The sequence below is a fragment of the Muscardinus avellanarius genome, assembly GCF_963383645.1.
Source record: "Muscardinus avellanarius genome assembly, chromosome: 3".
In the NCBI taxonomy this organism is placed as follows: domain Eukaryota; kingdom Metazoa; phylum Chordata; class Mammalia; order Rodentia; family Gliridae; genus Muscardinus; species Muscardinus avellanarius.
In genome coordinates this window covers 127,079,933-127,152,021 of record NC_137788.1, presented here as the reverse complement: position 1 = coordinate 127,152,021, position 72,089 = coordinate 127,079,933, and positions in this window count along the sequence as shown.

Genomic DNA, 72,089 nt, shown 5'->3' with positions numbered 1-72,089 from the left:
TCCTCAGGCATGAGGCCGGCGTACCTCCTCTATGGCTCTGAGCTTTGTTCTGAGTCCCCTTCTCTCTGGAGCCTGGTGATTTTTTTGTTTCTCTGGTGATGGTGTTTTCTGGCTATGAAAGGCACTAATTTTGTGGTAATGGAGATTGGTTGTTAGCGGGGCTCTTAAGCCCCACTTTTCTCAGTCGCCATCTTCCCAGAAGTCCTAATGATATCTTGTTTCAAAAACAAATAATAAAAAATAGGGCTGGAGGTATAGCTAAGAAGTAGAATGCCCCTGGATTCCATCCCCAGTACCACAAAAAAGTAATATTGTATATGGATTCAAGAGCTCACCATTGACAACAGTCTCTCAATTTCCCCTGTTTCCTTTTGAAGTTGGACTTTCAGTTAAGATTTTTTTTGACAAAACAATAATCTTTCTTCTGTTTATTATTCTATTTCCAACATGTACCATAAAACAGACATTGAGGAGATGGAGTCAACAAAATCTAATTATCAACTATATATGGGAATGATTAACAAAAAAAGGTCAAAGATGCTTTCAAGGACTCTAGATTGGGAATCTATATGAAGTTTCTATTTACTAATAATCATGGATCTGGGTGTGATGGTGTACACCTGTAATCCCAGTACTTGGGAAGCTGAGACAAGAGGATGGCAGATTAGCATCCTAATTTAACTAATTTAGCAAGGTGCAGTAATTTAGCAAGGCTCTATGCAACTTAGTGAAGTACTGTTTCAAAATAAAAAATAACATACAGCTGGGAGTGTAGCTCAAAGGCAGAATGCTGGGTTCAATCCCCAACACCACCAAAAGAGAAAAAGAATTACAGGAGGTGAAGTAGTTAGAGGGTGGAATAAGGTGACAGAATCAATTTGGACAGAATTTAGTTTTGGTGCCCACAGGAACATCAGATAGAGATATTTATCAGGCAAACATGGAGGGTCAAAAGAGGGTAGAGACCTAAGTTTGTAGCCCAGATGTTTTTAGGTGGTACTGAAAAGCTATAGAACTATTCCTCCTATCTTAGTCTATAATTTTCAAATTTTATCAATCTATTTTAGTTACAAGAGTCATTAAAAATTTCATACACACACATTTATACATACATACATATAGGACTGAAACTTGTCCCTAAAGATATGCCTCTCGGTCATCATTGATTATCTGACGTTGGTTCCCAAAGTGGGTGGGTAAGGGGCTGGGATAAAATAAAGATGCATGGAACAATAGAAATTTGTCCCTGGATATTTCTGTTGATTCACTTAAAGAAGATAGATTTCTGGTGCAGCACTGAATATTTTTTTTCTGGAAAGAGTATGGTAGGCCAAATAATATGGGGAACCTCTGATAGATAGTTCTACATTCTATCTATTCAGATAGCAGAAGAAGCTTTGTCCGATTTCTAAATGAAGATCTGATAGATTATTTCTATGTTCCAGATTAATAACCAGGTAAAAGGAGTGAGATAGCACTTCTGGGACAAGCCATTAGCAAATTGTATTTCTGTTTATAATTCTAGTCACAAAATTATTTGTTCATAGTTTAAGTAATGCCTTTCGTTTTGATCAAAAGTCCTTGCATATGAATAGTATTCCATACCTGGCTCCCTGGCTCTCTTTAAGTTTTTGTAAATTATTTTAAGACATTTGGCAAACCAAATGGAGTTTGGGTTAATGATGAAATAAATCTCTTTGTTCAAGGAAGAAACTTTAAACACACACACACACACACACACACACACACACACACACTTCATTAATTTAGAAAACAAAAGTAAGCCAAAGTATTCTTAATGAATCTACACACTATTTTTCTTTCTGAACAGCCAGGTCTTAAGTTGCAACATGGTTAAAGCAAGAGAAAGCATTTTGGGGTTTCATTGGAGAATTGGTCCCTGAGATTAAATTTTACTTTGACCTAACTTCAAAACAGAACTAAGCAACAGTATGGGGTTCTCTGAGCTTTCGGTATGTATGTGATCACTTTCTTATTATGAATTGCTTTTAAATTATTCCCTTTGCTCCTGTTTACCTCATTATTCTTTGAGCATAAATCTCACCATCAAATAATTTATGCGTAAAGGAATCTGATGGAGGAACAGAACAAGCTCACCAAGTGTCTCCTGCTCATTACGAGTGAATAAATAAACAGGAATACCAAACAATCATTCTCATCAAAAGAATGTGGTGGGCTTTTTTTTTCTCCTAGACAACTCTAATAATTACTGAGGGATTAGGGGAATCTAACCACTGTGAAACCTGGCAGAGGCATATAAAAATCATCACAATCAAATATCTGGGATCCAGACTTGATGACATTATTTTCAGTCATAATGAACCTCCTCATGATTAATCAGAGATATTTAGCTGGTGGGAGCCCAGCTCTTTGTGGAGGTAGCATGGGCTAGGGGTGGGATGTGTTTAGTGGGCACAGGATAGAAGTGGTAGTGGGGCCACTGTTTTGCTCTATGATGTGATTCAGGGAATGGATATTATCTTTCACTTCAGATTATCTGCTAATGTATGCTCACCCCCATGATATAATGAAGAGAAGACAATCTCCTTGGCCTATGTGGGCATCATACATACACATTTTTTTTCCATTAGCACAATGCCCTAGCAATAGAACTTCTTTCTCTTCTACACAACCAACGGGTCAAATGCTCAGTACAGTTAGTCACTTTACCCCCACATGTAGATTGCTCATTCAGTGTCTCTCAGATGGGGAAATCTACTAGCTCCTGACCCCTTCTTGTACCTAGGACTCTCTATAGACCATGAGTTTATTGGACAGCAGAGGAGGCTAGATTTCTTCGTAGCCTAGCATGGTTCAGAAGGAATGATACACAAACTGAATCATATTAAAGCTATAACCCAGCATGGGCAATGCCGTACCCTTCTACCCAGATCCCCTTACCTAAAAGGGACCCTCCCCTTGGAAGCCGGGAGCTCTCAGAAGGCAGCTCCCTCAGTCGCCGGTCCTCTCTGGGGATTGCCTTGCTAAGAAAAACTGCTTGGGCAAGGTTACACCTCTTTCCATGGGCCACCTACCTTCAGTGACCAATCAACACATGTATTTGAAGGCTTAGCCCCCTGCCCCAATTGGGTACAACTCAAGGAGGCAATCCAGAGCTCACTGAGAGGTCCCTGTGGCTTTCCCTGAGACTTCAACATGGCTCTTGACCTTTTCCTCTAAACAATCCTTATTTTTACTCCCTTCCACAGAAGTGCTGGCCCCAGGGTCCCTCCTTGGTCAGAGTGCTGTATACTGACCTCCTTCTCAGGGTTGACTGTCAGGTCCCCACCCTTTGATGTAGGGAAGGAACCTTTATTTCCATGTTTATTCCCCAGCTTGTTCCAAAAAGTATTTAATTGAGGTCAGGGTAAAGTCAAAATAAACAAAAGGTATCGGAGGTAAGGGTATCAGAGTTACTTCAGGGACTGGTCTTTTGGCTGGTACACATATGGCTTTCTACCTCCGGGCTATATTCCCAGACCGTTTTTATATTTTATTTGGAAACAGGGTCTCACTAAGTTGCTGAAAGCCTCACTAAGTAGCTGAGGCTGGCTTCGAACCTGTGCGATCATCCTGTCTTGGCCTCCCAAGCACAGGGATTACAAGCATGCACCACCACACCCAGCTGGGAAGGATTTTTAAAACAGAGATTCCCTGGACCTCTTCTTCAATGGGACTCTCCAGTAGCAGGCCTTGGGATCTATATTTACTCAACAGCCACATGGTGCCCTAATGTGCAGCCCTGTTTGGAATCGTGGCCCTAGGTCATCTCGGCATCCAGCTTATTGTGGAGAACTTAAGGTAACAAGTCCCCAAACAGGCTGTGCCATTGCCCTGACAGAAACATGACAGTTATTAATAAGTTTGAAATGAATCTCTTGTGTTTTTTCTTGGCTCTGATAGAAATGTGTCTCTGGGAACATTTCCAGGGTGTTGTTGGTTCTGGCCTCTAGCATATCTTCAGGTCTAGCCAACAACTGGTATATAATCCAGATGTAAGAGATACAGTGTCCACTTGACTCTGTGCTGGAACTTGAGGACAAGCACAGTCCTTTAGCCACCAAAGGTGCTGGGCTGGGGGACTAGCTTGCCCAGCTAATATCTTAAAAAGACAAAATATATGCACACACTCTTGGGAACTTGCAGCCTAGGCTCCCCTGTCAAGCTTGACTAACATAAAGCTGCTCCTGGAAGGCCCCTGGACATGTTATCAGGTCTTAAGAGCACACTTCCTCCCTAACAAAGATTTGCTTTTCAGTGAAGACTATCAAAATGATCCACTGGGTCAAATGCGCACATCTGAGTTCTTTGGGGGAAAATCATTGAAGTCTCAAAATGTATTTTGAGTCCCCCTACGATTTTGAGTGGCTCTTTCTCAACATCACTACATTGCATTCTCCTTTAGCTGATTTTCAACTGCATAAAATCTTTATCTTGGAAGCTATTTAAGTGAGTCCTTTCCAAAGGAGACGCCAAAGACCTTTGGGTTAAATCTCCAGTGGTGGAATATCAGCCATTCTTGGTAGGACATGAGGAGATGTTTGTGAGTACGCCATGACTTCCCAGTTCACCTTCAAATCACGCAGAAAAGAGACAGATTAGATCTGAAGGAGGATTGCAGGTTCTAGGACAGTCTCTGCAATTTAGTGAGACCCTGTTTCAACAACAAGTAAATACATATATACATACATACATATATAACTAGAGCTGGAGGTATAGCTTGTAGGTAGAATATCCCTGGGTTTAATCTCTAGCATGAAGGAGGAGGAGGAGGAAGAAAAGGAGGAGGAACACTGAGTAATAACAATCCAATAATAATTCAAATAGCTTTGAAGATTTTCAGCCTTCTTATCTGCTCCATAAAAGAAGAAGCAAGGGAAGAACAAATAGTGTTTTTTGAAGCACCTATCACATGGCATATGATTGTCTCGATTTTTGAAAAGCATCAGCCCAGGTGAACAGATGAGGTTATCCAAGGCACAGAGAGGCAGTGTAATCAATCCAAGGACACACTGTAAGCAAGAGATGAGCAATATTCAACCTATGATTTTAGGGCCTCAAAATCTGTGCATTGGCTACTTATTGGGAATGAAGGATTACAACCCTAACATTTTGTAGAATTAATGAACATAGTTTATAATCTGTTTTCAAGGATCTATGTAGTATAAAGTACAAGTTATTCTGTTAATGAAAGGTGTATTATATCTACATAGCAGAAGGGATGTGAGCTGTGGTATGATTACAGTCTTTCAGTGCCAGGCTGTTTTTAACATAGCATCACTTAATATTTCAATTATTTATACTTTAAAACTGAAAAGAAAACACCAAAACCTCAAGTGTAGATACTGAGAGATATTTGTCTCAGGAGAAGAAGCAAGGTGAAAGAATAACATGACTCCAGCAAGTTCAAAAGGGCTCCTCTTTCTCAGCATCTGGGTGTTTCGATAACTCAGCCACAGCTGGCACAAATAGAAAGTGGAAACCACATTTATCTGGAGACAGAGAATTATAAACAACACAGTAAACATCTTTTCCTACCATATTTGACCTGCAATTTGAACAGCAAAAATACACCTTTCAGCACACATTTTAATGAGTATACTACTGATAGTGAACATACTTTGGGGGGATTGGGAGATTGTCAATACTGGACAGGTAGCCAGGCTTCAGTGAACCCTAACTCTTTGACTAAAAAATGAAGGGCATGTCTTCTAGGTCAACACCAGGACCATTTCCTAGTTATTCAAATAAGCCAAGCATGACCCCTTTGTGCTCCCCTAGGTGTCTCTGCACCAGACAGTGGTGCAGATGGACTCCTGGGGCTCTGCACAGGATCAATTAATTTGCTCAGGCTCTTGGTGGAGGGATTGCCAGAACCAGTGACAATGCCTGGGAGAGCAAGAGGGGCTGTGAGGAGCCGCTTCACAAATGGGTGCATGCAAAGAAGATAAAGAAACCCAGGACCAGCCGGGTTGGTGGCACACACTTGTAATCTCAGCATTTGGGAGGCTGAAACAGGAGGATCTCAGTTTGTGGACAGCCTCAGCTACTTATTGAGGCCCTTTGCAACTCAGTGAGAACCTGTTGGCTGGGGGTGTAGCTTGGAAGTAGAATGCCCCTGGGTTCCATCCCCAGTACTGAAAGAAGAAGAAGAAAAGAAACGAAACCCAGGACAACTTCTCTGGAAGGCAAGGCAGAGCTGCACCCTCACTGATAACCAGAACGTCCTCCAGCAGCACCCTGTTGCTCCTCCCACTGTGACTCACTTTTCCCTATTTGAATGAAATCAAACAAACTGGAGGTTAGGGAAACCTAGGAAGAGGTATACAATCTTAATCATCCAAGGCCTTACTCTACCATGAATGTCTTGGCTTCCCTCAGCAGGTGGAGTGTCTCATTCAGCCTAAAGTTTAGACCCCTGGGGAATCTGGTTTCAAGCAATTTGGGGGAAGTTCAAGTCTTTTTAGCCAATTGAATCTAATTCAAGAGGCAGTCAAGGGATTAGGGATGACTTCTAGCTCTTATTGGAGATAAAAGATGTTCTATAACCCCTCAAAAAATTGTCATGTTGAACCTCTTAGGGTTGTACATTTGCTATTACTAGTGAAGAGAATTATACCAATGTCTTTTCCATCCTGGAATCCTTCCAAGTCCCAGAACATCATGTCACTGGGGTCTCTAGAGTGGGGATCATGATGCTTTTGAATGCATATCTCCCAGTGTGAAACAAACTGAGCACAGACTGCCACCCCCTTAATCCGTTTTCTCCTTTTTTTTTGCTCCCCTCAGTACTGAGCCTTTAGTCAAGGGACTTGTGAATGCTAGGCAAGCACTTTACTACTGAACTATATTCTCACCCCCAATTTTATTTCTTTACTTCTGTGTATTTTATTTATAAGGTATATAAGTGTGCTGTTGTTATTTGTTAATGTTTTAAGGTAAAATAATATCTATAATTACATTAAAGTTTTATAGTAGATATAAACCTGTGTTTCAGATTCAGTCTTTTAGAACCTCCACATTTTTTAGCTGACCTCTTGCTAGATTTGATTAGATTATCATTGCTTTTGTCTTATAGAAGGTCTTGCTCAATCCTAAAGGAAGCTCAAGCCTTATCTTATTTGTCAATGGCACTTCATTAGTACACAGTCTCTGCTGGGAGACAATTCTTCCTAAGTTTCTTCTCTCTCTACATGTCTGGTGAGTAGAGACTGACAACTTGTACTGTGGATGATCTTTGCAAAGATGTTTGCATAGCAAAAAGCCTTGAAATCTAGAAATAGGCACTCCTCTGGAGCAGATAGCAGGATTGTTTGCTGTACAACATCATAAAGATACCCTCTTTCTCTGGGGCAACAGTTGGAGAGGTTTTCTAGCAGTCCTATTAAAAAAGATTTGAGTTTCCTTCACTCAGAAATTTTTAGCTTTGACAAAAACAGACTGTATAATATCCACTTTGGCTGTCCACATTGGTCCTCTGGACTTGGGGCAAGGGTAGCCAAACAAACATGAAGTATATGCTGCTTGTTGTGCTATGAATAATAAAGTTCTTTGTCTCTGACCCAGGGAGACCTTGTGTCTTCTGCCAGCAACCATGAGTGTGCCAGGAGGCTAAAATCTGAGACCTGTTATAATTTTTATAGTATTTTTGATATATTTTTTAAGTGGAGGACAAATATTTAATTTATAATGAAGTAGACATATGTCTGCTTAGTTTTGCTTAAACTGGGTAATTTTGGCAAACTTATTTAACCGCACTCACACTAAGTCATCAGAACACACTGACATGACCCAGTGCAAGGACCCTGCTGGAGACGCCTGCTGCAAGGGGCCCACTCTTTCCTCAAGATGACTTCCTTCTTCCTCCCAGGCCATTTGGGCTGTCTGACACAGAGACTGACAGAGACCGTGAGTTAATCCATAACCAATAAATTTCTTTCAGAAGAAATTCTAACATCTTGTCCTACCAAATAGATAGCCTTGGTACCCTCTGGAGATGTCTGTGTTTGAATATTTATATCTTACCATTAGCAGCTCCCCAGTTAGTGAAGGGCTCAGAATGGACCCGCGTTGAGCTAAGCCTGTCAGCTGGTGCTGTCTTTGCCTCAAATCACATCTGAGTGCTGCCATATCTGTTTTTCGTGTGAGTTAACTGAGTTTAGGTGGATTAGGTAAATATTCACGTAAGTCTTTCACAATCGAGTGGGTAACAGCCTCTGGTCACAATCTGCTCTCCAACACTGCCACTCTAGTTCATAGACAGCAAAACTGAAGGTGAGGGAAGGTCCAGATGCCCTTAGTCCCTTTCTACACCAAGTCCTGGGAAGAGTGTTGTCGTTGTTGTCTGGAAAACATCGGATGGGCCTCCTAGTCTTCATGAAATGACTTGTGTTTTTGAGCAAAACTTGGTTAATGTCTAACATTATTTACTGAAATTTTTTTTGTTGTGAATGCAATATAATCCCCGCACTTGGGAGGCAGAGACAGGAGGATAGCACAGGTTTGAAGGCAGGCTTGCTGGCTTAAGAGCCCCTGTTTCCAAATAAAAAAATATAAAATAGGTCTGGGAGTGTAGCCCGGAGGTAGAAGGGTTTCCAGGAACCCCAGTACCACCAAAAAAAAAAAAAAAAGAAAAAAGAAAAGAAAATAAAAAAGAAGATAAAATAAAGATGAAAATAAAAGAAGATGAAAATAAAAAAGAAGATGAAATTTAAATGTGATCTTTATATTTGTGCTTTGAATACAGAACTTGAAATTATACATCTCACAGATTTGGGGGAGAAAAGGTGACTAGAGTTGGGGCTAAGAAAGAGACAGATTAGGAAACAAGAGGAAAGGAAGCCTGCAGAACGTTCACACTCGGAACACCTGCACGGTCAGCACCTGTGGGCATGTAGGACCACACGATGCATCCTATCGGTCCCACAGTTAAGGTATGATATGTTATCCTCCTAAAGCAGAGACTCCACTAAGTCAGCTGTGTCAGATCCAAACACTTGAGCACCGTCACACTTCATGCCTGCTGATCTTGAAAAAGATTGATTATCCTGAGGTGCTCTGAGAAGACTACCACTGTGCTCCATCACCCTGTCCTGAGTTCTACAAGCAATATTTCAATTTAGCAGAATACAAATCCGCTGAAGTTTTAGAAGGGAAGTCATCTGCACTTCCAGAAAAAAGAATGCTATGCTTGTGTGCATGGGGAACGGCTGAGAGAAGGGGAATGTGCACCCAGTCAAACAGGAGTTTAAATAGAGGTGCAACTTGTATGGCAGTCTAACCATGAAACAATACCAAAGCTCCCTATTTATATTTTTTTAATGTGTGTATGTGTGGTACTTGGAATTGAAACCCAGGGCATTCTACCTCCCCCTAGCTTTTTTAATTGTTTATTTTGAAACAGAGTCTTGCAAGGTTGTTGAGAGTCTTGCTACATTGCTGAGGTTGGTCTCAAACCTGTGATCCTTCTAAATACTGAGATTATAGGCGTAAACCACAGTACCTCGCTCCCAGTTTATACTCTATGGCAAACTACTAGACGGAAGTCTTTCTGACTTCCATTTGTGTTTATCCCAGTATATATCTCACAATGCCCAACCTATAGATCAGAAACAAGTATAATGAGCTCAGATCATCATCTAGTCCAAGACCCTCATTTTACAGAAGAAACTTAGGCTTAGAGATACGAAGAGACCTACCTGAGGTCATGCAGCACCTCCGAGCTCAAGCCAGTGGCTAGGGCTAACCGCCGACCTTTTTTTTTTAAATTGGGGATGGCCAGGGGCATGAGCTATACTCCCAGCCCTACTTTTTATTCTTTATTTTAAAACAGGATCTCACTAAGTTGCATAAGGCCTCATTAGGTAGTTGAGGCTAGATGAGAACCCACAATCCTCCTGTCTCAGCCTCCCATGTACTGGGATTACAAGTGCGCTCCATCACGCCTGGTTTAAACATTGACTTTCAAAGTACAAAATTTCTCTGTAAGATCACAGTTAGTCTCTAACATCTCCCTCCAAATGAGCTTTTCCCTGGCTGGTGAAAGGTGGATAGCTGGAAATCTTTGGGTGCTAGAGAGATGGAGAACACAGACAAGACTGGCAGGAACTCTGAGAGTGAGCTGTCCATTCATGTGTCACTGTCCAGCAGCCGCCAACCACAAAGTCATCTGGAAACCCGGCTACCCCGTGTCACTCTTCTGCTCATACATACTCACAGGCTCAACGTACTCCGTGGCACAGAACACAGCACAGACTTCTGATCCATCATCCCCTGTAATGACTTCATCAGTGGTCAGTACCTGCATTGTCCTGGGCTCTATGAAGATGCAGTAGTGATGGCCACACAGGATGCAGTGACCAAGTACTAGTAGTGGTGATGGGAGGAGAGAGTTCCTAACTACTTTCTCTGGAGATGACATTGGAGCTGAGATCTGAAGGCATTGGTGGGCCAGCCCAATGAAGACTTAAACACATAAAGACCGAAGTATTGTGCCTACCAACATACTCATGGCTTATCCTTGTGTGGCCCTCCTCATCAAGTCATGCTACATGTGTTATCAAGATGCACATGTATGGATAGCTGAGAAGGAGGGAAATGAAGGAATGGCAGTGCTTATCATAGGTATGCGATAACCACCGGGTTGTGGTGGCTGGACTTCGAGGAGGCCCCAGTGTTCCGCTTCTCCTGGTATTCAAATCCTTGTCTCCTCAGTGCAGATGGGACCTGTGACTTGCTTAATACCCATAGAAAATGGCAAAGGTGACAGGGCACTTTCTGTTATGAGGTTGTATAGAGTGTGTTCTCAGCTAGGTGCAGTGGCACAGACTTATAATCCTAGTACTTGGGTGACTGAGACAGGAGGATCATAATTTTGAGGCTAACAGCATTAGTACCTTAGTGTGACCCTGTTTCAAAATAAAAAATAAAAAGGCCTGGGCATATACCTCAGAAGTAAAACACTCCTGGATTCAATTCCCAGTAATACACACACAGGTACACATACATATACACACAGTCACACACATACACAGACACACAGACACACAGACACACACACACACACACACACACACACATTGTGATCTCCATCTTGCTAGCAGACTCTGCCTTTGACAAAGCAAGTGATCATATTTAGGAGATGACTCTGTGGCAAGGTTATAGCCAATAGCAAGCAAAACACTAAATCCTGCTGACAATCACTTAAGAGAGCTCAGAAGAGGATCCATCCTCAGTCAAGCCTTCAGAGAAAATATAGCAACATAGCTCTGGCTAGTGCCCTGTTATTTAGCTTTGTGAGGGACCTTGAAGCAGAGGCCAGATGAGCTGCAGTTTGTTCTGTCATCATATCTATCTATCTATCTATCTATCTATCTATCTATCTATCTATCTGTCATCTATCATTATCTACCTATCTATCTATCATCTATCGATCTAATATCTCTCTATCTTTCTCTCCTCTCTCTCCCTCTTTCTGAAATTTGAATCCAGGGCCTCACACATGCTAACCCATGCTAAGCATACTCGATACAACTGAACGGTACCCCTGGTACTGCATTGGTATTTCTGAGCCACAGACACCATGAGATAATATATGTGTGGGAATTTGTTATTCAACAGGAGATTATAAATACCCTTGCCGAGTAACCCGGAGAAGACAGCTTCATCTCTCTGAACCCAAGTCTTCTAGTTAGGAGCTTCTGTGTGCTAACCTGGAGTGGGCACGGGGTCTATAGTAGCAGCCAGACAGGCAGCATCCTGTTCCAGCCTCAGTCCCCACAGGACATGTTGTCACCCTACTGGTTGCACAGGGAATTTAAGCAGTTTCAGGCCTTTTCTGTTCAACTGGAGAACTGGGTAGAGACAAAAGCCAGGGCTATTCTGGAAGTTTTTAGCAAGGGAAATCAGATCAAACAGATGGGGGCCTTCAACATAAGCAGATGCACTTAGGGTTTTGTTTTTATTTTTTTAAATCGCTATGCTTTAAAAAATAAAGGCAAATGTGGGATTCCTTCTAGGAAATGAGTACATGACATGGAAAGACATTCTGTAACCGAGCACATTCTGTTTATATCCAGACTGGAAGCGCTTCCACTTTGTCAAGAGAGAAACGTATTACAGGTATCAAAGAGTACTGGGAAGTTCTCTGTACAATGGAAACAATTCTGACCTATAAAAAGGTGTCCCTAATGTTAGAGGCCCTTTCTCTTTCAATCAGCTTTGTACAAACGATGAGACCACAGTCAGCAAGGATATCTCAGATCCCAGCCTCTGGACCCCTCAGTCCCTTTGTGTCCTCACACCTCCTCCCCTTCCTCCTCCAGGTAATGCTCCCACCCTCCCCATAAACACCTCTTTTATGCTAACTTACAAAAGTCCTGTCTCCATCTCTTGTCTTCCTCTTTCAGACTCAACAGCCCACCTAAAAGGAGTCATAGCCCTTAAAAACTACGACTCCTTTGTCTTCTTTAAAGACTCAGTAAAGCCCTCTAAAAGCAATGGCCTGTTGCCCTCTCTTGGAAGCAGATGCAAGTCTCGCCTCTCTTCTTGGAGGTGCACGTTCACGCATACTCCTGACACTTACAAAAAATGAGCAGACTCTTGTCTGGGAGAGTAGGACTTCTAATGTCCTATTTTGCACAGCAGGGTACTATAGGTGAAAATAGTTCATCGTGGAGAGAATATTGAATGTCTTCAATACAAAGAAATAATTTATGTCTGTCTGAGGGTTTGAATATGTCAGAGACCCTAGTTATGTATTTAACTGTCACACTATGCCCTATATATACGCATAAATACTATGTCTGTCTATGTCTCTCTGTCTCTGTCTCTTTCTACATAGATGAGAGAGAGAAAGAGAGAGAGAAAGAGAGAGAGAGAGAGAGAGAGAGAGAGAGAGAGAGAGAGAGAGATAGGCACTCAATGACTAAATTTATAATTTTATCTCAGTTACTTATAGCTGTGTGACCTTTGGCAGATTGCTTAACCTTTCTGGTCTCTGTTTTTGAAATGGGGACAATAACTTCCCATCTCATAGAGATGGTATAAAGTACTCAGAATGCATCAGAGATGTGGCAAGTGCTTATAAATGTTAGCTACTACTATTAATATAGCAGAAGGAAAACCAAAAATAGACAGTTTTCATTTCTGGTCACATTTAGTTTATTAAGACACCACTAGGAAGAGCGAGGCCTATTAGACTTTGCCTGTGTAGGGTGAGCCAGGGAGAAGCCAGCGCTTGTCGTTAGAACTGTTGTTTTTGGTTCTATCCTCTTTGACCCTTGTCCTTTCCCAGCTCCCTGCCTCCGTTCCCCTCTGGGCCAAGACCCTCAGGGCCATCCCTCAACTGGGTCCCTCCTGTTAAGCCTCTGAGTCTGTTGTCCCACTTCCTTCCCCATCACCTCCCTCCTCTCCCATGTCCTTGTCCTTAAGGCTTTTGCTAGCATCTGATCAACTAATTTGTGCCAAAATGTTAATCACTCTTGGTTTAAAATCAATCATTCTCAGTTGCTTTTTCTTTTAAATATATCACCGTACCATGCAAGTGAAATACATAATAATCACCCATTAGTAGCAGTGTCCTTCTCCACCTCAGAGAGTTCTGCTCAGGGTGTGCAGGGAGGAGCACTGGGTGGGCAGGGAGGAGCACCCCACCCACTCACAGTGGACAGGTTTCACCCCAGCCCCTTGTGATGCTAAGAATCACGGCAAGTACTGCTTCCCAGATTCAGTGACTTAATCTAATCACTACTGATCATGAAAATGTCGTGCTCCACAGCACCACACATGAGGACTGAAAGGGGTTTTGGGGGTACGATTGGGAGAAGATGCCTTGATTCAGTTTTCTACTTATACAGGTCACCTTCCTCTGCACCCACTCCCCAAACAAGGACAACAACAAGCCAAGCAACTGTGGATCTAAGCCTCATTTAAGTGGCTTTCAAATAAAATACTAGATCTAGTATTGGACTAGATCTTCAGGGCCATGGCACTAGTATGTTCCGTGGGAAGAGTGATGGCCTTTGGGCATAAGTAATACAGACATTTTCTTGTTTACTTACTCAAGGCAATGTATTAACTCTTTAATAGGGGAAGCCTTCTTCATATGGGGTACTCTGGCTGGACAGACTGGAGGGTAATATGGGCAGGGAAGAGGAGATGGGCTGCCTGCTCCTTTTACTTAGCCAGCCGTGGCAGAGTGACCACTCATACTTTAGTGTTGGTGTCCAGTCCCAGGAAATCCTCAATGTCTCCAAACTCCAATCCTCATTGAACGTTCCTAAAATTCAACTTCTCCCAGGAGGAGACCAGCTCCATGGTGAAGTGAGATCACTGAGTGGTATACCTAGCTATGGAAAATGAGTGAAAATCACCAGGTAAATTCCAATTCCAAGTGTTTAATTTTGTCTCCATGAAACCATCTAAATAGTTAATATTTAGTATCAAAACAAAGTCTTTCAATTTGTGCTGGGTGGCTACCCTGTAATGGTGCAAGTGTGTGTGTGTGTGTGTGTGTGTGTGTGTGTGTGTCTGTCTGTCTGTCTGTCTGTCTGTCTGTGTCTGTGTGTGCATTTGTGCGCGCTTTCCCAAGGATACTGCTAATGGAGTTTGAGGTCCTTTCATCTCCACAGAAGCCTTATTAAGTCTCCTCACGTCTCTAAGTACCTGTAGCTGCCCTGTTCCCTCTTAATTCATTTTTCTCTGCTGCATTCAAGAGTATTTGGAATCTCCACAAGAACAAATAAACCTCTGAACTCTAATACACGTGTAATCTGCCAAGGTCCATCCCACTACTCCAGACTGTCCCCAAATGCGGCTGAAACAGCATCAGAAAGCATCACAGTTTCCTGTCATCCATTTGCTGAAGACAATGTACCAGACGAGTCACGTTCGTATTTCCATGGCGCCTGGTGCTTCTATCCCTCCCTCTGGTAACTGGGGCAAGAGGTCAAGGGAGACTCTCAAGGTGACAGATTTGTTCAAGAAAAAAAAAAAAATGCAGTCCTTTTAGCTCCCAGGGCTCAGTTCTCACTAGTCGGTTTATCTGCCTTCCTTTCTCTTTGTTTTTACTCAGTGGGTGAGTGAAAACCTTGTGGAGGATGGAAACAGGAAGGAAGGTTCTTACATTAATCAGCAATGCGACCTTGAGCCTCAGTAGCTGCTTCTGTAAAACAGGCGATTCCTCAGCAAGTGCTTAATCTCTCTCTTCTATCAGGAAAAGATTGTTTCTATCACTACCGGCATCCTTGGCTCAGTGTCTCTTAACAGTGAGTCTGTGGCCCTAAAGACACACAGACAGCTTTCCAAATATAAGGCAGAGGCTCCTGGAGTCACAGATGCCTGGGATGACCGAGGACTTAAGAGATGAGCATAGCACACTCTTCCCACTTTCTGTGCAGACTCTCAGCGACCAGAAACACTGGGGACTTTTCTCCGTCTCATAATTACTCGGGAAGGAATGTCATAGCCTCAAGCGTAATTAACAGCATTTTAATTCATTCTCTTTTTAGGCTGTTCGCATCCTTGCTGATGCAGGAACAGGCACGACATTCTGTGTGTGATCTGTTTAAAATGAGGCCAAAGAGGTTGAACTGTGGCCATCCCCACAAGGAACCTTGCAACCTTGCTCTCAGCTTCAGCCCAGGCTAGTGAGGTGCAATGAGGGCCTTGAAGGAGATACAAATAGTCACTTAGCTATGCTTATCTGAGGAATCGCCTGCTCATTATCTGGCCAGCAGGGAAAGATTCCGCAAATAACCACCCACTGGAAAAGTTATACAGTTATTTGGGAGACTTCCTGATGGCAGACCAGAGACCTGTCTTCCTTCCCATCCTCCTCTCCTCTTAGGCTAGCACACCTCCTTACCACCATGGCAGACCTCCTCTCCGTCTCTGGCCCAAATTTTCACGAATAAAGAATCCTGTGTATTTGCTTTGGAAGGACCCTACATGTTATCACATAGATTGGAATGTGATTATCTCTTTCTTGTGATGTTTCAGCCAGCCCGTGTGTGTGTGTGTGTGTGTGTGTGTGTGTGTGTGTGTGTATACACATTAACTTCACAGAAGCAACTGGTTCTGTCGTGTAATTCCATCCTCAGTGGTAATGAGTTATTTCAGACAGAAGCAGTAAAATGTGAAAATGGCATTGGTTGAAATTTAGGGCATCCCACTTCTCTATATATTATTCCTAGATTCTAAAATATTCATAACCACTTAAAGATGATTTATAGATGTATATCTAGAATTGTAACCTGATAATACGTGCTTTACATATTTGTATTTCTCAGAATATAGATAAGTTTACTAGTACTTGGAGACTAAAGTACAGTAAAATATTTGTATGTGTTAATTATGTAATACAAATATACATTATGTATATATATATATATATATATATATATATATATATATATATATATATTGGCTAAACCTCTACAATGAGAGATACAATGTCAAAAAGCAGTAAACTGTCAGGAATCTATGAATATAAATAGTTTTTAGCAATAGCATATTATCAAGGCATTCTTAACTACATTTGGCATTTTTGGAGCAAGAAAAATGCTGGAGTTTCATTAAACTGCCACGCAAAGGAAATGGAGAATTTGGATCCTATATGGAAAATGTCCTTGAAATGAATAGATCGCATAAAAATGCTGAGAGGTATGTTTATGCAAAATCAACCCTTTTCAAAAAAGTTCTCAATTTATTTTTAAGTGCCCAGAAATTAACAGAAAAAAATGTAGTAAATAATTAAAAGTATGTTTAAATGTCATATACAACATTATTCATGATGAAAGTGAGGTTCATAAAAGATTCATTTGTTTTCTTACTCATGTAAAATAACAAGATCAAATAGAGTGAAAAACTATTTTTGTGATCTATCTCAATTGTGCAAATTTTTATTTGATTCTAAGAGAGTTACAGATGATGGTTAGCTATTTGCTGCTAGAAAAATGTGTGCTTCCCCAATGAAAAACTTGCTAAAGATATACACAAATTGAAATTATAAGTGATTCCTACTATGAAATACCCAGGCAGTACTTCTGCTATCTATTGGGTGCCAGGATATCACCCAGGTACCTCATGTAAGCCAGCCAATCTTCTCTGTTCTCAGAAAAGAAGAATGCATTTCTGGGAAATTGGCCATTTGAAATTCCAATGGTTGCTTATCCCCCTCTGAGGCTACTGGTGCCAGTTGCTACGAAAACAGGGCTTCTTGGCTGGTCAGAGGACTTAGCTCTTTCTCTGTGTTGCTACAGGACTGAGGATCAACTTTGAGATACTCATTGTCCTAGAAAATTAGTGTATTGTGAGTCTATTCAAACTTGGCATGTGAGAAGTAAAACCTGCATTGCTCGTGTTTTGATCCCAGGGACAGTCCTGATAACAGTTTGGAATTCAGTGAGTGCTCATTCTAAAGACACTCATATTGTAAAGAACCTGAGGTCTGGCTGGCTTGTGGGAAGACTTAAGGGAATAATTTCTTGAGACAGAGCCAAAGTAAGAGGGGCCGGCAATAGCTTCTGGCTTGTTTTAACCCAGTCTTCTTTCTCTCCCAATCCTTCTTTCTCTCCCAGATAAGACACACTGATCTGGGATCATGCCCTCTGTCTTGAGATATGTTCTCTTCAGCTCTATACTGGACCTGAAGATGGTGCTGAAAATTCTCTATTAGGAAAGGACCTCCTTCATTTCTGTGTCTGCACAGTATGCGGAACTGGCCAGAAATGAAGAGGCCTATTCATCTCAAGCCAGTACTCTGTGATAAGCTTCATTAAGATCGTTGAAGTACCAGTCTGACCATCTTAAATCTATAAGGACTAATTTTCCCTTATGAACTAAACCCTTCTGAATTTAAAATTCAAGGCCATTCTCTCTAGACTTACTGTAGTAGAGAGTATGACACATGGGAGAAGTTAACTGGATGGTTCTAGAGCAAGAAAATGATTTAGATCTGTGGGGTAAAAGTAAGGAAAACAGTGTGCCCAGGGTCTCTGGGGCTGAGCCACTGGTATCCACTTTCTGATTGTAAACTTTTACCCGCTCAGCTGCTGCCATGGGAACGCCCTTCCCCGTGCAATGATCTCCTGTATCCCTATTCCTTCGTTGCAAAATAACAATGCACATTTATCATTAATAACTTTTTATTAAGCATTTATAGTGTGCCAGGCAGCATATCTTTTCTATCAATAATCCTCACGTAGGTCATTCAAGGAGGGATGCGACTTTCCTCTCTTTACAGATAAGAAGACTAAGACTAAAAGAAGTCAATATCCAAGACCACACAGCTTGTAGCTGGGCATAGTTGGTTTCAAACCAAGTCTGTCTAAATTTAATCTGCAATCTTAACCACTCCTCTGAATTCCAGTCTTTATAGTGATACATATAAAACCTTCTTTATTCTTGCTTTATCTTTCCACCCAATAGCAACAGCTAAGAACTACCCCCCAACCCTCAGACCCCAAATCCAGGTCTGTCTGGTGCTAGGGCCTCACTAGTTTTGACTAAATTCACTCTGTCCATTACAGTAGCCACTACCCACATGTGGTATATTGTGATATGTACCACATGTGGTATATATCCATTTAAAACATGGATACTCCAAATCAAGATGGGCTATAAGTGTAAAATATACATTTCAAAGATTTAGTTTAACCCAAAGAATGTAAAATACTTCATTAGTAATTTTATATTGATTTGATGTTGAAATGATACTTTAATTGTATTGGATTAAACTATATTATTTAAAGGAATATTACCTTTGGCCTTCTCTTACCTTTTTAACCAGACTATTGGACTGTTAGATACATACATATATCATTCACACTATATTTCTTTTGGGCACTAGATCATTCAGTGTCAGCCGCAGGGAAAGGCGTAGTGAGGAGCTGCCAGTCTATTCCAGAAACTTCACCATCCCTATTGTTCCAAGCCTTCATCCCACCTGAATATATCGCAAAGCAATTGCTTTCCAGAAAGTAATTGAGGGGAGTCCTTGAGTATAACAAAATCCCAAGGCTTGAAGAAAACTTACAAATTATCTGGTTGAAACCACTGAATTAGTACTTCTATAACTTCTGTTACAGTATGACCATTATGGTAGATTATTTCACTATTCCAAAGATTCCCTGATGCTTATTCCTTCCTGCCCTCCTGATGCAAACCTTGGGCATGGGACTTGTGGCCTTCACTGGGGGAAGACTATATACCCTCACCCTTTGGAATGTGGGAATGGCCATGTGACTTGCTCTGATCTGTTAAATATGTGCACACAGCCTCAAAGAGACCACTCATGGTTTGCCATGACTCTCTTTCGGATCTGATGTGAGACTCGCAGCATCCTCGGGTCTGAGGGCTGCTCTGTTTGCCCAGACCTCCAAAGGAAGATGAGAGGAGAGTCATGACTGAACCATGATGGACATGTAACCTGAGTGACAGATAAACCTCAGAAGCTGCAAGCCAGTGAGGTTTTGGTGTTCTTTACAACTGTACCATAACTTAAATGCAAAACTCTCTCCGCCAAGTCATCAGATAATAATATTTGAATCCCTTAAATAACCAATATTATGGAATATCTCATCTTTGAATAGCCCTATGATAAAGATCTTTCTCACATTGCACAAAGGTCTTCCTGGGGCAGACTTCTTACTGTGCAACATAACAGGTCTCCTTCCACCTGTCAGCACACACAAGGGCATGGTTAGCAGAGAACCAGGCCTTGGCTAGGGTCAGATAGCAGCAAAGGCATTAAAGGCCACTAAGGTGACCTCATAGAGTAAGTAAGAAGACTTGTGGTGAGCTAGGGGGCCATGTTCTCTTCAGGAGAGGAGAACGCTGAAAGCTGAGCCCAAGAGGCTTGCTAAGCTCAGAGCCATGGGGGTAGGTGAGGATAAAGAGCCAAGGAAGGCAAGAAGTCCATACACGGTTGGCTTGTGATGGCATGGTGACAAGGTTGCTACAGACACTCTACCCCACTGTAGAGGCTCTGGCTGAAGAAGAGACCCTGCACTCTCGGCCCTGATTCACCACCCTGTCACTTACCTGTTGGCTTTACCCTTGATACCAGAGTGAAGTTTTCTCCTTCTGCTCCATGACTCTCCTCCAGATATTTGGGCTCATTTGTCATCTGAGCAGACTGATATTGATGCTCATCTTATAATTCCGTTAGAAGCACAGTAAGTGGTTCAGAATTTGGATTTCAGACAAGTTAGATCTGGGTTCCAATCCTGAGCCCATCAATTGATAGTGGTGTGACCTTCAGCAATCTTCTAGCATCTATAAGCTTTATTCATCTAAAAAGTAAAAGTACCCTTGGATTTATAGGACTGCTGTTTTGAAAATTAAATGAAATACTATAAAGTTCCTTCTGTGTCCTCCCTTTGATAAATGGTCGTTTCATATTTTTATTTTATTTTATTTTTTTTTGGTGGTGGTACTGGGGTTCCTGGAAGCCCTTCTACCTCCAGGCTACACTCTCAGACCTATTTTTTATACTTTTCTAATTTGGAAACAGGGTCTCTTAAGCCAGCATGGCTGGCTTCGAACCAGCATGATCCTCCTGTCTCCGCCTCCCAAGCACAGGGATTACAAGTGTGCGCCACCATGCCCAGAGTCATTTCATATTTTTATCTGGCAAAATCAAAGAGAAAATAAAGATTCATCATGAGATGGCTTCTCAGGACTCCTTGAACACACTGTGATTATAAAGATTCCTTCGGGGTCTTGCAAAGTTCTCAGTAATGGCATTGGTTCCCCAGTTTTAGGACAGAATCACCTGCTACTGAAATTTTGCCACAGGATCCCTTGAAGGTTCATTTGAGGCAATGCATGGAAGGATGCTCTCCTTGTTTCTATTTGTGTCCTATTTCTGTTGTATTTCCTTATCTAATTTCTCCCTTCTTTTCTATTGAAGTCAGTTCTGAGAATCAGCACCATACAAGAGCATTATAACAAGAAAGTGTAGGAATCCACAGCCAATTTCATATAAATATTTGAAAGCACAAGAAGCAGGAGGTGAAGAGAACACTTATCATGCACCGTGCAGTCACCAGGCATCAGATGTGCTGCACCAATGCTGGCTGGGCCAGTCCATGAATGGCTCTGTCCCTGGCACCCACACTTGCCTTCCAAGTCACCTTGGAAAGTTTGGGTCTGCCTCAAACAACTTCGTTTCTCTGTAATACCCTATTAAGTCCATTAATAGAAGATAATGTGTGGTTTAGTTTCTTTTTTTTTTTAATTCTGCATGTGTAGAGAGTGAGAGAGAGAAAGACAGACAGACAGACATAAAGATTGAGATTGGAGTCTGTGTCTCTTGAAATCACCCTGTGGATTGGGCAAGGTGGCCCACACCTGTAATTCCAGTACTTGGGTGGTTGAGAGGAAGCTTGCAGATTGAGACTAGCCTCAGCAACTTATAGCAAGACTCTCAGTATCCTAGCAAGACCCCATTTTAAACAAAACTTTTAAAAATGGCTGAGTATATAGCTTGGAGGGGATTGTGTTTAATCCCCAAACACACACACACACACACACACACACACACACACACACACACACACACACATGGAAAAGGAAAAGAAAATACATAAGCATTTGAACTTATACGCTCCTTATACCAGGTTGACCCCAGTGCTGTGAGCAGGGCCTCTGCTGTGGCTATCCATTCCTCTGTCCCTTCAGATGCCTTCTCTACTTGATTATATATCATTGAGGCCCATTGTCCAGAATCATGGTGGGTGGTGGGCACAGGAGAGTGCCAGATTATTTCTCTTGCTGATGGTAACTAAGGTTCACCCCTTCTGCAGGCAATACCAAATTCACCGCACAACTCCAACCTACAATAATTTATATTTAAATTATACACATACACAAATAACATAGACACAAATAAGATAAATTTGGGCCCCATATTTCTGCAGTATACAAAAGGTTTTATATTTACATAATCCATTTTGTAGTATATTTCCAAATTTCTAACCCAATTTAAAGTGTCTCAGCTATCTCCATTTGTTAGCGGAAGTTATTCCCCAATTACATTCTGCTTACCTTCAGGGGGTACAATAAAATAAAGTGCCTACATTTTTGTAAAATTAGGGTTTTTAATTCCCTTGTACCATGTTCAATTAGCCCATTTTCTGTCTTTATTCATTACAGACTTTTAAACTCTGATACATGCATGTCCTGAGTGGGAGATTTTGAAAATGTACTTATGACTCTCAACTTCTGAGTTGTCACAGTTGTAAATTTGATGTGCTCAGTCAGTCTGATCCAAATTTTTGATAAAAAATATCTTTTAAAAAACACATAAAAAGATAGAAATTGGTGATAGAATTATCAACAGAATTTTCCATGGCTGGAGAGTTGACATTAGCCAAATTAGTAAAAAGTCAAAGTTGAGCATCCCCTGGTAGGAGTTCACACCATAAACTACATACCAGTCTGTGATCAGGGGCAGCACAGGTACTGGCTAAGAAAGTGAAGTTCCCATGCATTGTCCAGACTTAGCGGGCACTGCCTCAGCCCACAAAATTGGTAGATGCAACTCAATCAAGTACTGGCTTCTATCCTAGAATCCCACTCTTTCCCACTCATCAGCAGTTTTTAAAAATGCAGTCAGTTACCATAACTTTAAGTGTGCAATATGCCACAAAGTAATAGCTCTTAGTTATCAAACGAAAAATATCACAGAGGGGAGTAAAGACAGAAAAACGATTTATGAATGGTGGATGTTGCTTCAAACTGTGACTGATTCTCCATGTCATGTCAATAAGGCAAATATCAGATCAAGCCTCAACCATACAAACCCAGACTAGAGGAGAACTGGCAATGGCAAATCAAACAAAGGTGCTATGGGCATGGTGAAGGCGAAGGGGCAGCTATGCTGCCCAAGTGGGCAGTGGGAGGTCTAGGGGGCTAATGTCCTACCTTCTCTGTTGCTGAGATATCAACCCCAGAGAACATTTTCTCTCTTTAAGGATGAAAAAAGATCAGAAAGAAGAGAGGGAGGCAGGGAGAAAATCTACACATTGCAGTATGACGTTATAAAGATATCTAGATATAGATATTTGCTTAGAACAGATAGAAAATCATAAAATAAAGGGATATATTCTCTGATGACTAAAGAGATTACCTTTAATGATGAGATTATTTTAAAGGTTACCTTTAAAGATTACTTTTAAATATTTTTCTCCATTTTCCTTATAAAAGGTCAGAGGACATGACGTCTCTGAAACAAGAGCAGGTTGTCATAGCAAAATGGTAAGATGCGGCAGATATGCCAAAAGGATGTCAAAATGAGAAATGACTACAAAGAAATTAGAATTTCAGAATTCTTATTGTGGGCTGGGGTGGTCGATCATGTATTCGGCATGCTTGAGGTCCTAAAGTGAATCACTCGTTAAAAGCCACCAAAGCAGTGTCAGTGCAGCAGTATCAGTACGGCAGAAATGAACTGAATAGTGCTATAAGGACAAATGTAGCCAGCATAGTGGTACACGCTTGTAATCCCAGTACTTGGGAGGCTGAGACAGGAGGATCACAAGGTCATGGCCAGCAACTTGTGAGGTCCTCCAAAAGTTAATGAGATCCTGTTTAGAAAAGGAATAAAATAGAGGTAGGGTGTATCTCAGAGGTAGAATGCCCGAGTTCAATCCCCAGTACTCCCCCCAGAAAAGACAAATACCTATTTATATTTGGTACTAGGGATTAAACTCAGGGGGCATTCTACCTCTGAACTACACCCCTAGTACTTTTTTATTTTATGTTTTGAAACAGGGTCATGCTAGGTTTCTGAGAGTATTGCTAAGTTGCTGCAAACCTCCTATCTCAGCCTCCCAATTACTGGAAATGCGGGCTTGCACCACCATGCCAAACCAAAGACAAACATAAAGAATCCTTATGGAAAGTCCAAGATTAAAAAAAAAATCAGTGAGTAGAAGTTGTTCAATAGGAGGCCAGGGACTAGTATAAATGAATTACAAGCAATTTTGAGATTGAAATAAAAATGATAGAAACAGTAAACAAAGATGTAATAGAAATAATTTTCCTGTGCTAAGCAATGAATTGAGAGAGCTTAGAGACCTTTGAAAAATAAAAACAATCTTATCTTCAGTTTATCCTTACAAAGTTTCTGAGTTTTTAAAATGAAGAAAACACTGCAACACATCAGAGAAATAAAAATATTGCCTATAAATCAGGTTTACCACAGAATCCTTCTCCAAGCAAAGCAAACAAACCACCTCAAAGCAAAAAACAATATAGAAATATCTATGATGTATGAAAAAGGAAAATTGGTAATATATATTTTAAACCCAGAACTCTTTATAAGAAGGTAACAAAGAGAATTTTAGAAATACCTCTATAAACAAAGAGTGCTACATATATCAAAATTAGAAACTCAAGAATTGGAAAGTTATGGAAGAGGATGAATCTTTCTAGGCATGGAAGCCACTTGGAGATCAGGGGAGCACATGTTCTCAGTATGAGTTTTTGAAATTGCCGAAAAAATTCTTGCCCCCACTTTTGATCTCCTGAATTAGATTCCTTGAGAAATGGAGCCTAGACATCTGTGTTCCTCAAGAGCTTCTCAAAGTACTCTCATATACAGCAAAAGTTTGAGAAATACTCTAACAAATGAACAATATATTTTCTTTAATTTGCCTCTTAGAACAGTGGTAAGGTTAAATTTGATGTTTGTTGGCTCTTTGTTTCTTTGTGAGTTATTTGTTCATGCTTTATTTTAGTAATGTTTCTACAGGTCAATATTAACTATTCTGAAATTTTAATAAAAATATTTAAGAATATCAAATATTCATCAATGTTGATATATTTTCTCATAATGTGCCATTTGCTTTTTTCACTTGGTTAAAAAGTCTGTCTTTTTTATCAACATAGCAATGGGTTTTTAACCATTTTAGACTCCCTGGGCCACTATAATATTTTTAATTCTTGCATGGCTTTTCCTTTTGTCTGGCATTCATATATTAAGCAAGACAAATGAGGAAAACCCACACCATATAGAATAGCCATAATCACTACTGTACATAGGGAGGAAATAGTATGTGGAGACATTTAAAAGTAATTAGGACAACAGGAAAATCAATATGCACACATGGCCTTTGAAGGCCTCTGTGTTGAGGAAACATTGAGTCCCTGATCAAACATAGAAAGGAGCAGAAGTAACCGCCTTGAAGGTCAAGGTCCCACACAGCTCACCCATTTCTGATTGACAATTTCTTCTCTAATCCTTGGAGAAGTATCCACTGATCTTTTCTTCTCTGGTTTCTTCTTTGTGGTGATGTTCAGAAAAGCTTTCTCCAACCAAAGAGATGGTTTTTAAATAGATCCATTTTCTTCTAGCTTTCTGGATTTATTTTCCACCTTAACTCATTGATTCATCTTTGCAATTATTACTCTTTTGATTTTTCCTGATGACAACATGAAAGTTCAGAAGTGATTTTTAAAGCTTGGCTCAAGGTCAAGCCTTCTGAGTCAAAATCATTTAATTCCCAACAGCCTCAGGGAGTGAACTTGATTTTCAACCTTGGTAACCTCATTACAAGACCTGCTGTCCTAGGAACTGGGTTGTGGCCTGACAGAGGCCAAAGAAGAAAGGGGAGTAATGTCTAGGCATTGCCTGCCAGTCAGTGTAACCACAGTGAGTAGAGGGATGTTCTGACTTCACGTGGAGTGGGGCCATCATTGCTATGTTCAACCTCCCGCAGAACCTCTGCCAGGAGGGATCTGTGGAATTCTCTAATATTTTACTTCTGATTTTTTTCTACTTATCTTAACTTTTCAAGAATCTATACGACTAGTGCTCCTTAAAATTATGAATGGAATTATTTCCATACGGGTACAAAAGTAATGAACACTTTCTTCTAGTGCTTTTTCAGTGGTATGAATTGAACACTTTCTTCTTGTGCTTTTTCCTGCCTATTAAATTAAAAAAAAAACAATTATTTTAACTTCCATAAAATGTGTTTGTTTCAGCTGGGCGTGGTGGTGCATGCTTGTAATCCCAGCATTTGGGAGGCTGAGACTGGAGGATCGTGGCTTGCAGACAGCCTCAGCTACTTAGTAGGGCCCTCCGCAACTTAGTGAGATCCTGTTTCAAATGAAAGAATAAAAAATAGGGCAGGGGGTTTAGCTCGAAGGTCAAATGCCTCTAAGTTTCATCCCAGACCCACACACACAAAAAATCTGTTTGTTTCATTGTTGGGAATCATTGGGAAATGTTATACGATGGGAGGAATATGGGCTGTCTCATGTTGGTAATTTATTTGTACCTTTTCCAGCATCTCTTTGATGAATCTGAAATGAGACTGATCGCTAATGCCTGTGGTCTAAGGCAGAGTCAATAGTAAATGTGTTGATTTGTCAATACAAAGGTTTGCAAAAGGGCTGAACAGTGATATATGCATGTTGTCTGAAAAGTGGAATTTAAGATTCTAGTCAATAAATCCCTAGTGATATATTGGATTTTTATCAACTAGAAGGAAAGTGATGCCAGTGTACAGCTTTAATTAAAATTCAAATCTGGCAATCTTTCTTTCTTTCTTTAAAACTGAAATAGAGAATTGACCAAATAGAAAGATCTGTTTTATAAACACTCCTTTTTTTGTCCAGCTAGCTCATTCATAAGAATACACTCTTCTTAACAAAACAGACTATAGCCTTTGTTTTGACATTTTATTTTTCTGCAGTAGGGATAATTTGGACATTGTTTTGGACATTATCTTTTAACAACTCCCTTATGAACAGAGCACACTCTTATGCAAGATGACTGTGCTAATTAGATTAGTAAAATGTAATTTAACATGCCACGGGCACTGCTGCAGGTTTATATTCATGATCTGAAAATCATTCATTCATTCACCACTCAGTGAATATTTAGAAAAGTCAGGTGTTCAATAAGACATTTAAAGCACAATAGTTGGGACAGCTACTCTCAATGTGCTCACTGGCTATGAGAGACCCTGATAAGTGAGAAGTGATAGGACAACAGAATCACTTATAAAGAATTAAGATAGAGAAAATCATGTCTAAGTTGAATCTTAAAGAAAACTTAGCAGTGTTAGCAGTGGGATATGGGCTTTCAAGGACAAAAGAACAATGTTTAGAAGTAAGTAATCTTAAAAGACACAAACACATTTAAAGAATAGTCAGTCAGTCTGGTTTTAGAGTATAGAATAGAAGACAACTTTACACTGGTAACAGAAAAATAGATGGAAAAAGTGAATTGAGGCCTAGGTCAGAATTGCCAAATCTTTTCTCTAAAGATATTAGATATTTATGGCCATGGGGAAACTATGAAAGCAGTATGGACAATGTGTACATGAATGGGTTTAGCTGTGTTCCCAGAAAATGTTACTTTCAAAGAGTTGGTGGGCCATATATTCCATTCCAGAGCCCAGAGTGTGAAGGTTCTTACATAAATGTGAACTCCAGCTCGTGGGGGTCCTTACACCTGGCATCATCAACTTATTTTCTAGGGGCTTCACAGTTTGGGCATCATGGAGGCAACATGGAAATGGAAATGGAGATGGATGTCAGGACAGTGATATGAGTGCTGAGGGTGAGAGATGGGTGGGCAGGGGAAGAAGGGCCAGATGTGTGAAGTAGTTCTAAAACAAGATGGACAGTATTGACGGTAGAGTGGTAGATCTAGGAAAGTTAAGTTGGACTCTGAGTCCCCTCTATGTGGCTTCACAATTTGTGCAAACAAGATTGGATTTTCCAGCCCAATTATTATTTTTATCATATTTTGAAGATGAAACCAAAAAATTGACCCCCAAGTTCCATACCTCATATAGGATATCTGGTTTTAGGACACAAGTCTTAAGGTAATGATCAAGTCTTAAGTTAGGCAATTCTTGGCATTGATACCAGACAGGGCCACTTCCAAGACCTGAAAACCCCTTCAGAATCCCTGATAATAAACACTGTTGTTTTCTGAAAAGAGCTCAGCATCTAAAAATATGGTCTAAGAAAAAGGCATTCATTTTTTCATCATTGACATTCTTGTTTCACATTCTTTTCATAGATATTAAATGTTACAAATTCAAATGGTTGTATTTTGACTGTGAGCTGTCCAGAGTGCATGGGAACTTAAAAATAAATCAGCACCATGACTCAGAACTGAAATTACCATATCATAAATTTCTTAGTAATCTGTCTATCCCTGGGTGCCTGCCTCTATCACTATTTGAATCCTGTGATTTGCTCCTTACCCCTCTCTGCTTTCCCACTTCCACTTTAACTGTAGGAAACAGAAGTCAACTCTTCTAAATGCAATATATTTGCTCCCCATTAAGGCTTTGGCTTAGTCTCAGAGTCATAGATCATCTCAAAGGTTTCCCAGAGCAGCTTCTAAGAACAGAGCTACTTAACTTTGTTTAGTCATTGTTGTCCAAACATGAGGACATATGGGTAATGCTGTTTTGAAGACTTGTCCCTTATCCCTGTCATGATAATTGCTGGTTTGGGCCCCTGTCTTCTTTTGGGTTCGATGCCATTGTAGGATCTTGCTGTCTGAGATTGTTGACAAGTCAAGACTTCCCTTCTCCTGAAAGTGCCATCAGGTGACCTTGAGCTTCCCTGAGCTACAGGCGAATATGCTCCATTGGCTTGTTTTCTTTTCTTTAAAAAGTACAGGCCAAATGTACCTCCAGCTTGAATGAAGCTACCACCACAAAGTGATGAGCAAATATAGATAGAATACGTACCCAGAAATCTCCTCTCTGAAAGTTTCCTGCAGGTCAATAAAGAAATGGCAGCTCATGTACTCATATCTGTGTGCCGTTTCTTGGTTGAACATACATGTAGCCCTAGTTCTTTCCTCCAGGGACTTAGTTCTCAAAATTAATGAATAAAACAAACAAACATAGTAGGCTGGTTTAATGGTTTCATTTGACTAAAATGTTGTATGTTGGGAAGACTTTAGAAATAGGTACTAAAAGTATTTTATAAAGAGCCATATGTAATTAAAGCATAAAGTTAGCAGTGAAGAGAAATAGGTTCCTGTTTTGATCACTACCAAGAATTGTGTGTTATGGCCAATTAAGTGATTTCCTATTTTGAAAATAATGAGGTTGAACTGTATGTTTAATGTCCCAACAAACTTCAAAAACATAATTGTTTTTGTTTATAATCACAATAGTTTTTAAAATTTGGTTGTGTACTCAATTAGCTGTTTGTACTAAATGTGTAGCTAAAGTCAGCTAAGATTAAACCTGATTGAAGAATTCAACATTTGGTTGTAAAATTACTGTAAGTTATTTGTCTTATGGATATAAGTATTCCTAAAAGACATTGCTATGCAAAGAAGTTGAGATGGGCTAACAACTCTCCATAGGTTTTATAGCAAACTGTATGATTGCTCTTTTTCCTATTACTGACATAGAGAAGCTCTTCAAGCACTTAGGTAGCTAAGGTAGATGAACAAGATTCAGTGTTTCTCATGGTGTGTGGACTCAGGACGGCTTAAGTGCAATCATCTATGTCTTTTTTTTAATTTTTCCTCCTGTGACCACTTGTAGATCTCATTTTAAATCAATAGAATCTGAATCTCTAAGAGAAGAGGTAAAAAATGTGCATTTTAAGCAAAATCTTCAGATGATTTCTATGCAAACTCAAATTTGAGAATCAACAGTTCTGATGTGAAAAGGTGGGGTTGTAGGGCCAAGGGGCTTTGAAGTCAACTAGACTCATCATAAAAATTATGATTAATAAAATCCACATCATGGACTTGGGAGGCATCATGTGCCTGTGACAGAATATGCTCAATATACAATAGTTGTTAATGTTACAGTTTTTTATTTGGATTATTTAAATATTTGATCCATTCTTCTATTTTGGAAATAGTGAAACAACTTTGTTTGTATTGTAAATCTTTATCATTCGAAATGATAATTTCACATAGCTCTTTGACTGTGAATCTTCTTTTTGCAGGGGTAAGTTTCAGAGCCCTTCGCTGTCCTTATAAGGAGGGAGAGCTCCTGCTATTATCTCTGCAAAGGAGAAAATGAGCCCCATTTACCCAAGAGAACCCTCAGTTCCATTCCTTTGTGTAGCAAGAGCTGAGAGAACACGGGAAATATTTGGTTGGGCTTGTTGTTTTTCCCTTTTCTTCCTCCCTCTTCCTCATTGGAAATAAGAAGGATGGAGCAAATGGTTTCTTGGGCCTCTTCAAGCTCTGAAGTTCAAAGAGAGCATATAATCCAATGTTATTGATCATAGTATTTAAGAACTGGATGAGAATTCAGAGGTCAGAGTCTGGGACATTAAGTTATATAGTACCTTGTGGAGGCTGGTTAAGCAGAGAACATGAGAATGATTTGGAAATGTTGGAGAATCTGATTGAGTTTCTGATTCCAGCAGCCCTCTTTTTAGTCTCTGTATTGCACTGGCCTTTAATGCTTTAGTGACAGTACAACTGCAGGTGGGTATGTTCTACTACTGTGTAGCAATTACAGGAAATGTTTTCCCTTAGGAATAACCTGGCTAGAAAACTTGAAATGTGTTCAGTGTCTTGGGTTGGGCTGCCTAGAAGCAGACCTGAGTTGTACTTTGAAGGAGTGCCCTTAAAACCACAAAGGAGGGAGGCGATCAGATCAGTAGAGGGCAAGAGAAGCAGCTAGGCAAAGATTTGGGTTTAACTGAAGTCCAGTTGCAGCTGACCTCTTAGGAAGCTCTGGAACATGACTGGCACCCAACTGTTGTCCTGCCTACAAGTAACAGAGCTGGCCGGTTTGATGTGGTCTGCCAGCTCTGTTCTCCATCCTCTGTCTTATTCTTGACCTTATATTTCAGCACTGAATTTGTTTAACCTAGGGTTTTAGTACTTTTTAAAAGAAATCGTGGCATTATTCTTTTGTTTCTAGTTTTCTAAGAATTTTATCATTTAAGTATTCTGAATTTCGTAAATGCATTCTCAATATGTATTAAGACTTTTATCTTTTTTCTTTAAGTTGTTAATGGAGGTTATTATTTCTCTTTCTTTTAAATCACCTTTGCATTTCAAAAATAATCCCTTTCTAGGGATAGTTTATTACATTGTACATATATTTACATAATATATATATCAAACAAAATGTAAATATCTTAAACATAATTCTATACATATACAGATGTAATACTATATATTCATACATATGTATATAGAATACCGTGTATATGTATATACAATGCTATATATGCATACAGTATTACATATATCCTGGGTATATATACATATATGCATATATATGTATATATATGTATATATACCCAGGATATATCATACACACATGTAATTATATACATATATGTGTTTATACATGTATATAGTATTATACTAAGGATATAGATATTTATACTTTGTTTGGTATATATGCATCTACTGTCATAAATGAATTCAGCCAATTTGGTACTGAAAATGTATCAGGGTCATAAAATGACTAGCAAGCTGTGTCCTTTCTTTCCTATGACTTAGAACATTTTTTTGTAAATAAGGCTGGTATTATGTGTGTATTGGTTTCCTGAGGCTGCAGTTGGTCTAAGACAACCAGAATGTATAGTTCTGGAGGCCAGAGGTGTGAAATGAAGGTGTGAGCTGGTCCATGCTCCCTCCAGAGGTCCTGACTGGGGGCTTGTTCTCTGCCTGTTCCAACCTCTACTGGCTGCTGGGTACATCTCTCCAACACCCTCTCCACAGCTGTGTTATTCCTTCTTGTGTGCCTGTGTGTCTCTTCTTTGTGTGTCTTTTAGAAGGACATATCATTGGATTTACAGCCTACCTACATAATCAAGTATGGTCTTCCTAAAATCTGTAAGGTATTTACATCTGTAAAGATCTTTAGCCCAAATAAGGTAACATTTTCAGGTTTCAGTGATTTGGCATAGACATATATTTTGAGAAACCACCATTCAACTCCACAAGCTTTTTCTTGAAAGTTTAGTAGACTGCACCAGGAGAGAAATTTGAAGTTAATTTAAAAAAAATATGGAGTCAACTTACTTAGTTCTTTTAGGACCATTCATTACTTCTCTGTGAGTCTGTTGTAGTACTTTTTGTCCAAATATGTTTTATTTTGCCTCCATTTTACTGACTTTAAGTAGTATTTTGAATACTCTTAGGATTTTTTAATCAAAATATGTTGTATAAACACTTACACAATCCAGTTCATTCCTAATATTATCTGTGCTTATTTATGTATACATTTATATACATCAAGTTATTTGCAGTACTATACAGAAGCTTCTGTTATCTATTTCAGTGAGCACTGCTGCTGTCCTTTTAAAATATTTGTTCAGTTTTTACAAAGCTTTCTTATTGTATTTTTTTTTTTGCTTGTTTGTTTTTACAGTACCAGGAATGGGACTCAGGGGTATTCTACCTCTGAGCAATACCCACAGCCCTATATTTTATTCCTTATTTTGAAACAGGATCTCACTGAGTTGCAAAGGGCCTCATTAAGTAGCTGAGGCTGTCTGCAAACTGCGATCCTCCTGTCTCAGCCTCCCAAATGCTGGGATTATAAGTGCTAACCACCAAACCTGGCTCAAGGCTATCTTATTGTATTTGTGGATGTTTTCTTTCTTTTTTCTTTCTTTCTTTTTTTTTTTTTTGTAGTACTGGGGATTGAACCTAGAGTCTGGTGCATGCTAGGAAAGTTCTATATCACAGAGTTATATGCCCAGACATTTTAAAATTTTTATTTTGAGGCATGGTCTCTCTTGCCTAGACTGGCCTCAAATTTTTGGTCATCTTGAGTAACTGAGATTATAAACATGTACCACTGCAACTGGAAAATTGTGTTCATTTTTAAAAGAACAAAAAACCCCTTTGTCAAAGTTCAACTGACTGTAGGTTTGTGGGTTTGTTTCTGTATCTTCTATTCTGTTCCACTGATCAGTATGCTTGTTGTGCCAATACTTGCTGTTTTTACTACTAATGCTCTATAGTATAATTTGAAGTCTGGGATTGTGATGCCTGCTGCATGGTTCTTATTGTTGATAATTGCTTTGGCTATTCTGAGTCTTTTCTTTCTCCATATAAAATTAATGACTGATTTTTCTAGGTCTATGAAGAATGTAGTTGGTATTTTAATAGGAAATGCACTGAATCTATAGATCACTTTTGGCAGGATTGCCATTTTGATGATATTTATTCTGCCTATCCATGAGCAAGGGAGATATTTCCATCTTCTAAGGTCTTCTTCAATTTCTTTATTTAATGTTTTATAGTTTTTATTATAGAGGTCTTTAACATCTTTGGTGAGGTTTATTCCTAGGTATTTTATTGGTTTCAATGTTATAGTGAATGGAATTGTTTTCTTTATTTCTTTCATTGTGGATTCATTGTTGGAATAAAGAAAAGCTACTGGTTTCTTTAGATTGATTTTGTATCCTGCAATTTTGCTGAATTGGTTAATCAGCTCCAGTAGTCATTTGATTGAGTTCTTTGGGTCTTCTAGATAAAAGATCAAGTCATCTGGAGATAAGGATAGTTTTAATTCCTATCTTCCTATTTAAATTCCTTTGATTTCCTTCTCTTGTCTTATTGCTGAGGCATGAGTCTCGAGGCCTATATTGATAAGGAGTGGTGATAGTGGGCATCCTTGTCTTGTTCTTGAATTTAGGGGAAATTCTTGCAGTTTTTCCTTATTCAATATGATGTTGGCTTTTGGGTTTATTGTATATTGCCTTAATGATGTTGAAATACGTTCCTTCTATTCCAATTTTCTGCAGTGTTTTTTAACATGAATGGATGTTGGATTTTGTCAAATGCTTTTTCAGCATCTATTGCTATGGTCAACAAATGGTGCTGGGAGAACCAGCTATCCATTTGTAGAAAGATGGAACTAAATCCTTACCTCTTACTGTGCATAGAAATCAACTCGAGATGGATAAAAGACTTAGAAATTATACCAGAGACTGTGAAATTATTAGAGGAGGGCATAAGCTCAACACTCCAAAATATAGGCATAGGCAGTAACTTTCTCAACAAGACCTCCAAAACACAGGAAATTAAAGCAAGAATGAAAAAGTGGGATGGCTTCAAACTAAAGAGTTTCTTCTCATCAAAGGAAACCATCAAGAACCTAAAGAGAAAACCTACAGAATGGGAGAAGATCTTTAACAGCCACCACTCTGATAGGGGGCTAATATCCAGAATATACAAAGAGCTCAAAAGACTCTACACTAGCAAAACAAATAACCCAATCAAGAAATGGGCAACTGAACTGAATAGACACTTCACAAAAGAAGATACAAAGGGCCAATAGATACATGAAAAGATGTTCTATATCACTAGCCATCAGGGAGATGCAAATCAAAGCTACGCTGAGATTCCATCTAACCCCAGTCAGAGTGGCAAGCATAAAGAAATCAAATAACAATTGCTGATGAGGATGTGGGGAAAGAGGAACTCTTTTACACTGTTGGTGGGAGTGCAGAATAGTTCAGCCACTATGGATATCAGTATGGAGATTCCTTAGAAAACTGGGAATAGATCCACCATTTGATACAGCTCTACCACTCCTGGGTATTAGTCCAAAGGGGTTGAAGTCAGAGAACTACAGTAACATATGCATACCCGTGTTCATAGCAGCACAATTCATAATAGCCAAAATATGGAACCGACCTAGGTCTTCATCAACAGATGAGTGGATAGCAAAATTATGGGAAATACACACAGTGGATTCTACTCAGCTATAAAGAAGAAAAAAGTCATGTCATTTGCAAGAAGATGGAAAGACCTGGAGAACATTTTGTTAAGTGAGATCAGCCAGGCACAGAAAGAGAAGGGACATATGTTTTCTCTAATATGCTCAAACTAGGGAGTAATGGGGACACCAGAGGGACTCCAGATAATGGAGGGCAAACCTCAGCAAAGCTGGATTGAAAGGATAGGAGAGGAATAAGGCTGAGGTTGATTAATGGAGGGGATACATCTGAACATGTATAAAAGCATGGTTAACCTGGACACTCATTGTTGGGAGAAGGAAAGAGGAAGTGGCGGGGTTGGGGAGAGGGCACTGAGCACAGTCTGAATGTATGCCATTTTTAATATGTTCCACATAAAAATAAAAAATAAATGAAAAAATATAATCTGTTGTGAAGTTTAAAGAAAAGAACAAAAAGCCAAATTTTGAAATAGTTTCTAGCCATTCTTAGTTTTATTTCCTATTTCCCATAGGATTTCTTTCTTTCCTTTTCTCCTTTTTTTGCAGTATAGGGGATGGAACCTGGGGGCATTGTACCTCTGAGCTACACCCCCAGCCCTATTTTTTAGACCTTTTTAATTTTGAAACAGGGTCTCACTGAGTTGCGAAGGGCCTCACTAAGTAGCTGAGGCTGTCTGTGAACTAGAATCCTCTGGTCTCAGCCTCCCAAATCCTGGGTTACAAGTGTGCGCCACCACGCCCGACTTCTCTGTATCCCAAATCCTTGATTTAGTGTTTTCTCCTCAATACATGTTACCATCTAGCTACCATCTAGCATATCATGTGTTTAATTATTTGTTCATCTTGTTTACTGTCTGTCTCCCAGCTAGAAAGTAATTTCTATAAGAGCAGAGGTTTTATCCATTTGGATTTTGTTGACTGAATGAACCAAGTTTTTTTTTTTTAATGTGTTAAGCTTTATTATTGCCCTGTTTGGGTTCATTAATTCCTGCTGTTTATCAGTTAGCCTTTCTTTTATTTATATTTCAGTTATTTTCCTTACTTGTTCCAATTGCGACTTTTTAAGTAAAATACCCAAATCATTAATTTTTTATCTTTTCTAACACAAGTATTGAGGACAAGCATTTGGAGACAGGATTAACTTTTCATCATCACCCTGAAAGTTTGTATTTGGAGGTTTTCCATTGTTTCCTTCTAGATGTTTGTAGTTTCTTTACAATTTCCTCTTTTGTTCCTGAATAATTTAGCAATCTGTAGGTTAATTTTAAAGTTCTTAAAGAGAAACCATTATTATTTTGTTGTTGATTCACAATTTTATTGTACTGTGGTGGAAAATATTCTCTGTTAATACTAATTTCACCCAAAGTTGTTGAGAGAAGCCTTCTTCTGGTATAGAAATAGGTATGCTTTTGTGGAGGCACCATGTATGTTTGTAGTATCGTGGATATGGATGTTTTTCTCTTACTTTACTATTCCTGTACTGTGATACATGATCCTTAGTCATAACATATTTCATATCTTATCAACATTCCCTTTTATCTCATGAACTTGTCTTTTTAATATCACAGTAATTGCACTGGAGTTTATCAAAATCCATTCACTTTAATGAAAAAAATGTTTGCAACATACACAAAAATTAAATTATAATTGAATATTAGTCATCAGGCTATTGATGTCAGTGGTACTAAATGCTACTTTAAAATGTCAAACTTACATTTCAGAAATAAAGGTGCCTTAATAATTTTTCATAATATATTCTAAAATATCCTAAATGTTTTACCTTTCTGTGCCAATTGGAAAATGTCTTGTAAACATTACATTTTCTATTTGATAAAACAGAGGGATTAAAAATAAAAAAAGTTTGGCTGTCTCTATAGGTACATAGTGTTCTAACTTTTAAAAGCTGCTTCATACATTGAAAAGGTTATTCTTTTCTAGGAGAATGATATTTTCATGCAAAATAAGTATTTTTAACCTCAAAGGACACTGCCGTCAGTTTCAAAAATATTTATTTATTATCAGTCCAATGACTCAAAATGAAATGTCCGAGAAATTAAACATCAGACATGTCACAGTAGCTATAGGCCCAAAATGTATGTACTTGATTGTATATATTATATACATGATATCAAGATAATAGAGGCAACCCCTGATTCACATACAAAAATAATGCCTGGTATTCTATTGCACAGTAGGGCGACTACCTTTAACAAGAATGTATTGTGTACCTTAAACAGAGAGGATTTCAAATGTTCTTACAAAAAGAAATAATAAATGTTTAAGGTGATAAATATGCTAATCACCCTGATTTGATCACTACATATGTAAGCCATCATATGGTTTCCCATAAATATGTACAGTTTGGGGTCAATCAATAATAAAACTAAATAAAATAAAGTATTTTGGGGTACCAAAAAATTTTTCTAAAAATGATGTCTTATAAAGTTTCTTTATAAATATGTGTTTGAAACTTTAACCACAGTAGCCTTTCAAGGAGTGTTAAAGAAAAAAAAAAGATGTTAAGCTGGCCCTAATGAACTATGCCATTCAAGTGCACCAGAACTATGATACTGTATCTTCTAATCATTGATAAAATTAATGTTTCTAAAAAATGCAGCCCTCCCTGTCCCCTTGGCTTTTCTGCTGTCCTATCTCTATTTTCAATTTCCTCTCTACACCAACAGAGCTTGTCTTTGAACAGATGCTTGCTCTGTACTTAGGCCAGATGCTGTGAATCCCTCCATAGCTCTTTGAACTCTGATTTCCTCTCTGTGAATTTGGTTCTACCAGCTTGTTTTCTTAGCCTGTGATTGCCAGATTTGTGAGAATCAGATCTCATCAAACGCAGCCTGCTGCTCTTGCCTCTTGGATGTATCCAAATGAAAGCAGCTAGTCAGTGCTTCAGTCAAGCACTGGACTATGTTTGGCTTCAGCTTCTAGAAGCATCTTTTCTGACTGTTCAGAACAATTCAAATCTGGGTGGGGGGCAAGTCAGGGATGCACCGTTTTTTATTTCTTTACTTCCCTATATCATCACATGAAACAAATGTGTGGTTCTGTCGGGTTGACAATGCATCAACTACTAGTAACAGAAATATCATACTGCAGCTGCTATCACAGATATGGCTTGTTTTTTCTCAGATAAGCAGTTCAGGGGTATGCATCTGTCCATGTTGGTTCAGCTGCTCAACCACGCCTCTGGAGACCAGTGCTGCTTCTCCTCCACTCTCTGTGGCAAATTGCAGTTTTGTTCTAATACTTGTCAACCATGTCCACAAATGGCCACCCCAAGGTGCTGGCATCACAAGGCAGCAGGCTAGTTGAAGCCCATCCTCAGTTCTCTCCTGCATCCTGCAAGCTCTGAGCCCTCTCTCTGCCTTTGCTCTGCCACTACCACTTCCAAATCTAGTTTTTATGTAACTGCTGTGATGGTCTTTGCAAAATATAAAATCTGATACTATTTTGTTACTTAAAATACTCCAATGTCTTCCTAGTAGATTTCAAAGAAAATCCAAATGTTAACTCTTAGATTCATGCTTTCTGGAGGTCCACACACTGTCCCCCTGGTGTTCATCAGTTCCTGTTTCTTGCCTTCTCATTATTCTCTACTACACTGTGTTGTGTTTATTCTCACTCTAGGCCCATTGCACTTGCTCTTTTCTTGACCGTCTAATACCTTCCTTGACCATCTAATAGCAAGTAGTGACTTGCTATTAACCCCAGCCATTCCCTTCTTCCAGGTCTCCACCGTGACTCATTGAGGAATTTATTTTTATTTTATTTTATTTTTTGTAGTACTAGGGATGGAACCCAGGGGCATTTTACCTTCAAGCTACATACCCAGCCCTATTTTTATTCTTTATTTTGAAAAAGGGTCTCATTGGGTTGCAAAGGGCCTACCTAAGTAGTTGAGGCTGCCCACGACCCTCAATCCTCCTGTCTCCACCTCACAAATTCTAGGATTACAAGCGTGCGCCACCACTCCTAGCAGGAATGGATTTTTAAAATATTATATTCAGTCCTTATTTCATAAATTGAATATTAATTTTCCCAAGCATTGATTTAAAAAAAAACATCCCACATTATTCTACCATGCAGCAAGGACTGAAAACTACTGGGCCTTGAGGTCAAAGATTAAAAAAAAACATAAACTATGCTGGGTGTAGTGGTATGAATGAAAAATGTTAATTATACTATATGATTGCCTTTGCTATCTTTAGAAAACCTTTAGTAATGACAACAGTATTGAGCTGAGCATGATGGTGCATGCTTGTAGTAATCCCAGTGCTTGGGAGGCTTGAGATAGGAGGATCACAGTTTCAAGGTCAGCCTCAGCAACTTTGGGAGGCTCTCAGCAACTTAGTGAGACCCTGTTTCAAAATGAAAAATAAAAAGGGCTGAGAGTGTAGCTCAGAGGCAGAATGCCCCTGGGCTCAATTTCCAATCCCACAAAAAAGAAGAAAGTATGAATAATAATTTTGGATAACCCCAAATCCTATAATACTATTTTTTTTATCTTGATGAGGCTTAACTGGATGAGGAGGAATAAGATGATACTCTCTCCTTGTGTATATTCCCTACAGAATGTAGCAGTGTTTGTGTAGAATCAAAGCTTAAAGAATTATTTTCTTCCAAGAAAATGATGCAAATGAGAAAGAGTATTGTGCGTGCATATATGTGTATGTGTTCCCATAAAAAGCAGCGCTTCTCAGCTTAGCTTGCCCTCTGCACCCCTCTTCTAACTGCCTGGGAGTTGTCAGTCAGGTTGGGGAGATGGACTGTGGAGGCAGGGGCCTCAGAGGTTCTCAGCGAGCGTGGAGCTGGCCCAAGTGGTCTGTGAGATGAGAAGGCACGGGTCAGAGGCTGACAGATGGTCTTTCTGCCACACGGACTGCAGGCAGATGGCTCTGACAGTTTGGACAAGGCTGCAACTTTGGGGCACTGAGGCGGAGCTCTGCAAAGATGCTCCAAGAAGCTGCTGATGACATCCCTCTGTCTTGCAATGAGAGAGATTGAGCCTGAAGACCCACAGGAGGTGGGGAGGTGGGGAGGTGGAGGAGCCTGAGATTGGCTCTGCAAGTTCCTTGCTCACCCTCCGCTTTCTTGCTGCAGAGCCAGAAGCAGCGACAAATTTACAGGCTGGGGCAGTCTGGGTGGTGGTTCGGTGCATGGGTTAGCATCACGCCCAGTGGACTCAAGTCCCCACTCTGCGGCTTACTACCTATGAAGCTTTCCAAGATGACCTGACATTGCTTAATTCCCCCTCTTAATAATTGAATGAAACTCCAAGCATGGCTTTGTGGAACAATGTTTATAAAATGTCCAGCAAAGGGCCTGGCCTGCAGTCAATACTCTTTGCATGTGGGCTATTAATTTTGCCCATTAATTTCTTCCTGAAAAAGGAAGAAAATTCAAGCCATAACTTGATTATCAAAACATCTAACAAGCTTATGCATGGTGGAGTAGCCTGTAATCCCAGACCTTGGGAGGCTGAGACAGGAATATCACAGGTTCCGGACCAGCTTCAACACCTTAGTGAGACCCTTAGCAACTTAGCATTACACTGTTTCAAAATTTAAAATTAAAATAGCACTGGGGTATAGCTCGGAGGTAGACTGCCCCTGGGTTCAATCCCCAAATAATCAACCAACAAATAACACCACCGAAAAAGCCCACGTAGCATTTTTACTTCTCTGTGTGACATGAATCTTCTCTTTTCCTACCATATACTCTTAATTGACTAATAGAGTTGTTTTCTACCTAAAGCAAGGAGATGAGCTGTGATGGCAAAGGAGGAGGCTGAGGAGGTGGAAGACTAATCCCATTTTACCTTTTCAGCAGCAGGCCCGGGCTCTCTGCTCAGCCCCTCTGCTGCAAGTGCTCATGTTGTACATGAGCTATGCTTCCTATTATCTCCACCAAGGGCCCAGATGGAGGTCTTCCTGCCTCTCCCACTTGGTCTGTAGACACCTGGGAAAGGCCACTGCAGTAAGCACAATTGTCCTCTTGTCCCCATGTACTGGATTTTGCAAGGCCTCTTGGCACATGCCTACAGTAGACATTTAATTAACATAAAACACTATGTAACACTATTAAGACAGGAGAGAGATTGGGAAGCTGGCAATTCCCCAGCCCTCTCCAGCCAAATTCCCCGACATAGGTATGTCCTTCAACTTGAGCACAGTGACTGGACACGTAGGAGTTCTTTCCTGTTCCAGATCTGTCGCCTCGGAAGCTTCCCTTGCCAGCAGTTTCTGGCAGGCACTTTTGGGACAGAGGCCGCGGGCACTGCTTCACCTCTCCTTCCACCTATCATTTGGGACTCAGAGACTCCTTGGCAGTCTCCAGGTCTCCATGGCTATGTGCTAAAAAGCTTCTGAAATCTGTAGCTCCAACCGATGCCATAATCTTGTCATCTTTCCTTACTTGTGTCCATTTGTCCTCTTCTGCCTCAAGTGCCCACTCTCCGGCCTTCACCTTCCCTGTGATCAGAGCCTGCTGTCCCGTTGGAAGCCTTCATGTCACTTCTAACTCTCATGACATACCTGTTCTCCAATTTACTTGATAATCTTTATTTTAAGTCACGTTACATGGAAAACAGAAATGTGTGCGTTGCCGATCCCTGTGTGCCCAGCAATTGAGAGCATAGAGTTTCATAAGAGATGTGGCTTCAACGACAGAAAAGACTTAGGGTCCGATGAGAGGTGTCCCACAGTCATCTCACTTAGTGTTGATGTAGGAACACACCTACACAATGCTCCGTGGAGCATCTGGAGATAGTAAAGAATTCAGAAAGCTGCAAAGTTACCCAAGGTTCTCTGATGGTCACACCCAGTTGCCTTCTTTGCTCCAGCTAAGTCTCTGGATTTTCAAATGCATACAGTAAAACAATTAAGGGAGTCAAAAAGGTGTTTTAGTTAGATTTTTTTGCCACTGTGACCAAAACACTAGACAAGAACAACTTAGAGGTGGGAAGGTGTATTTGGCTCATGGTTTCAGAGGTTCATGTTTGGCTGGCTCCAAGGCAGAAACATCATGGTGGTAGGACATGGTAGAGGACAGTTGCCTGACGAATGAGAACTGAGAAATGGGGTGGAAGGGAAGTCAGGAACATGCTAGTTCCCAAGGCCACATCCCTAGCGATCTACCCTATCTGTCTTCAGGCACCACCCTGTATGTTCATGAAGAATACTAACCCAACAATGGATTTATCTACTGATGGAGGCATATTCCTGATTCCAGTATTTTAACCTTTGAAATTTTCTGCCTTTCCAGCTTGTGAGCTTTTCTGGGGAAAACTCCATGTCCAAACTCTAGCAAAGAACTTTTGGGGGATCACCCTCAAGGACTTGGTCTATGTCCAAGTCAACAGTTGACTTTTTAAAAATTTTCATCATTTAGGAAACAAATATCCCTTTAAAAGAAGTACATTAACCCTGTTAGATGACATTCTTTTGGATTAATTTATCCTTTTATTTTTTTATTTTTCTTTTGGTGTCCATGGCTCCTTTTGTCCGTGAAAAAAGTTATTTAGAAGAGAGAGGTGTGCATAAAGACTTGCTTAGAACTGAGTCTATATCTGGGCAAATTTCCCTTTGGTTCTTTAATTCAACCAAAAAAATTATTTCATTTCATAGGATTTACTTTATTGACAAACCACTGACCAGGGTGGGGTTGAGGATGGGGGGGTAAAAGAAGGAAGCACGAAACCAACACTAGAAATAACCTGGACAAAGAGACAATGGAGCCGGGACATGACGGGTCTGAGCACTGGGAAATTTACCCAACTGCTTTCTGATTTGCATCTGTCTCTGAGCTTCAATTTCCATGCTTGTACTGTCTCCCTTTCAGGTTTTCTTTGCAGATCAAATCCTCTACCATTCCATGAGTGTCCACAGTTTGGATAGGTAAACACAGCTTATTCACATGGGTCATATTCACAGTGTGGTCCAAGGGCCAAGAGCATGGGCCTTACCTGGGAGCCTGTAAGGGTTACAAACACATGGGCCCTGCCCCAGAACTCAGAACTCATAAATCAGAATCTATATTTTAACAAGATCCCAAGTGATTCTTTTGCACATTAAAGTTTGAAAAGCTCTAACTAGACCACCATTAAGTTCTCTAATGTAGCCGCACATTAGATTTACTCAGGGAACTTTAAAAATATTAAAGGTTAAAGTTCCTTGCACAGAGATTCTGATATAACTGATGTGTGGAGTCAGTCCGGTTTCTAAAATACCCCCCGCCCCAGCCCTGTGGCTTTAGCATGAAACAAATGTTGAGAACCGTTTTCTCTACTAATTTTTCTCAGAGCATCTCTGGTAAAAGACCATTCTGTTTGTAAATTTCCCATCCACCTGGCTGCCAAATTTCACATGCCTTGGACCTAGCAACAATGTCAAATTGGTGTAAAGGTTGACAAATGTTTACTTTGGATTTGTTGTTTAACTTGTTACAGATTTGTAAGAAATGTGCCTGGGACCAGCAATGGTCCCTGGGCCACAATTTGAGTTGTACTGCAGTGTAGGCTGCTCTCCACCCCAACGAGAACACAGCCTCACTGCCAAGCCATGCTTGTTGGTCTCCCTTTCTCAGGTCCTTCTCCTCCTTCTACTAGACTTTATTTTATTGAACTTATACTTTTAGTACTATTATTTATAGACCAGGTACCAGTCTAAGTCTTTTAAAGTATTCACTTAAATCAGTCTTAAGCTAATTTTTTATTACTCTTTCCTCTTATGGGAGCAGAAGCAGATGCACTGAAAGGTTAAGTACTTTGCCCAAAGTCACAGTGTTGGTAAACAGCAGCAGGAGAATCTATACCCAGGCCATCTAGCTCCTAACTACTTTTATGCTGCCTTGCCCATAGGTACTTCTGAGAGAAAGAACTAGTCTCCCACATACACCACATTTCCTTGGTCATCTGCCCTATCCCTGGACTCCTAACTGTGTCTCCATCGCCCCTCCCTCCCCCGTCCCTCAGTGAGGTTCAGATCCCCTGAGCACTGCATGCAGGCTGATGTACATGGGGAGCTCCTTATCTATTGCCCCTTCCCCTCATTTCTTCCAGCCATGAATAATCACTATGACCTTGGTCCTTGCCTAAGCCTCACTTGTATCAAGACCTTTGTACATGCAGTTTCCTGGGTGGAGGTCCTCTGCCAAAAGCTAACTCATCCTCTAAGGCTGAGGATGCCTTTCCTGAATACTGCCGACTACTCCAGCTTCTCATTCCCCCTGATGCTTCCGCTTTAGCATTGGAGGTGATCTTATCATGGTACCTGATTTCTTTTTTCCCTACCTCCCTCCTTTTTCTTTCTTTTTTCTTTCTTTCTACTTTCTTTCTTTTTCTTTCTCTCTCTCTCTCTTTCTTACATTCTTTCTTTCTTCTTTCTTTCTTTTCCTTTTTTCTTTTCTTCAAGCTACACCCCAGCCCTGTTTTATTTCTTATCTGGAAACAGGGTCTCACTAGGTTGATGAGAGTCTCACAATTTGCTGAGATTGTCCTCAAACCTGCTATCCTCCCATCTCAGCCTCCCAAGGACTGGGATAACAGGCATGCACCATCATGCCCGGCCAGGGTACCTGATTTCTGTGCTAGCAACCTTCTTGACTGTGAACTTAAACCATTGTGACTTATCCACATAGTAATAATCCAAGACCTAGTCAGTATTAAATTTATTTAAAATGAATGTGTGAATGAATTCTAGAAGAAACATCATACCCCTTTAGATGCAGAAGATGCCTCTTTTTCCCTTCCCATATGCTCTGTCCTTCTGCCTCTGCCCAGGAAAGCTATAGTCCTCTGACTTTGAGGAGCTGAGCAGGGATTGTCAGCTTAGAGATTCTTCCCCATTCTTCTGAGAGCTTCAGCTCCGGGCAGCCAGCACCAAGCCGTGGTCTAGCTTCCTCTTATCGCTTGCTTGCTCCGTATGCCCTGGAGAGAATATTAAATGTGTACACAAAATACATGCTAAAATATTCATGAATACATTCAGAAGTGGGTTTTTTTTTGCTTAAGCCCCCTTTGTCTGAAAATAGAACAGAAGAGACAAATAGATAAATGTGAGACACAAAAGAATGGAGAGAAGTATACAATAAGCAATTAGCTACAACTGATCATCCTGTAAAATGTTGTCTAAAGATCATTCTGTAAGTATGCCACCTAAACTTCCAAGGAGAGATGTCCATTGGAGGAAGACTCAAGACTCATGTAACAGATGTCTTACCTGTACTGTCATGCTATGCTCTGCCTTTCTCCTGGCCTTGCTAATATCTGTCCCATTATTTCTTGAAGCAACTGGCCTTTGTGTGCATGGAGAATAGGGTCAGTGTAGATGGCTTTGCCTCTGCTTATCTGGCATTGTGCAAGGGAGGACTGCAGAGAGCCCTGGAGGTAGACTGGTGGGAGGCAGCCATGGTTGGGGCTATCAGGGAGCCTCACACAGAGTCAGGAATGGGCAGCCTCACTTGAGTGGAGAGAGGGACTCTCCGTCCTTGTGAATCTTCCACTCACAGTCTCCATTTTGCTTTCTGGTTCCCACAGAAACCCTGTTTCTTCACCAAGCCTTCTAAGCAGTTTGTCCACAGGCTTCTCATGGTTTTGACTTCCTTTTGTTAATCACTTTTCCCATTTCCCTCCTTTTCATTTCTTTATCTTTCTGTTTCCCCCCTTTCTTTTCTTTCCTCATACTTTCCTCCCTCCCTTTTTCCTTTCATCCTTCCCTAGCATAGAGATTGGCTTGGTCTAGATTCTAAGACCTGGGACAATTTCTTATTGAGGAATTATTCTCCCCCAGGTATCATGAAGAAAACAGCAGACCCATGAGTGGTCTCAGTTACCATATTGTTCTATCTTTAGAACATCCATTTCATTTTCCTTTTCTTTTGATCTACTCTCATCTGGGGAAAGTTAGAGAAATCTCCCCTTTGCCCATTGCCTGTAGGGAAGAGTATAAGACCCAGCAGAGTCCAGCGATGGGTGTGGATGCAGCTGCCATGCCCAGCCAGGTCTTTCATTAGCAAAGCCATAGACAGATAGTCAGTGGGTGGGAGGTGGCACGAACAGGGATCCAGAAGAATCTGAACATTCAAGCCCTGAACAGAGAGAGGTGGGTTCCCAGGTAAACTATTAGCTGCAGCCAAGGTTATAAGAAGGCTTGTTTCCAGCATCATATCACCACTGGGGGCAGTTCCTCCCTAATTTAAGGTAAATACAGATTTGACCTTGGATAACAGGAGTCCAGCTTAAAGGACAACAATGCCTGATGCACTGAATGAAGCAGGGCCTTTAAATTAGGCAGAAAAGGGCTTGAATTCCAGGCCTCTCACCTCAACTCCATATTCTACTACCTTCAAAATAATGATTTCAGCCGGTTATATTATGTCTCTGACAACCAGTACATATCAGTCACATGAGATCAGTAACAAGTAAGAATTCAGAGTAGTATTAACAAAGGTAAAAACAAAGTAAAATAACCACATTACCTTGACTGGATTGTTACATAATCTAGATTATCAATGTGTGTTAGATTCTTTTCTCCTATATCCCAAATGGCAGCCATAGGACACCTGCTCAATGTTGGGCATCATGCTAATGTTCACATCTGCATAAATTTCACAATCTTCAATAGGACCATACAGGTAGTTGCTGCTAACCCATGAAATTGGGATGGGAAATGGACTTTGCATTTTGCCTGCAAATCATGTCATTTTAGCAAGTGCTTGCCTCCCATGTTTATTGCTGGACCAATTTCTAGGCCTGCTCAGGATTACAAGCACTGTGTATGGAAGAGCTCCTACTTCAGACATTGGGAGGCTAGGGATGCAGGGAACAGTCCTGGAACTCTGTAGCCTAGTAGTAAAGACAAACATTATGGTATGTGCTATGGTAGAAGCATGGCAACTTCATATGGAAGCAGTGGCAGGAAATGGAGAAGGATAGCAAGAATACTTCCTGAAGAAAGTCGAAGAGAACAGGGAGAAAAGAACACAGCATGAGCCGGTCTGCTAGGAACCACTCAAAGAATAATGCTGCTGGTGAGTAACAAGGGAAGAAATGAGGTCATAAAGAAGCTGGGTCCTAAAAGCCTTTTATTTTTTGCTAAGGGGCTGGCAATTTCAGCCATAAGCGACAGATAGCCACCAAAAACTAAAGAATCAGAATTAAATCTTAATCTGGGGAAGGACATGTAGACCGGAAAGAGAAAAGACTGAGCTGGGAAAAAAAGCTACAAAAACCTATTGCTGTGGGATAGGGTAGGGAGTGGGGACGGTTCTGATGACTCTTTAGGAGATTTCATCAAATGCTTTTTTTGCCTCTGTTGAGATGATCCTCTAGTTTTTGTTACTGGTTCTGTTTATCTGATGAATTACATTTATTGACTTATGTGTGTTTAACCAAACTTGCATCCTTGGAATGAAACCAACTTAGTCATGGTATACAATCTTCTTGATGTGGAAGAGAATGTGAATTGCTAATATTTTATTAAGAATTTTTGCATCTATGTTCATCACTGATCCTGGTCTATAATTTTTTCTCCTTGAAGCTTCTTTATTTGGTTTTGGTATCAAAGAGATACTGGATTTGTAGAATGAGTTTGGGAGTGTTAGAAGGAGGGGTGCCCGATTGGCCAAAGGTCACAGGAACATGTCTTCCACATAGAAGTGGGTCAAGAGGGTTCCTAGTTGCTGCCTTCTTCATGTAGTCAGAACAGCATTGTAAGCAGAAACCAAGGCAGAAACACAAAGCTTCCTTTCCAACTTAGATAACAGTGACCCATGGCTTAGGACATCTGAGCAAAAGAGAGTGGCTGCCCATATGTGGGAACTCAGGAACCCAGAGAGAAATTCTCACTGTATACAAGGGAAATGGAGAGAAGCATAGTTATTATTCTGTGTCCCAGAGCCTGTCAGAATATGGCTCTGGGGTTGCACAGCACTTGTCTTTACTTCAAGATAATGTTAGTGGGTAGTTTTTGTTTGGTTGGTTGGTTTTTGTTAAGACTTAAACATCACCAAATCTATAAGCATATTTTAGGGTAAAGGTAAGAAAAGACAAAAAAAGAAAGAAAAAAATTGAACATGAATATTCTCAACGCAGCTTGGTTCAGTTTCCCTACCCCAAGATCTTGCTTTCCCTGCAGGGGAAGGAGAGGTGACAATGTCATAGTGCAGACCATTCATGGGGCCACATTTTACCAGCAAACATGGCTACTGTGCCTTAAACAGCTAGGGCAGGTCATTCCTGTTCCTCTCCTCCAGCTCTCCTACACATCTTCCTCCCTAGACAGTACCCTTGACCAGGATAGCTTGTCTCCCTTTGTTCTTCCTATGTTTCCATATGCCTAGATGATGAGCGATGACCCCAGCCTGGACACCCCTCTCCCTCCCCACAGCCTTAAGTGATGCTCACAGGCCTCATAGCTTAGAGTTGGGAATCTGGGCATAGAGGTGGGAACAGAGTGGCCGGCTGTCCACTCTAGCTTCATCCCTAAGTCGCACACTGAAGAGAGTATTTTATCAGCATTTTTGTTTGGGAGTCAGACTGACAAGGTTATTAATACATTGTCACTTCCATTCCCTTTCTGTTGTTGTACCTTGGGTGTGCAGTACTCTTAGGTAAGGGATGGGGGTAGAGTGATTATGAGGAAGAGTGATTATCAGGAAGACAACTATTCCTCTGTTCAAAATAACATAAAAGTGGCTAAACCCCTGCATCAATCTGCAACAGCTATGTTCAAAGTAAAAATGAACACCCTAGTGGAAACTTGATCTAGAATTGAGGTTTGAGGACTCCAAGTTGTTTTTATTTTTCAGATCTGTGACTGTGTCACTTTCTGATGTGTATAATTACTGATCATTCTCCTTTTGACTTGTGAATCCTGAGGTCAGGTGCTGTCCAATCCTATGTTCTGAACTTTAATTCAAATGAGTCATGTTTGAGGCCCCAATAATTGGCTAATCTGAGTTATTAGGCCCTGCAGTTAATAAAGGTTATCATCTACTCAAATACTTTGAGGGTAGGAAGACAGTAAACAATATGTAAAGAAGCAAGTTCAGGCACCCAGTGCCTATTATGTGCTAAACATGGTCCTGTTATCTTACTTTCTCTATCTCCATTAATAGCTGGGCATGTGCTTTACACACCTTAAGGCATCATGCTGATGACAAGCATCCCTGAATAGTTTAGTGGGAAGCATGGATTCTGGGATGGTAGATAGCCATTCTTGGAAGGTAGCCATTCTTCTACCTTCTGGATCCTGAAATGCTCACATATAAAAACTTAACAGAACAACTGTACTATCCTGCACGAGATAACATTTGTGAGATAACATCTGTAAGAGAAATTTATAAAGTAGAAACAATTGAGGCAATTGGTTCATGGGTTTGTTACTGGAGGCTACTTTGCATTTGTGCTCCTGGGGCTGGGTTTTCCTGAGGAACTGGATTTGACTAAGGGGCACATAGAGAGAGACCACTCAAAGCTAGGGGGTCCTCAGATGATTTTTGCTGGTATTTCAGCTTCAAAAGAGTGTCCTGGCCTTCATACTTCCCAATTTTGCTAAGTCATTTAGGAGTTACATGCTTGTCAAGGAGGAGCGTAACTTGCTACAGTGCTCTTGTGAGTGTGAACTACACTTCTCAGGTACGACAGGGCTGGCAGGACTATTATAATATTTGGTGTGATGTTGCCTTCTCTTATCAGCACCTTACCCTCTCCCCTCTCACCGAGCTGTGAGAATGGAAGAGGTGCTATATGGTTCAGATGACTGGGCTGGATTTGGGGGGTTAGAGAAAAGATATATGCATGCATTGTATCTTAATAAGCCATCCTTACTGTTGTTAGAGTCTTTTACAGATCTTGGTAGTACTGGGACCACCGACGATTGACCAAAACCTAAAATATGTATTTGAGTTTTTCTCTACCTAAAGACAAATACTATCTTTGTCTCCAATCAATATTCAGTGTTGGATACGTTTTTCTTAGTTGGACTTAGCCAGTCAGCCCTCCAAGGCTGTTCAAATGCCTTGGAATTAAATCACTATTGCAGAAAGTCACCAGAAGATATTGACAATGTTGTGAAAGGTTACAGCAATGCTGTGGTGGCTAATATTAAGTAAAAGTTCTCAAACCAGTGGTCCTCAACCCTGGACACACCCTAGAGTCACCTGGACAACCTTGGAACAATAACAATGTCTCTTTCTACCCAAAGAGACTCTGGTATAATTGGTATATAGGGAGCTTTAAATTTATTTTCTAATAATCCACTGATACCAGAGGACAGATTCAATCTAGAGCAGGGTGCTCCACATTAAATGTACCTTAGAGCCGGGCGTGGTGGTGCACACTTGTAATCCCAGCATTTGGGAGGCAGAGACAGGAGGATCATGGTCCTTGGACAGCCTCAGCTACTTAGTGAGTCCCACCACAACTTAGTGAGACCCTGTTTCAAAATAAAGAAAAAAATTAAAACAAGGGGTGTAGCTCATAGGTCAAATACCCCTGGGTTCCATTCCCAGACCTGCATAAATACATACATACATACATACATAAATAAACCTTAGGAGCACATTTTGAAGTTGGAAACTGGCCCCACCCCCAGATGTTCTGAAAAGGGTGTGGGTATGGCCTGGGAATCAGATCTTTTAGGTTTCCATATCTTTTTTCCCAATTTTGGCCAAAAGAACGATGACTTACTGAACCATACGAGCACCTGTGTCTTTCTTTACAAAATGACAGCTCACAATTAAAACAGTACAGTCTGAATGCAGAGGTATATACGATTACTCCTATACTGTTCACTGTTTATTAAAGTATATTTATAAAAATTGTTCCAATAAATCAAATACATTGATCTATTGCATAAATCCCAGCCCTGGATGTAACCTTAGACTTCAAGTTGCCTCTTCTTTATCTTAAATCTTGGTTCAGACTCCAACTGTTAAGACTTAGTTCCAGTGGGTGGTCAGAAGTCTCTGAAAATTTATTTTTAAACTCTTCTCTCCAACACCTCACTTCTGTTCCCCTTCCCCTCCTCAACCATAAAGAGCCTGCTGCCCTCTTTCCACATGTGTTTATAGAGCCATTCAAAGGCACCATTTGCCTTGCTCTCTGAGAATACACCATTCTGACTCCCCAGGGTCTCCTCTCTCCATATAGCTAGAACAGAGAGCCCCCAGCCATATGCCTCATGGTATCACCTTTCAAGTTCAATTCAGAATTCTATCTGAATTTGACTGGGACACATTAAATATATTGGCAGTTTGGGAAAGAAGTGATATAGTTGTCATATGAAGTGTTCTAACCCATGAAAATTATGTTTTTCTATGTCTTTGATGTTATTTAATGAAGATTCATAATTTTTTTAAAGGGTGTTGAACATCTTTCAGTATTTGCGTTCCTAAGTAGTCTATACTGCTGGGGCATTAAAGGCATCTTTTAAAAATTTAGTTGTTGCTATTATGTAGAATGTTAGTATATGGTTTCTGTATATTGATTTTTTTATTCAATAAACTCACTATACTCTTTTACTAATTCAAATAATTTACCTGCAGTTTCTTTTGGCTTTGAAAAATATCAAATCATATAATCGGCAACAACAAAAATCAGTATATTTCTTCTCCAGCAATCACTGTGCTTTTATTTATTTTTATTTTCTAGCTAAGATCTCTGGTGTCCAATAAAATTGTCAAATAAAAGTGATAATGAGGTGCCAGATCCCGGAAAAACTGGGGCCCAGGGCCTTACCTGGGCCACGGGCGGGGGTCACGCAGGGCATACCGGACCCCCGGAAAAACCGGGGCCCGGATCACAAGGCCCTGGGCCTCGAGCGGGGGTTGCGAGGGGCACGCTGGACCCCCGGAAGAACCGGGGCCTGGGCCACAGTGCCACCGAGTGCCTGATCTACAACCTCCTCAAACCACTCATACTGTTTTCTCTTATTAAAAAAAAAAAAAGGAAAAGGAAAAGAAAAAAGAAAATAAAAATATCAGAGAGGGGTCAAGAGGATCGCTGCGGCTGCCAGGATACTAGAAATGCAGACAAAACTTATCCAACTGAACTGTAACTTTTGGAAAAATTCCCCGCGAAGGAGGACTATTTCTTCTCTACATCCTTAAGAATTCTGGACATCACCTTGTAAGGAGAGAGTTTAGCGGAGACCTAGGAGGAAGGTGGTGTTGGAAGTGGTGGCCACGATGGCGGTGGAGACTTGTATTCGGGAGAGGCAGAAATCTGATCCTACCAACCTTATCTTCTGGAGAAATTACCCCAAACTTTGAATGCTACCATCACGCATGCTTAGGAACACTGGACAACATGCAGAGTGGAAAAACAGCTTGGGAAAGATATGAAATGATGGAGGCAGTGGCAATGGCAGCAGCCAGTACTCAGGGGAGGCAGAGATCTGATGCATTACACCTGGAACTTTTTGAAGAAATAACCCCAGAGGCAGAAAGCTACCACCACGCACCCTCGGGAACGTAGGACAACCTGCTGGGTGAAGAGTGTGCTCGGATCAGAGCCTGCTGAGGTGTGAGGCCAGTGATGGGGACAGCAAAGCTGGAATTGGAGCATGCCATGAGGCAAGGCCAGTGTTGGGGCCTCTGAGGCCGGGATCGAAGCCTGCCGAGGGGTTAGGCTGGTGCCGGGGTCTGGAAGGCCGGGATTGGAGCCTGCTGGGAGGCAAGGCCGGTGCTGGGGCCTCTGAGGCCTGGACTGGAGCCTGCTGAGGGGTTAGGCCAGTGCTGGAGCCAGTGAGGCCAGCATTGTGAGGCAAGGCCACTACTGAGGCCTCCGAGGCTGGGATCGGAGCCTGCCGAGTGATTAGGCCGGTACCGGGGCCAGCGAGGCCAGGATTGAAGCCTGCCATGAGGCAAGGCTGGTGCTGGGGCCTCTGAGGCCGGGATTGGAGCCTGCCGAGGGGTTTGGTCAGTGCCAGGGCTATCAAGGTTGGGATTGGAGCCTGTCATGAGGCAAGGCCACTACTGAGGCCTCCAAGGCTGGGATTGGAGACTTCTGAGGGTTAGGCCGGTGCTGGGGCCAGCGAGGCTGGGATCAGAGCCTGCCGTGAGGCAAGGCTGGTGCTGAAGCCTCCGAGGCCAGGATCTGAGCCTGCGGAGGGGTTAGGCCAGTGCCAGGGCCAGCGAGGCCGGGATCGGAGCCTGCCATGAGGCAAGGCCGCTACTGAGGCCTCTGAGGCGGGGATTGGAGCCTATCGAGGGGTTATGCCGGTACTGGGGTCAGCAAGGCCGGGATCAGAGCCTGCCATGTGGCAGGCCGGTTCTGGGGCTCCAATTCTGGCTAAAATATACTTATTTAACAAAGTCCCTAATATGAAACATTTTTATTAACTATAGTCAGTCCTGTTCTAACTTAATCTCTATATTTATTTATTTTACTATTTCCTCCCTAACCTCTACCCCTGCTAAAAACCGTTTTATTCTCTCTATATTTGTCCTTGCTTTTTTAAATTTTAATGTCTAAATGAAATTATATAATATTTTTGTATGTATGTATCACTTAGCATAATGCCCTACAGACCCATCCATGTATAAAGCTAAATAATATTCTATTGTACCCATGTACCACATTTTCTTTCTCTCTCCATCCTTCCACATACACTGGATTGTTTCCATATCTCAACTATTGTGAATGATGCTACAGTGGACATGGGAGGGCTGTTATCTTTACATGGTGGCGACTTTATCTCCTTTGGGTATATATCTGCAAGAGGGATTGCTGGTATATATGGTATTACTCTTTTTATTTTCTTTAGGAATCTCCATACTGTTTTCCATAATGGTTGTATCAACCTATGTTTCTGGCAACAATGTGCTAGAGCTCCATTTTGTCCACAGCTTGATGCTTTTGTTAAATCTCTTATCTTTTGATAATACCCATTCTGATGGATATGAGATTATATCTCACTGTGGTTTAAATGTGCTGTTACCTGACAGTTACTGATGTTGTTTCATATATTTGTTGGCCATTTTTATGTCTCTGGACACATGTATATAGAGCTCTTTTTTTTCTTTTTAAAAATTTTTTTATTGGTACATTGTACTCACACATCTTAATGGGATAAACGATGGTGGAGACATACATGTACACATCACCCAATTAGCCCTCACCCATTCCTCACCCCAATCCCTCCCCATCCCTCCTTCCCATGCTTGGCTTAGTGATTGACTTTGATATGTTTGTTTAAGTACATCATGTGCTTTAGAGAGTTTCCCTCTTCCCCCTTCTCATCCTCTCAGTTAGTTTTCTTTATTTGCTCCTCTATAGGATCTCCTTCTCCATCTAGAGTTCCTCCTGTTACCCATTTCTCCCTAGCTTTCACATATTAAGGAAAGCATCCAATTTCTTATCTTTTGTGACTGACTAATCTCACTTAGCATAACGTCCTCCAGTTCCATCCATTTCACTGTAAATGATGTAATTGTGTTTTTCTTTATGGCTGAGTAAAATTCCATTGTGTACATATTCCACAGTTTTGTAATGTCTTCATCTTTTGAAAACAAATAACCCAATCAAAAATGGGCAAGTGAATTAAATAGACATTTCATGAAAGAAGAAATTCAAATGGCCAATAAATGTATAAAAAAAGTTCAACATCATTAGCAATCAGAGACAAACCAAAACTACCCTGAGATTTCACCTAACTCCAACTCCAAGCATTCAAAACACAAACAACAACAGATGCTGGTGAGGAAACGTTGTTGTTGGGACTGCAAATTAGTGCAGTCACTTTGGAAAACAGTATGGAGGATCCTCAGAAGAATGGGAACGAACTTACCATTTGATCCAGCAATACCACTTCTGGGTATCTACCCAAAAGAAAGGAAACCAAACTACCAAACTAATGCATGCATATCTATGTTCATAGCTGGACAATTCACAATTGCCAGACTATGGAACCAGCCAAGATGTCCATCAACAGATGAATGGATTACAGTTATTTTTTAATTGAGTTACTCCTTTTCTGCTATTTGAGTTGTAAGAGCTCCTTGCATATTTTGGGTGTGAAACTCTTATTAGATATGTGATTTACATACTTTTCCCAGTCCACAGGTTGCTTTTTCATGTTTCTCATTTGCTTTAGTTTGATATCATCCCAGGTATTGACTTTTGCTTCAGTGGTAGTTTTGATATGATATCTCAAATCATCACCAAAGCTAATGTCATTGCTTATGCTTTCTTTTGGAAATTTTGTGCTTTTAGATATTATATTGAGATCATTTATCCATTTTTATTTTTGTGTGTATTTTAAGATAAGGGCTCAATTTTATTGTTTTGTATGTTCATATCCAGTGTTCCCAGCCTCATTCATTGCAGAAACTATCCTTTCCTTACCATATTTCTTTGGTGCCCTTGTTAAAAATTAGTTGACTATGTGTGGATTTATTTCTGGGCTCTCTGTTCTGTTTCACTAATTTTTTTCTTTATATGCCAATATCATACTTTTTTGATTCCTATAGTTTTGTAATAGAATTTTGAATCAGGAAGTGAGATGTATCTAACTTTGCCAGTTTTGCTTTCCTTTCTCAGTATTGCTATGGCTATTTCTCTCCTCTGTCTCTGATTCACTATGAACTTTAAGGTTATCTTTTCTATTTCTATATGGAGTATCACTAGAATTTTGGTAGGTATCTTTATCATTTCTGAAAACTTTATCAACAATTCCATCTTCTAATAGTGTCTTTTTCTAATTTCCTGTGTTTATTTCTGGAATTCATTTAGCTGGATATTATATATTCCCACACTATCTTTTATCTTTCTTATACTTAATTTTATATATCCTATTTATCTCTTTACTGTATTCTGAATTATTTCTTCTAATGAAAAATTCAGTTCACTATTTTAATAGTTTCTAATTTTGGATTTAACCATTAAATTGAGTATTTATTTTTAATTATTACATTTTATTTATAGGTTTAATTTTTTAAAAATCTTCTTGACCATTTTTTAGTATTTCTTCTTGAAGATAGCAACATGGCTGTATTAAGTTTGTGTATAATTCCAACACTAAAAGTCTCTTCTGGTCTGTTTCTGCTGCCTGTTGTTTCTCTATAATTTTTTAACACTATGCTATAATCACTTTTCTTAGAAAATTATTAATGAAGCTATTTTGAGGCCAAAGATAAAACTTAGCTCATCTATAGATAATTTGCATTTGCCTTTGCCAGGTGCCTGGGGCAACTACCACCTATGTATAGTTTTAGTCAAATTCATAGCTAATCAATTTTGAACCAGATAGGCACAGTGGTTGGTGCCTATAATCTCAGCTACTCAAGAGGCTGTGGCAGGAGGGTTTGAGGGAAGCCTGGACAACTTAGTGAGAGCCAAAATAAAATAAAAAGGGCTAGGATATAGTTCAGTAGTAAAGTGCTTTCTTAACGTATGCTAGACCTTGAGTTCAAGCCCCAGTATCACAAAAGCAAGACAAAACAAAACAACATTTTGAACCATCCATGTATTTTAAATCTAGATTGCAAATGCAATTTAGGGATGGCTTATGGTATAAGTTTATCAGGAAAATTTTCATCTTTCTCTTCTTAGCATCACTGCAACTTTTCTTTGCAATTGTTTGAGGTTTGGAGATAGGATAGCTTGTTTTTAGCTCTCCCTTTCACTAAGGAGATATTCTTGATAGCATTATGAAGGGAGGCTTGCTATGAATCTCTTCATATAGAGACACAGGATATAAGAACTGAAATTCAAGTCCCACAGTTTTATGAGGGTTGTTGTTTGCTTTAAAAATACTTGTGTGATAATACAGAGTGAGACCAGTGGAATAGTGGAAGGGACTTGGGGAAGGGAGGAGGGGAGGAACAAAGTAGGCTTGAGGAAGGAAATAGACTAAATAGTGTTATATCAGTATCACTAACAACCTTACAATTGTGTTCAGGGAGGGAAGAAGAGAGTAGCAGACTGGGATTAGGAGGGAATAACACCAAAAAATGCTGTGTGCATATATGAATGCATCATTTTGAATCTCACTATGATGTATAATTATATCGCATCAATAAAATTCTAAAGGTAAATAAATAAAAATATATGCAGAGCACAAGTTTCCTCAATGCCAGAGAAATTCTTAAGTTTATCTGGATTTTGGCTTAAGTTTTAATGCTTTCCAAAAAAGAGTTTTAAAAATGTTTAAATCAGAATTTTTACTGATTTTAAGAGTAGCTATAGTCTGGAATTATAGATACTGTATTATTAGAAACAAAATCTGATTTTGAGAAATAGAGTTTGACTAAGGAAATGCATAATATTTGTGGATATGCATTGAAAGCGCAACTGAACAGCCTGTTCCTTCTTCAGCCATATTCAGTTTTGGGGGTACAAAAATGGAGTGAAAAAGCTGAATTTATCCAGAGATAAGGATTTTCAGGGAAATAAATAACTGTATAGAAGAGTATAAGTAGATGAGAGTGGTGCCAGTGATTGACGAGTCATGGCACTAAATCTGGACAAGGACATAAAAGAAATAATGTATATAAAATGTAATTAGATAATAGATTAGAGACCCAGGACAGTAAGTAATGTGTAGAATGGGCATACCAGAGGAACTGAGACCACAGGGGCTAGTATGAGGTGGAATTTTTAAACAGCTTTTTAAAGTGATATAACTACTGGTAATTATAAGGTCTAGTATCTGACCATGAGAATAGATTTGTAAGGTTAGAGGGAGAAACACATAATAGACATCAATGTCACTGATATCTAAGAGTGAACACAGAAATGTGGTGAAGAGGAACTTGATAAACCTGAGCTCAGACAGGACGTAATTGCAATCAAGAGGTGGAGTAGGCGGTTATATCCTAGTGACCTATATTTAAGAAGAGCACTGTTTTAAAACTGCATGATCTCACTTATTGTGGAATCTGAGAAAGTTCTTAGAAGTAGAAAGTAGAAGTGTGGTTACCAGGGACTGGGGAGGTGGAGGGGACTCAAGAATTTCAGTTAGAGGAGAATAAGTTCAATGGATCTACTGTTCAATATGGAGATTGTAGTTAGTCTATGGGATGCTGGAAAATTGTTGCAAGAGTATACATTAAATGTTCTCACCACAATAAATATGTATGCAAGATAATTTATGCTAATGAGCTTGATTTAGCTATTTCACAATATATATTTCAAAACATCACAATGTATACTGCATATATATCCAAATTTTGTCGACTTTAAAAATTAATTAATTTGAAAGAGAACTGTAAAATAACAAATTTCCTTTTGTGTTGGACTGGTGCTCAGAGGCAGCAGTGATGAGCACGGAAAGCCCCACCTGACCTGCAGACCCTGCAGTTTGGGGACATTAGTGGAAAAACCTTCCATTAGAGGCCTCTGCCATAACTATGTCAGGAGAGGAGAACCAGATATCAGCAGGAAAGTGGATGGAGCATCCTGAGACATATGTGGGACACTTTGTTTATCCCAGACTCAGTTGCACAGATTCGGTGATAAATAGAGCAGTAATGGAACAAGAGTTCCAAGGTCCAGTTGAAGAGGGAGTCTAAGGATTACAAGCTGGGAGTCACAGTTTTCTGCTGAGTTGAAGTTTTCCGTGACTTTCAAGTGAAGTGGGTTTATTTTATTGATTATCTCTTAGTTATAGGCGCTATCTCATGGATGGTTTCTTGGGCAGATCGTAGGGATGCAGGGATGGGAAAAAGGAAGGGGTGGAGCAGAATTTCAGTGGCACAGGAACCCTTTAAGCCAAGAACCACCCAGGGGCACAGGAACCCTCTAAGCCCCCCAACAAAGGAAGTCAGGGACTACATTTTCTCTTTTTGTTTCTTTTACAGAACCTAACACACTGTGTTTGCCCAAAATAGGTGCTCAGTAAACATTGTTTGGATGAAGAATCAATTTTAAAATCACATCAAGAAATAATATGGGATGGTGGCAAAGTAGCTATGCTATATGGCTAGTTAAATGGCTGCAGTGGCTAAGGAACTGGTATCATAGGTGCCTGACCTCAAGGCCCTGTTCTAGCTGTGTTAACTGGCAAGGAACTGAGCTCAGGTTCTTCACTGTAAAATAGAGAGATCTATGATAGCTGCCTCATGGTGAGCTCTGAGCATACAGCTCGGTATATAGTTGAGTATGTAAGTGCTCAGTGCTCACCATGTGCAGGGTACCATGCTAAGTACATAATTCTTTTCATCTTGAGTAGTCATCACAACAGCTTGTGATGTAGGAGCTATTTCATCTCTTACATATGAGGCAAATGGAACTTTAAGTACAGTAACTTCTCCAGCTGAGAAGTTCCAGGCTAATAGCTACTTCTCTCCAACTAAGTCTCTTCCCAGCAGCACATCCTTGCATCCTTCAAGGCTCAGCAACTCCCTTGAGTTGCTGACTCTTCTAGTACTGGCTTATGTTCTTCTCCTATTTCCACATCCAAACCATACTATTTGTACTCCCATGAGTCACCTTTTTTATTTGTTTCATATGAATTCTGAACTATCTGATTAACTTTCCTTGGTGGTGTGCAACACATCTGTCTTACACTTAGTTTATCATTCTCAGAACTGAGAGGTCAGAACACTTCAACTCATCAGGGTCCTAATGCCTGTTGTTGATAATGCCTGAGACTGACTTCCTTCCTTCCTTCCTTCCTTCCTTCCTCCCTCCCTCCCTCCCTTCCTTCCTTCTTCCTCCCTTTCTTCCTTCCTTTCTTCCTTCTAATTCTTCAAAAATTTTAGCACAATACTGAATACATAGAGGATACTCCATAAGTTGTGTTGATTTATGAGTAGTTATATCTTTAAATGTATGAGTTGAAAAACTTCAAGGTGGAGAGAATGAACTGGAATGCTATTAATTAGCTGTATGACTATGTATTTTGATTCCCTGGGTTTCATCTTTCTAATCTATAATATTAGGTATCTGAGTTCAATATTGTAAATTTCTTTTGACTCTAAAATTCTGAGATTTTGGAGGCTCTTTAGATGACAAGTCTTTAAAGTCCCGACCATGTGTGTCTAGATGCATTTCACGATTTGCTTAGTCCTCACAACCTACCTATGTGGTAAGTAACATCCTAGAGTTATAGGTGAGGAAATTAGGGCTCAGAGAGTCTAAATAACTTGTCTAAGGTCACACGGTTATTAGTTAAAGAATGAAGTTGACTCATGTCAGGGTCCCACAGAAACCAAAGCACATATTCTCCCTACTTTACCACACCACCTCCTAAAACCTCTGCTTTAGCAGTAATGAAAGATTTTTATCAGATTTCCTTTAACTGCTTTTCCTCCAAGTGGACTGTCTCAGGCTCAACCATGTGAGAGAAAATCCTGAGGCTCTTAGATCAGAACCTAGTCCCTCCTTGCCAGGTGCAGGTTTGGCTCGCTTTAATTTGTCATTCATTAAGCCTGGGCGAGGGGAGGAGGGACATCTCTGACTTTGCAGGAGCCAGGAAAAGCAAAGTTAATGCCCATCCTCAGTGTGAGCAGTTGGGCTTCGTTTGGGTTTGAGAGTTTGGCAAAAGCTCAGAGCTTTCCATTTTCTGTGAAACCATTGCCCATTCCTGTCAGTAGATCAGTAAATTTTGAAAGAGATTCCGAAGCTGACGGATGAGTCACAGACTTCCGGACTCCACTGAGCCTGGCTTGCACAAATGAAATGCCCAGATAAGATCCTGCAGTTTCTTTGTGTTGCATGGACATTTGCCATCAAGTGATAGAGAACTAGGTTCTTAATGCCACTGGATAGGAGGACAGAAAATTATAAAAAAAACTTTTATTTATTTTTGTGGTACTGGGGATTGAACTCAGGGACATTCTACCTCTAAGCAACAGACTCAGCCATATTTTATTTATTTATTTATTTATTTATTTATTTATTTATTTATTTATTATTTTTGGTGGTACTGGGGTTCCTGGAAGCCTTTCTACCTCCGGGCTACACTCCCAGACCTATTTTATACTTTTTATTTGGAAACAGGGTCTCTTAGGCCAGCGTGGCTGGCTTTGAACCTGCACAATCCTCCTGTTTCCACCTCCCAAGCGCGTGAATTATAAGCGTGTGTCACCACGCCTGGCAAGCCCTATTTTATTTTAAAACAGGGTCTCACTAAGTTGTGGGGCCTCATTCACTAAGTATCTGAGGCTGGCCGTGAACCTGTGGTCCTCCTGTCTCCGCCTCCCAAGTACTGCGATTACAAGTGTATGCCACAACACCTGGCTTAAATGGGATGTTTAGAGGTGATACATTTATAAAGAAGATGTTTATAAAAGAGACATTTATAAAGGTTTATAAAACCCTTGAGATCACATGGTTTATCATATATATATATATATATATATATATATATATATATATATATATATTTTTTGTATAGCTAAGGGAACAGAGGACCAGATAGGTAAAGAAAAACAACTACTTCATTTGATCAGTGATGGCAGAGGCAGGGCCAGAACCTCTGTTCCCTGACACATAAAATACCTATCACTTCTGCACTGACTTACCCAGCTTCAGAACTCCTTCCTTTCCTTAACCAGAACAGCTTGAGATGAGCAGAGAGCGGGGAGGTGGGGAAGGTAGGCAGCCTGGGTATCTTTGCCACTGGACAACTATTGGGTTGGCTGAGTCAGATTAATTGCTTGTGATACTCTATGGGACTTTGACATACTACTGAATACTCTTCATGTGGCCAGGCATGGTGGAGCACACTTGTAATCTCCGTGCTTGGGAGGCGGAAACAGGAGGATCATGTAGGTTCGAAGCCAGCCTCGCTGGCTTAAAAGACCCGGTTTCCAAATAAAAATATAAAAAATAGGTGTCTGGGAGTGTAGCCTGGAGGTAGAAAGGTTTCCAGGAACCCCAGTACCACACACACACACACACAAATACTCTTCATGTGTCACTGTTTGATTCCAGTAAAAAATGGCATTATCAACATGCTCTAGGAAATTATGGGTACCAGCCCCTTTCTGGTTGCCCCTGATCCTCAGCAGTCTGGCAGGGCCCTGCATCTGGCTGATGCTGGGGCAGAGCTGAAAGGCAAGATGGCTTATACCAAGAGAAAATGCCTTCAGTAGTCAAAACTCCCCAGAAAACTGGAAACTGTCTTAAGGTTTTACCTAAGTATCAGAGGACATGCCATCAGAATCAAGAAAGTAAAAGCAATAGTGAAAAGGTTTCAAATGTTGGGTATGTTTTCAGGCTTTGTCATCACAGTTTGGTTATCAGCTGAGCAGATCATTCGGAGCAGAGAAAATGGGCTCTTTGTAGCAGGTCTGACTGCAACAAAGAAGAGCACCACTGGCTACCACGAAGGCATCTCCACCTCCCCATGAGGGCCTCGCAGGCCGCTGTCCCCTTTACCTTGCATTCAGTGTCGGGGCTTCCAGGTGACCCCAAGAAAAGCACAGAGATAATCTACATTCCAATATGATTCAATTTTATGGTTCTTATTAGATGTATCTGTGTGTGGATATGTGAATGTTATATATATTAGTTCTATAAAGGTGTGTGTGTGTGTGTGTGTGTGTGTGTGTGTGTGTTCATCACAATCTTCACTCTGAATTGATGCATTATTCATTTGGTTAACATATAACAGGAGCTACTATACACCAGACACTATTCTGTTCAGTGTGTTGCTTTTGTTTTATAAGTAATTATGACCTTAAAATTTTTTCCATACCATCAATTGACAGAAGAGTATGAGGAGAATATTAAATTCACTTTAAATAGATTTGGTAGGAGTTTTCACTGCTGAAAGTTAATATTTCCATTTATCAAGAGATGTTCCTTCAAATGATAAGAACATTATGTCCAAAGCACAGGCTTCCTAATAAAAAGAGATGTAAGCAGATTATGTTTGTTCAGGTGGCAATAGCTGGATTGCTAATGATTGCCAAAATCAAGGTGTTCAGGTCACGGTGTGGTAATTTTTCAAAAGGAAATCACTTCTCCAGATATCTGTAGGCTCCTGTGAATTCATTTAGTGCTTTAAGGGGACTTGATCAACTAAATAAACTGATAAATAGTTATTCCATAATGAAATGGTAAGTTTTACACTGAAATATGTATTAGCTTTTTTAAAATACAAAGGAATTTTTGCACTTCATTAATGTTAAAGCTGTATAAAAAACAAATTGTCAAACTTTCCTAACCTTAAAAGAACATTGTGGGATAAAAGAGAAACAAATTCTAGATAAATGAAACCATTTATCATAATTCATGCTTTAACAAAATATTAATCATAGTTGATATTTATTGGATACTTATCATGGACTACTGTGCTAAGTTCCCTGGATTCATTACTTCCTTTAACTCTCACATATTACAACAAAATGGGTACAGTTCCTGCTCCTTTTTAGCAGATGAAGAAAGTCAAGGCTAGAGAAACTAATCATTTCCCCATAGCCGCACAGCCAGTCAAGTGATAATGCCAAGTCGACTGTTTCCAGACACTGGTCTCTTCTGAAATAGCAAGACCCAGCAGAGGATCTTGGGCCTCGGAGACAGGGATCACCTGGGGTTAGAGCTCAGACCTCCATTTCCTGGCTGTGTAACCTTGGGCCACACTATATATTCAGTACTGCTGTGTTGCAGACTGCTTGGCTGGTAGACAACTCTATATTGATTAGGAACTATGCCAACTGAGTCACTGTGTGGTGCTGCATACAAGATACCTGTATTAACTCATTAATGAGGCCAAGGATATGCTGGTAAGTCTTCAACAACAGGTCCTGGGAGGGGAGTGGAGAACCTCCCTGATCTATGGTGTCTGCTTGTCTTTGTGATGGAAATATTCCCTCAGTGGCTGATTTCAGTGACATGCAACTGAAGGTCTAGTGGTAAAAAAAGATGCATACAACCAACTCTTATGTGTCAACAGAAACTCACTTCAACACACTGCTGAATTAAACTTATTTTTGTACTTAACGTCTTAAGAGTGAGTGAGATCATCTGAAATCTGGATGCAATTGACCAATATACTCCAAAGATGATCATCACCACATTGCTCAAATTATCAAAATCTTGGACAGGAATGAGTGACACGAAGCAAGTGATAATGGGGTACCAAAGTGGAATGCTGAAGCGCTCAAAACACCAGAGTCTGCTAAGTTTGGATCCATGCATAAAACTCTTTATTGCAATTGCCTACGTCATGGATACATTCAACGTGTGAAATAATGGACTGAGTAAGCCTGTGAAATAGGAATAGAAAGACACAGCATAGGTACAAGGAGTGGCATTAATTGACTAGCCAATGCCAAAGAAAAACAACATATATATTAAAAATGAGAATTTGGCCTATTGACAACACAAAAGAATATTATCATGGCAACTAATGTTATCCAGAGAGTTAAACCTTAGACAAGAATGACAAAATGAGTAATGAACTCTTAGCACAGTTTCTGGCCCCCAGTCAATGTTCAGCACATGCTGCCTGTAGTTATTATTGTGATAACTTATATAGTGTACCCTAGTATAGAATATCTTAGCTACATTTTTGCAGAAGTTATATTGATATGAAAAGATACACAAAAATTTTAAAGTGGAAAACAATCTAATCCCATTTTTGTAAAACATATATATTCAATTTTGGTTACAGAGAAATGTTTGAAATACTACCAAACTAATGCATACACATCTATGTTCATGGCTGCACAATTCACCATTGCCAAACTATGGAACCAGCAAAGTTTCCATCAACAGATGAATGGATTACAAAACTATGGGATATGTACACAGTGGAATTTTACTCAGCCATAAAGAAAAACACACATTATTTACAGTGAAAAGGATAGAACTGCAGGACATTATGATAAATAGTTCTTTACAGATAGCATAGTACTAGAGAAATTAAATTTATTATTTATGCTTATAAAGGTATCCCAACTTTTCTAAAATAGGTATCATCTTCATCAATAAAATTAAAAGTTTGTAAACAAAACATGCCTGTATACTATTTCTTTTCTTTCTTTCTTTTTTTTTTTTTAGAAGAAAAGTCACCACCTGCTCAGGTGGTTCAGCAACGCATAGCCAGCAAGTACTTTGCTTTCTGTCTTGGTTGGGGATCAGTTAATAAGTAGACAGATAGCCTGGTTACTATTTTGAGTCCTTTACTACTCTCATAAACTACCTGACTAAAAAACAGAGCAGGCCCAGAGAATGGGATATGAAGCTAGGGAGGCAATAAGAAAAACTTAGATAATTCCCTCATATCCTTTTTATGAGTATATATATAATATGTTTTTATTTTTAAACTACTTTATATTGAAAGTAGATTTCTTTAGACCACATATAATTGCTTTTTTTCCAGGCTGGAAATCTCTATCATTTAGTTGGAGTGTTTAGAACATTTATATTTAGTAAAATTGTCAGCATATTTAGATTAAATCTATCATGTTACTCTTTAGCTGAGACAAATTATGGACCTATTTTTTATTGAGGAGTATCTTTATTGTCTCTGAATAAAGATAAATTCCACACAATTTATTATAAGGCATGTTCTCTCTTTTTCTTTTGCTCTAGTTACCTAAAGAGGCACCATGATGTAATAAGAAGAGCATGTACTTTGGAACCAGCTCTGGAAGGTTATATGTTGTAGGCAATAACCACTTTTAGTTATGTGACATTAGGAAAATTATTTAGAATTTTTGAGTTTCTGTTTCTTCATTTAGAAATGAAGAATAATGGTGCATACTTTTCAGGAACTTTTTGAGGACTAAATAGTATTATACATGTAAATGCATTAGTAATAAAGAACACATGCTTAGTGAATGACAGTAGTTTTAACTAGGAAGATGTATACATCGTTAGTAACTGGTAAATTGCTTCTTTTGTTAAATTTATCTTTCTTGGAGTTAAAATGAATCTTTGTTTTTCTTAATCTTTCCTCTCATCACCATGTCACCTCCCCCAAAAATGGCCAGGCTTCAAACCATATTATCTGCTTGCTATATGAAATTGGACAATAATGTTTGAGCCTTAGTATCCTTCTCTGTGAAAGGGAAATAATTTTTTATAACTTTTTAAAAGGTGATAGTAAGAATGAGTAAACTCTGATTTTATATATAAAACCACAGCATGTGATTATTTTAATGTAAATTATAATTAATAATAGTAGTGATGCTGGGCGTGGTGGCACATGCTTGTAATCCCCGTGCTTGGGAGGCTGAGACAGGTTCGAAGCCAGCCTCGCTGTCTTAAGAGACCCTTTTTCCAAATAAAAATATAAAATAGGTCTGGGAGTTTAGCCTGGAGGTAGAATTAGTTTCCAGGAACCCCAGTACCACCAAAATAAATAAATAAATAATAATAATAATGAAAATGATGATAATGGTGTTAAAAACTGGAGTTTGTTACCATATATCTATCCAAACGAATGATATGAATTCTTTCCTCGATGAATTTGCATTGTAGTTGAAGGGAAATGGGAGAAAATGTAAGGGATCCTGTAGAGCAAGAGCAACAATAGTCATCATGAGATGAAGGGTGGGAGCAGAAAGCACTAAAATATTCCAGGGAAGGTGAAAGTTTTTGGACAAGAAAAGGCTCCCACCTTTGTGGAAATAAACATAAATATCTTAAAGATGAGTAAGAAACTGGGTCTAGTGATACACACCTGTAATCCTCGTATCTGAGAAGCTGAAACAGGAGGATTGTAGGTTCGAGGGCACCCTCAACAACTTAGTGAGGCTCTGCTTCAAAATAAAAAATAAAAATAGGAATGGGATTGTAGTTCAGAGGTAGAACATTCTTTTTAGTATACAAAAAAGTAAAAAATAAAAAGTATTTAAAAATAAAAAGATGGGTAAGAGCCACATAAGTAAAGCAGAGAGGAAGACGTAGCAAGATGTCAGAGATGAACAGCAGACATTAAGAGTCTGACGTGGTATTACCCAGGCATAGTACCCACCAGTGTGGGTGGGGTAGGGTCCTGCACTAGGAGGGACTAGGGATACCAGACTTTGAATTCCTTAATGGGAAACCTAAACACTTCTGTACGCTAAACATATTGTGATGGGAGTGGGATAGAGAGGGGGCTGGGCACTGTAAGAGGATAGCGGTAGTACATGCAGTCACACATATTTGGCTACGTGGAAGAAAGAAAGAACCTTTCCATTAAGCTAACACCTAACAAACCACAAGAAATTTTTTTGTAACTTTTCAGGAATATTGCAAAGCATTTATTTTATAATCCTGCTTACTAGAGTAGTCAACTAGTTTCAAACTAAGTATGCAAAATTTACATAAGACAAGAGAAAACAATATACCTTTAAACAGTATTTGATCTGCTTCCTTGGAACATTACATAAGTGCCCCATTCTATCTGTGGGGTTAAAATATGGGGACTGAACACAATGACACTCTGCTTTTACAGTTGCTTTCCCCAAAGCAAATGACACTAGAATTGGATTGCCCCAGATCAGGGTTTGGACTTCGATTTGAAAGGCAATCAGTAGCATTTCTCTTTGACATTTTTCTCTCCATACCTTTTTTATACATTCTTTATTGACTTGTTTCCTCTTTATAAGGGAAAATGTGGTAGCAAAGTTTTGCAGGGGAAGTAAAAGCTATTTTTAGCCCTTTTTATAAGCTACTGGGGAAAATTGCATTTCATTTACCATATGTCATAATGGCTCTAGGTAGAATGGAAAACTATTAGACCTGAGTAACTTGAAGATCCAGGCCAGTAATATGAATTTTGTGAATTCAAAATTATTCTAGGACAGTGCTCACTAGAATAATTATTTTACTTAAGCCATAACTAGTTTGGTTAACTTGACAGGCTTGAATTCAGTTGAAATGTAATTCAATTTTTTTTCAAAAAAACTTACAAGTATACCAACAGAATTAACTAGTTCTTTGACTAAATTGACCCACAGTTTGAAATGACTAGTCAGTTTAATCAAAATGTTTTAATTGGTTGTGCACAAAGATATAGGAGTAGACAGTTGAACACTCTCTCCTGGCTATTATTTATTAAACAAAATGATAAATGCAAAGCATTTTATAAGATGCGATATGAGTAGCAGGTTATATAAAGTGAGACAAAAAGCAAATATTTCTGCCCTGGGATTAGCACTCAGCAATCTCTCTCACTGAGTGTGGATCCTCTAAACATATTTGCCAGATTTCTACTTAAATTCAACTTTTAAACAGGGATTTCTGATAATCTTCTCTGCTATTTCTTTTCACTTCCTTGGACAGCCAAAATATTTTGAAGATCTCCTCTGATCTCTACACACTCTCATACTTTACTGTTTGTTTATATAAAGATTGCATTTTCCAATTAAGGAAAGAAAAGGAGAAGATTGAATTATCTCTAGCATACTGTAACACTGCACCAAATTGTTTTTACTTATATTGCATAGTTTTTAAATTTTGATGTCTGAAAGGAATTGAGGAAGGGGAGGGGAGAGGGAAGGAAAGAGAAAATAAATTCTTTTCATATTAGACAAAAATATTAAGAATAATCAACACTGTATGAAATAAGAGAGAAATTGAATCAAATTAAATTATAGAATTTCACCTCACTTCTAACCTTAAGAACCTCTGGGTCTTTAAAACAAAGCCATTCCTTAGGTTCATTTTCCCTCGTTTGCAACTTTTTATTAGGGTGCTATGATACTTCTATTTGCAATAAAAGGATAGAATTTTTTTAAGGCTGAAGGATATATTCAATTGCATATAGGACCCTCAAAAATATGAGTTCTGAATGCTGAGCTGTCTTTTGGGAAATGGATTCAGAAGATGAGTTCTCCTTATTGTGGAGAGAGAGAAAAGTTGAGCAGTTCGAAGACTTCTTAGTAGTGAGACCCCACTCTGAAGAGCCTTTGAGGTGAGTGAAATGAATCAGAAACATATGGATTACATTTTGCTTCAAGTGCCTCAGGGCTCAGAGTGTTTGGCTAAGTACATTTTAGGTTTTCCCAATACAGAATTGAAAAAATACTATTGCCTGAAGCACTTTCCCAAGCCTAACTTGTGCTAGGATTCAACCCATGGACCATCTTGCACCTCTTCCATTAGAAATGCAAATGAGCCCTGGGCTTTAGAATGCTCTCAGGAATGCAAGCCTAATCTATAGAGAAGGCAGCTGCATAGAGGGCATCCTCTATGTAAAAAAAAGGGAAGGAGGGAGGGAGAGAATGAGATGAATATCCTCTCTTCAACTGTCCAAATGAGGATTCTTAATATTCAGATACTAAAAATTTTTCTACTTGTGCTAAATAATTATTTGCATCCTGCTCAAATGCAAAGGAAACTCACAATAGGGTATTAACTCTTAAGCATTAATGAGGGCATTTGATTCTCTCCAGAGCAGGTCATTGAAAAGATTGGTTGAAAAGTTCACACCATTAAAACTCTTGGATCTTCTAAAAGAGAAGAGAATAGAATTGTGCTGAAATGAATATGCGATGCATCTTCCCTCCCCTTATAAAGGCAGTTGATTGATCTAGGATTTGATGATGGTGATGGTGATGGGGATGGGGATGATAATTTTTATAATTTGGATATAGAATGGTCCCTGAAAATCTCATGTATTAATGGTCAGATCTGATACAATTAAGTCATAAGAGTTGTAACCTCATTAGTAGATATACCATTGTAATGTATTTACTGGATGGCAATCCAGACAGGTAGGGTTTGGCTAAAGGAGATGGGTCCCTGGGGATGTGGCCTTATGAACTGTGCTTATGTCTCTGAATACCCTTGTGGGCTCACTTGCTTCTGTTCTCCATGATATGGGAACAGCTCTGTACCTCTATCTCTCTTTGCCCCCTGACACCAAACTTTGAGCTCCACTGATATAACTATCCTGACATTGATAGAACCCCTGAAATCCCCAGAACTGTAAGCAAATAAATCTTTCTTATTCTAAGTTGTGGTCATGTCTTTTGGTTGATAGTAGTAAGAATGCTCAGTAAAACAATGATGATGCTGGTGATCTCATAGATTTATCTTATATGAATAATCTATTTTCTATCAGTTTTGTGACCCCACTCCTATATATTGTGAAATTGTTTTCTAAGATATTGTATGGGTATTTAGTGTCCAAGGAAAAAACCTCTTTTCTATGTACAGAAGTAAATATGTTTGAAGTTTTGAAGTTTTTTGGTTGTAGAATTTTTTGGTGCCTTGTAATTATACATAATATCGGGCTATAAAGTGATAGAAAAATACATGCACATGACTCCTGAAGAACTTATCAAAGGATTCTAACCTCCTTCTCCCATTCCTTACATGTATTTGGAATTGAAAATGGTAATTTTGCATACATTCATTGCATTATTTCAACTGTTACACTTTTTATGTCTTCATCCCTCCTCCTCCCTTACCTAAACTCCTTCAGTTACTCCATTGAAGTCTCTGCTCTTTGAGGTGATGTTACCCTTATTTCTGAATATCTCTTTAATTTACATATACAAGAAAAAACACATCGTTATTCTTTTTTTGAGACTGGCAAATCTTGTTTAGTATAATATTTTTATGGCATTTTACTCAGCCATAAAAAGAACAAAATCATGTCATTTAAAGGAAAATGGATGGAACTTGAGAATATTTTATTGTCATTCTTATTGAAATTAACAAAACAAAACAAATCTGAAACAACTCAAATATTCCTTGGCATCATAATGGAAATACTCTAAAGTAGTAAAATGGACTTTGGACATAAGGCATGGGCATAGAAACATGGAAACATCTTAGAAATATGTTGAATGAATACTTCCACTGGAAAAACCACTCCTTAATCCCCTGGAGACCAGGCTGTTATTAATTCTACCTTCCATCATCAAGACAGATTTTTTGCCATTCTCAGGATGCATCTGACTGGAAAACCTGCCCTGTGTTTGCAAGGCATTCTGGGAAAGGGAATTTCTGTTACATTCAAAAGCTCTTGTGGTAGGCAAGGTTCAGATGATGAAATAGAAATTTTCTGAAAATTTGAGGCAGATGAGATCCGAGGCAGTCAAAAAAAAAATCAATTGTTACTTCTGACTCCTTGTAGACTCCAAGAGATGGATCAGAGATAGAAGTGTGAGACAGTAGCATAGTAAACTCTGTTAATTATCAATAAGTTGTACAAATTGCCACTGATTTCCAATGGTTTGACTTATGATGGTTTAGCTTACACTTTCTTCATTTGTTCTAAAAGAGTGCAAAAGTGATATTCTGAGTAGCATTTATACTTCAAATTTGGAATTTTGAACTTTCTGGACTAGTAATATACAATAAAAACAAAACTTTTCATGATGCTGGGCAGCCACTGCAGTTCTAGTTAGCCATGGGATCACCATGGTAAACATGCATATTATATATATATTTTGCAGGATGAAAAAGAGATAAGGAACTGCAAACATGCTAAGTATTTTCTCCAGCTTTGAAGAATAATATAATAATTAACTCCAAGCATTGAAGAAACATGTCTAAATATTCCATTAAAATGCAAGGACAGTCTCTTGGGCAGTAGTACTTGGAACAGTATACAGTAAAGGCTTTAGAAATACCGGTAAGATTCTTATGTTAATGACATTAGTGTGCTCATTCTGTGAAAACTCATAAAGCTGCAAACTTGTGATAGGTGCACTTTTAAAATCTATATCATACTTCCACAAACATCTTTTAATTTTTTGTAAGAGAGAAATATGGGCAAATATTAATTTTTTCTGAAAGTATAGAAAGACATATAAAAGAGAATAAGTCTCCCTCAGATCCACAATGTTGTGTGTCCCCTTCCTAGAGGAAAAGCCGTAATAATTCCTCTCAAATCTTTTCAAAGACATTTTAAGATTGTATGTATCCATGTTGTGTATATTTGTATTTATAAATGAACATGTATGTTCCTCTTTTTACATGTTCTGTATACTAGTACATTGCACATAGTATTGTGCACTTTGCTTCTGTTTTTAACTAATAGATTTGCCTCCTTTTTAAAGATTACATAGATATCATGGATGACATTTTCAAAGCATAGTTGATTTAGTTAGCTCATGTCTATTCAATGCAGCAGGGAAAACATGTATAAATTTATCATTGCACATATGTGTCAATATATAGCATAGAAATGATAAATGGATAATTACATGTATATGTAAGCATATGACATGATTAGATCAAATTCTATATTTCTTTCTGGTTTTGATAGATATCACCAAATTTACTTATGAAAACAGTTTACTTTTTTGTGTTCTATCACTAATGAATAAAAGGGTTGCTCTTTCTTGTATTGTCATAAAATATATTGTCAAACATTTTTAGCATGTACAATTGTAGAGGTGAAAAGCATCACTTATTAATTTTTTGGGGGGGTCTAGGGATGGAACTCAGGGGTATTCAACCTCCGAGCTATACCCCTTACCCTATTTTCTTTCTTTCTTTCTTTCTTTCTTTCTTTCTTTCTTTCTTTCTTTCTTTCT